General features: G+C 38.0%; 1 protein-coding gene across 3 annotated transcripts; it reads left to right on the forward strand.

Annotated features, from left to right (window-relative positions):
• The first annotated feature begins 33778 nt into the window (after positions 1-33778).
• Positions 33779-54753, forward strand: LOC110894049. Of its 3 annotated transcripts, none has more exons than XM_022141214.2 (8): positions 33779-33924; positions 34819-34904; positions 35004-35262; positions 35670-35731; positions 37905-37986; positions 38685-39072; positions 39648-40030; positions 54099-54753. In XM_022141214.2, the coding sequence occupies exons 1-7, from the start codon at positions 33882-33884 to the stop codon at positions 39967-39969; spliced, it is 1242 nt and encodes a 413-aa protein (XP_021996906.1). In that variant the 5' UTR covers positions 33779-33881; the 3' UTR covers positions 39970-40030; positions 54099-54753. The 3 variants fall into 3 exon arrangements, with proteins under 3 accessions (XP_021996906.1, XP_021996904.1, XP_021996907.1); XM_022141212.2 differs by lacking the exon at positions 54099-54753 and adding an exon at positions 45791-46126; XM_022141215.2 differs by lacking the exons at positions 39648-40030; positions 54099-54753 and adding an exon at positions 45791-46126.
• Positions 54754-72089: the final 17336 nt, after the last annotated feature.

Raw genomic sequence — 72089 nt, forward strand, 5'->3', positions numbered from 1 at the left:
AGAAGGTTCATTCTGCTGATGCATTGAATACCACAACCCAAATTAAGAAACAATTAAGAATTTCCATCAGCTGCCCAGGATCGTCGATTGTTCGACTAACTGTGAGAATTAACTATCCCTTAAGATTAGTTTTAAGTAATGGTTGGAAGAACCATCTCACATTAAGATAAGCATTTCTATAATAGTGATGTATAAGTATCAAGGCTACTCCTTTGGGGACCTTGCTTAGATGGAATGTTAATTATCTATTGCTAAATAGAAGATTGGTAAGTCCAATCATCCGGTCTGATAGTTGCCTTGGAAACAACGAATAAGATCAGGCAAATCCATGATCATCTGTAAGCTTGCCGGTTTTGGCAGAAAAATCAAAGAGTTGTAAAAATAGCAACCCTCCTAAGTCCTTGTTAAGAAATAAGGTTCATCAAAGACATCACTCTGGAAGGGTGTGCCAAATTAATAAGTATCAGGCTAGTTAAACTCTGATTATATATAAAAATTATTCGAAGGAATCGAATGTATCATAGCTCATATAACTTATGAGCTAAAAGCCTATTTAAGGAGCTTGGTGGAACTCGCAATGTATTACACCCTAAGGATTAAGGGATATGTTTCGCCAATAAGTCAAGAAGCACTATCACATAGCGGTTGGAAGACTTGTGATATAATGATAAACCCGTATCGAATGCGGATTTGAGGCACAAAGATTTTCACATCGAAGTAGGTGAAAAAGTGTTACTTAAGGTATCACCTTGGAAAGGTGTGATGAGATTTGGTAAGAAAGGCAAGTTAAGCCCGAGGTACATAGGACCTTTTGAGATTTATCGAACGTGTCGGGGCAGTTGCTTACAAGTTAAACTTGCCTGAAGAACTTAGCGCTATTCATAATGTGTTCCACATCTGTAATTTGAAGAAGTGTTTCGCTGACGAATCACTGGTTATACCGCATATAGATATACACATAGATGAGAGTCTGAAGTTTGTAGAAAAACCTTTGTCGATTGAGGATCGACAGGTGAAGAAGCTTCGAAGGAAGCACGTGCCTATTGTTAAGGTCAAATGGGATGCCCGTAGAGGTCCCGAATATACGTGGGAAGTGGAATCCACGATGAAAGAGAAATACCCTCATTTGTTCAGTAAATCTCGGGGACGAGATTTCTTTTAAGGGGGTGAGGATGTAACACCTCGAAAAATTTCGTCCAATAATGTCTTGACACGTGTCATAAGGTTCCGGTATGTGAAAACATACTTTATAGGGACTAAAAGTGACAAACAGTGAAAACTATGGAACGTCAGGGTCCAAAGTGTCAATAATGGATAAATAGACTCTAAGATAACCCAACATAATGTTTATAACCTTAAACGGATGGTTCATGGGTCATACGACGCGGAAATTGCACAAAAGTGAAGTATTGTAAACTATAGGGGCCAAAAGTGTCAACATGTTCAATTTATACCTCTGAATGAACTTTTGGCAGACCCGAAGCTTTGTAATGCTAAAATATACTCACTAGAATATGTGGTAAAAATTTCGTGAAGTTTCGTCAACGTATGAGAAAGTTATGGCCAAAACCGTACTTGAGGGACTAAAAGCGTCAACGTCGAATTTCATAGCTTTTCGGTTGAGCGCAAAGTTATCCGAGGACATTTCCATGTTGGTAAATGTCCCAAGGTTCTTAAAAACCAAGTTTGGGGGTTTACGAGTCAAAATAAGAAGCCGAAACATCGCGTGCAAGGACAGGGACCAAATCTGCCAATATTTGAAAGTGTTTGGGCCTGCAGACCCCAGGCGACCCGCCTAGGAATCCTTAGGCGGGCCGCGTGAGACCCCCAGTAACATAAATTCGCGAATTTTGCAATTCTGGTCCGAAATTGAAGTTGGTAACAGCTCATGGCACCTCCAAAAGCTCCAATAAACACCCTTGCATGCCTATGGCAATAGTAACCTATCCTCAAACCTCTGAATCCATCTTTAAATCAGATCAAAACCCCATTTCTTGGCATTTCCTTTTGTGATCAAGAACACTCTCAACTTGCAAAACTCTCTCAAGCATTTCTGGAGCATTTCTGATCATCAAGGCAACATCCTAGTGTTCTCTAAGCACCTATAGGACCTTTGTAAGCTTCCAATTCGTTCTCTAATGCGTTCTTGCTTTGATTATTGCTAAAAGTCAAACTGGTTGTTCATAAGCTTTGACTTTCTGATTAAACGGATTTCTTTCAGTCATTTCTCGAATTGAAACCTGATCTATGTTGGTATTTATGTGGGAAACAAACCCTCTAAAGGGTACTATCTGGATCCCACTATATGCATGCTAATTGTCGAGTCAAACATGTTTCTAAAAAGTCAACAGAAGTGATTTTTGCAAAAATAAGCTTGAATGTTAATATATTAGACATGCAATCTGATTGATCATCATAAATAACTTGTAATACATATAAGAATGTGTTTTACCATCATCAACTCGACAATCTATAGTATAGACACGAATCGGAACCGAAAGTCTTGTAAAACGATTATTTCGTAGACTATCGATTCGGATTCACACATGCATGTTCGAGATCTGTATTGGAAAGTATTTTTGACCATTTTTATTTTGGTTAAACTTTCTGGAAATTTCGTTGATTGAGTCTATGCTTAGCCGATTCAAATGCATGTTTCCGATTTATACATAAAGTTGACTATTTTGCCCTTTTTGATATAAAACGTGATTTTTGGAAAAGTGAAAGAGTAGAAATCTTTATTTCTAATATATAAACTTGCACCGAAAATTTCGGATCAGTTGGTGGTCCAGATTTTGAGTTATGGCCATTAGCGTAAAACTATATCTTAAAATTACATAAACGGCCCTTTTCGCATATAACCCATTTCTGGCCACGTTTTGATATAAAACTTTTTACCCACTGATGTTATATAATATTTTGGGATTTTTGATGATTTTTATTAAATTTTTGGCTGATCGAATCTTGAATCGCTTAGTCGGTTCGGGTTATGTCGGTTTTGACCGTTTAAGCCATAAAATGAGTTTTATACATTCTTTTGACCCGAAACCTTTTCCTACTGTTTTTATTTGTTGAATAAAGTATTTTAAGTATTATGGAAATATAAAAATCTCAGCTTTTCTTTGAAAACCCGAAAACGCCCTTAAATCGCATTTTTAGCGTTTTAAGCGCATAGTAAGCGTTATACTCGTTTTAAACATATAAGACTTATACCTACTGATGTAATTAGTATATTTTCATATAATAACAGTAAGTATAAGTATATGAACTCAGATTTCCAGTTTTGGCATTTTTAGCCCTTGTGAAATTACTAAAATACCCCTACGGTGCATAGTTTGATTTTAAATGACAAGTTTGGTATATGGGTCATACCCTACTGTTATAATATGTTAAATGAAGTATATTTACTGTATAAGCCAGACCCGTAACTCAGATTTACAATTTTACTCTTTTATAATCTTTTAAATAACCAAAATGCCCTTCTAAGGCATAAATTGAGTTTAAAACTATCCGGGGCATAATAGAACATAACTTACTGATATTATGTCATATTTAAGGCATATTATCTCAGGGAACTTGCATTTGACTTATTTGGCTACCCGTAACGTCCTTTTTGCGTTCGGTTCGGGTTACGTAACTAGTTTGCGTAAATTGACCGAAACGGGTCAAACGTTATCATTTTTATCTCAAAATCCAGGATGTATTTAGTATACCCATATTATACAAGTATTCAAGCTTGTCGGGTCTAAATCACATTCCATCCGGTCTTTCGCTTAATCGTGCGTTGAACCGCATATTTCCTTAAAACTAACCGGTCTAAGCTTAGGCTTAATTAAAGACCCGTTAGTATTCTAATTGGTTATTTATACCATCGTTCCAGACTAGAGCTTCCCGGTAAAATTGTACCTACACTTACTTAGGAATACGGCTGAGTTATTATTCTTGCTATTTAAGACAGGAGCTAGCTCAGGTAAATACATTTTAACTTATTTTCCCTTATACGGGCTTGGGATACGGTATTATAAAAATACCGCTTGGTCGGGTGTAGAAACTGTTTAATCGGAGATGATTAAATTGCATAATCTCGTTTTAATCCGTATTGATTGATAACAAATAACATTGGGGGTTAATGACCGTGTCCTGGATATCCTTGGCTCATTTTAAAAAGTGAATGGCCACGACGTAAGCACAAGGTGTAGGCAGAACACCTCCTGTTGCATATGTATAACGTATACTCACTCGTGAGATTATCTTCTTGTGAGATTATATTTGTGGTGTGTCGATTAATCTTGTCCGGCTTGTATTGTATAATCACCGGCCCTAAATGTTGGATAACCATGTAAATCGGGTACAAGATTTTTATTAATAAAATTGTCCCAAGTATAAAGATTAATTTTGCCTCTGTGCATTTTAATCAATGTGTCAAAATAATTTGTGCCGTTTGCACTCAAATCACTTTTCAAACTCTTTTTCCAAAATGAGTCAGTTAATTGTATTTACCAGTGTAAACTGACGTATTTTTCCAAAAGGTTAAGTGACAGGTACTATGCGTAAATTGGCTGGGAGCTCAGGGCGTCACTAAGGAGTCTTGCAAGTCCTAGATGCCTAAAGTCTATTGGACAGCTTTCTTTTATTGATCCGCCTGTGGATCCTTTACCTTCCGTTGTAATACTTTGACATTACTTATATTCGGAATGTAATATATTTATCTTTTGCTTCCGCTGTGCATTTATATATATTGTGTTGTTTGTCTATGATGACGCCAACTACGTCACTATGCTCCCCACCGGGCCCACCGGTGACACGTGGAAAATTGGGGTGTGACAAAGAAGAAGGACCATCAAGCCCAGTACAAGAGGGGAATTCTGCGCCGGTTGCACCAGCTGCACCGTCTTCGCCACCATTTGGGTATGATAACCCAATACCTGCGTACACCGGTCCCTCAGCGTACAACCCGTTTGAGCAGCCGTCTCACACGCACTACAATTATAATTATGAAGCCGACCCATACGTGGTAGCGGCAAGGTACAACGCCCTCCATCCCGACAGAGCTTATGGAAACCGTTGGGGAGCAGATTACTCAGCTCATGGGTATCCAGCACCTCCTAGACCTCCGGTTCAGCCGCCGTCGCAGCAGCCACGTTTTTCCCCACCAGAACAGGAAGAAATCCTCCACCGTTTGAATCGTGTGGAGCGTGATTTTGAAGAGGAACACAAGAACAACCGTGGATTCCTCAAGGGTTTGGCAAACCTATTGAAGGGCAAGAAGAAACGAGATCATTAGTCCTTATATGTTCTAATGTAATTTTTATTTTAAATCAAGTCCCTGTGTGGACATTTATTATGTTTAGTCCCTGCGTGGACAATTGTCTTACAGTCCCTGCGTGGACTTATCTTTTCGTCCATGTGCGGACAATCTATCCTGGTATATGGTCCCTGCGCGGACTTGTTTTCTGTAAACCTCTGCGTAGGTAAATGTCTATTAAAAGTCCCGTTTAGGGCAGCATGTAATCATTAGTATGATTAATGGAATGTTAAGTTTATAAATTTCATTTTTGACATTTCAATACAATATTATATGGAATAAATCAAGGCCATTCCTTTTAAATTAATCTGCCTACTAAATAAAGAATCTTAATGGTGAAACCTAGCATGGTGTCATTATAAGACCCGGCCAAGATTGTAAGACCTGATTAAAAGATTCAGATTCCTGTTAACCTCTGTAAACGTGTTAACGCTCTTGGCAGATGTGATTCGTTAAAATCGCACACGTCATTCTTATGTAAAAAAATCCTTCAATGGATTCCAAAACCCAAAATTTATGATTTGTAGATCATGGGTTAAATCGTGAATAAAGATGATCAATTATCAAACATCCATTAGTGATGAAGTGCCTACGGGCCATACTTATTGTCAAATAAGACAAAAGACAGTTGTAGTCTATGACTCCCTGTCAGAAAAGGTAAAAGAACTATGGTTCAAACCTTCATACCTCGATTCTCTGAAATCCTGGCTAATAATATATAAAACGTCCTTGCGACTAGGCTTTTATGCCACTAACAATATTAATTGTAATTAGGATAAGTTATGTTCAAATCCTAAATAAAAGCGAGTAACAAATTAACCGGATATGGTCTATGTTCACCATGGTTAGTGAATTGCCATAAAAGACAATTCCATAATAAACTCCTAAATAAAAGCATTGTCATTATCTTCTGTAGCAGATTCAAGATCTCGATGGCTGACCCAAGTGGAGTTAATAGTCAATCAAAGGAAGATGACAATGATAACGCCCAAATTCATATAACGGGTGCTGAATTGAAAGCTTTGGTAGACAACGCGGTAAAGACGGCCTTAGATCGTCAATATGAAGAATACAGCGAATCCTGAAGCAGAACCTTATCTACACCACACTCAAAGCCAAAAACCCACTCTAAATCTCACAGCAAACCACCCTCGACTCCGTCTAAGCCTAAGAAGGACGATGATAGGCACTCATCCAATGAGAATAGCGTCCACCCTAAGAAGAAAGTGATCGATGACGCACCTCGCGGCAAGGGTTGCACGTATAAGTAGTTCGTTTCCTGCAAACCCCGAGATTTTACTGGGGAAAAGGGCGCGGTGGATTGTATGACCTGGTTGGACGAGATGGACACTGTAGTGGACATCAGTGGTTGTGCTGAGAGAGATGTGGTGAAGTTTGTTTCACAATCGTTCAAGGGTGAAGCCCTGGCATGGTGGAGATCTCTGGTTCAAGCCTCTGGGAAGGGTGTTTTGTATAGCATGACATGGGCGGAATTTATTGCTCTCATCAAGGAAAACTACTGCCCTCAGCACGAGGTTGAGAAGATAGAATCTGATTTCTTATCGTTGGTCATGAAGAACCTGGCCTGCCAGGCATACCGCACAACTTTCAACACTCTGTCAAGGTTGGTTCCGTACCTTGTTACACCAGAACCCAAACGGATCGAACGCTTCATTGGGGGTTTGGCCCCAGAGATAAAAGCTAGCGTGAAGGCCTCTAGGCCTGCTACCTTCAGATCTGTGGCAGATATATCTCTGTCTCTCACACTAGATGCAGTGAGACAGAGATCGTTGAGGAATGCTGATAGTGAGAAGAGGAAGCGTGAAGATGATGATTCACGTAGATCCAGCAAGAAGCACCAGGGCAATCACGACCACAAGAGAGGGTCAGAGAACAAGAAAAATGACCGACAGTCAGGCGATAAGCCTTTGTGCAAAGTTTGTCAGAAGCACCACTTTGGAAGGTGCAGGTTTGAAAAGAAATCCCCACCGAAGGCGTGTGGGATATGCAAGTCCTCGGAGCATAGGACTCTTGAGTGCAAGAAACTCAAGGATGCAACTTGTTACAGTTGCAATGAGAAGGGGCATATCTAGACGAACTGCCCAAAGATAGCGAAGAAGGCTGAAGAAGGTAAAAAGACCAATGCGAGGGTCTTTCAGATGAATGTTCAAGAGGCTATCCAGAACGATAACGTCATAACCGGTACGTTCCTTATCAATGATGTTTTCGCAAGAGTCTTATTTGATTCTGGAGCAGATAAATCCTTTGTGGACAATAAATTCTGTGAATTATTAAAAATGCATGTTAAAGCCTTGAATGTGAAATATGAAGTAGAACTAGCTGATGGGACTATGGGAACAGTCTCGACTGTTTTAGATGGATGTGTTATATCCATTAGGAATCACTATTTTCCTTTATCCCTGTTACCCTTCAAACTCGCTGGTTTCGACGTAGTATTGGGTATGGATTGGTTATCACATAACCAAGCCCAAATAGTATGCAATCAGAAGCAAGTGGTAATCAAGACTCCGTCTGGAGAACCACTTACCATCCAAGGAGATACTCGACATGGTTTGCCTGCACATGTATCCATGCTAAAGGCATCCAGATGCCTGAAGAAGGGATGTGTCATTTATATGACACAGGTGACTATTGGAGAAGAGAGACCCAAGATTGAAGACACTCCAGTCATCTCTGATTATCCTGAGGTTTTCCCAGAAGAACTGCCTGGTTTACCACCAGACAGGCAAGTGGAATTCAGTATCGACATCATTCCAGGAGCCGCACCTATTGCGAGAGCACCTTATAGATTGGCGCCCACGGAAATGAAAGAATTAAGGACGCAGCTAGATGATCTGCTGGCCAAGGGATTTATTAGACCAAGTTCATCTCCTTGGGGAGCACCAATCCTGTTCGTCAAGAAGAAAGATGGTTCGATGCGTCTATGCATCGATTACCGTGAGCTGAATAAAGTCACAATCAAGAATAGGTATCCTTTGCCTAGAATCGACGATCTGTTCGATCAGTTGCAAGGAGCGAGCTATTTTTCCAAAATTGACCTAAGGTCAGGGTACCATCAATTGAAGGTCAAGGATGAAGACGTGCATAAAACTGCGTTCAGGACTCGATATGGTCATTTCGAGTTCCTATTGATGCCTTTCGGGCTCACCAATGCACCTGCCGCATTCATGGATCTCATGAATCGTGTTTGCAAGCCTTACTTGGATAAATTTGTCATTGTCTTCATCGATGACATCCTCATTTACTCCAAAAGTCAAGATGACCACGAGAAACATCTCCGATGTATCCTCAAACTGCTTCATTAAGAAAAACTTTATGCCAAGTTCTCTAAATGTGAATTCTGGCTACGAGAAGTCCAGTTCCTTGGACATGTAGTCAGTGAGCGTGGTATCCAGGTGGATCCCGCTAAAGTTGAAGCCGTCATGAACTGGCAGGAACCGAAGACGCCTACGGAAATTCGCAGTTTCCTAGGTCTGGCAGGATATTACAGACGCTTCATAGAAAATTTCTCAAGAATTGCTGCACCCCTAACTTCCCTGACTAGGAAGAAGATTAAGTTCGACTGGGGACCTAAGCAGCAAGAAGCTTTTGATATCCTCAAACAAAAACTGAGCAATGCTCCAGTATTGACATTGCCGGACGGAATGGAAGAATTTGTCGTGTATTGTGATGCATCACACACCGGTATGGGTTGTGTGCTTATGCAGAGGGGCAAGGTGATTGCCTATGCTTCGCGACAATTGAAAGTGCATGAAAAGAATTACACCACCCATGACCTGGAGTTGGGTGCCGTTGTATTTGCACTAAAGCTTTGGAGGCTTTACTTATATGGCATTAAATTTGTGATCTATTCTGATCACAAAAGCCTTCAGCATCTGTTCAATCAGAAAGTTCTGAATATGAGACAGCGACGTTGGATGGAAACTCTAAACGACTATGACTGTGAAATAAGATACCATCCAGGCAAGGCCAACGTAGTCGCAGATGCCTTGAGCCGGAAAGAAAGAGTGAAACCAATAAGGATCAATGCCAAGAGCATCGAAATCAAGAACAGTCTGAATGAGAGATTGTTAGCCGCACAGAAAGAAGCTGTGTTGGAAGCTAACTATCCTAACGAAAAGCTAGGAGTAACTGAAGAACAGTTATCCTATGGTAAAGATGGAATTCTGAGATTGAATGGAAGAATATGGGTTCCTGTTTATGGAGGTCTTCGTGACGTTATTCTTCAGGAAGCCCACAGTTCCTGATATTCCGTTCATCCTGGTGCTGATAAAATGTACCAGGACCTAAAGGCAAATTTCTGGTGGATAGGCTTGAAGAAGTCTATAGCCACCTATGTAGCTAAGTGCTTGACTTGTGCGCAAGTAAAAGCTGAACATCAAAAGCCGTTAGGCTTGCTACAACAACCTGAACTTCCCGAGTGGAAATGGGAAATGGTGACGATGGATTTCATCACCAAGTTGCCAAAAACAAAGAAGGAAAACGATACAATATGGGTAATAGTTGATAGACTGACCAAGTCAGCACATTTCTTACCCATAAAGGAGACTCATAGCTCCGATGTACTAGCCCAGTTGTTTGTAGACAAGATTGTAGCCCTTCATGGCGTGCCTGTGTCTATCATCTCTGATAGAGATATCAGATACACGTCACACTTTTGGAAAAGTTTCCAACAATCTTTAGGCACTCAGCTAAACTTCAGTACGGCTTACCACCCTCAGATAGATGGACAGAGTGAGCGTACAATTCAGACATTGGAGGACATGCTTCGTGCATGTGCGATCGACTTAGGTGGCAGTTGGGATAGCCACCTACCATTGGTCGAATTCTCCTATAACAACAACTACCATACGAGCATTAAGGCTGCACCTTTTGAAGCTCTCTATGGTAGAAAATGTAGAACGCCCGTTTGTTGGGCAGAAGTTGGAGATGTCCAGATGACAGGACCCGATATAATATTTGAAACAACGGACAAAATTGTCCAAATTCGCGATCGATTGAAAGCTGCCCGAGACAGGCAGAAGAGCTACGCAGATTTGAAGCGTAAGCCTTTCAATTTCGAAGTAGGCGACAAGGTTTTGCTTAAGGTTTCACCCTGGAAGGGGGTGATGCGATTCGGTAAGAAAGGCAACTTAAGCCCGAGATATATCGGACCATTCGAAGTGATCGAACGTATCGGATCGGTTGCTTACAAACTAAACTTACCAAAAGAGCTCAGTGGTATCCACAATGTGTTCCACATCTGTAACCTGAAGAAGTGTTTTGCTGACGAATCACTGGTTATACCGCATACAGATGTACACATCGACGAGAGCTTAAAATTCGTTGAGAAACCCGTGTCGATCGAGGATCGACAGGTTAAGAAACTTCGCAGGAAATATATACCGATTGTGAAGGTAAAATGGGATGCCCGTAGAGGTCCAGAGTACACGTGGGAGGTAGAGTCCACGATGAAAGAAAAGTACCCTCATTTATTTCAATAAATCTCGAGGTCGAGATTTCTTTTAAGGGGGTGAGGATGTAACACCTCGAAAATTCGTGTCCAATAAATAAACGACACGTGTCACATACGACAAAAGTATTATAAACCCGGATCAAATTAAAAGAAGTGTGGTAGGATTTTTTTTGACACGTCGACATGTTAATTTATACCTCTGAACGACTTCTTCAATCTAAATCCCAAGACCCTAAACATGATTTATAAACATCTAAATATACCCCAATCCGGTGAATTCTAATAATAATGGATTCCCCAAAAATTCAAAAATGAATCCTATAAAAATAATGCACGTTACATCTTCATTCATGAATCCTATCGTTCTTCAAATTCAATTATGTTACATGATGGGGTACACAACTGTGCAAGCATGGTCTAAAGGCATTTTTCTGATAAATCATGACCAGAAAATTATTCATATCAAGTTGTCTGTTCAAATGCATGAAAGATTATTTTTTTTTTGTCTCTGACAAGAGCTTACGGACCGTAAGGATCCTGCCTTACGGACCGTAAGGGGCGAAAGGTTAAAACAGTTTCCCCGCCAAAGGCTTACGGACCGCAAGGGCCCTGCCTTACGGTCCGTAAGGGATGCCCAGCGACAGTAAGTTGGTTGTAGGGATGGCAATGGGTCGGGTTTGGGACGGGTTTAGGTAATCTCAAACCCAAACCCGATTAGATAAGCTTGTCCCAAACCCGTCCCAAAACCCGTCGGGTTTCTAGCGGGTAAATACCCATCGGGTTTCGGGTAAACCCGTTAATTTAAAAAGATTACTCGTTGGGTATACTTATCTCAAAACTCATTGGGTATCTATCGGGTAACTACTAACCGGTTACATTTTGTATTGTTATTATAAAAAATATATCAAATAACTACAATGTATACGGAATAGAATACCTATATGTGTAAAAAATGGATGTATCATATATATACATATTAAAAATATAAAAGAAATTATATCGGGTAAACGGGTACACTTTATCGGGTAATTGGGTCGGGTAAACGGGTATATCACTAAATCCCAAACCCGTCCCAAACCCGCGAAAAAAATAAAACTATTCCCAAACCCGATTAACCGACCCCAAACCCGTCCCAAATGTGTCGGGTTTCGGGTTTACCCATCGGGTTTGGGTTTGACTGCCATCCCTAGTTGGCTGTTGGCTGTTATAACAGTTAAACCGACTTACCATGATATTTTTGGGAACATGGGCGACTCCTAACACTTCCTAGGCACTAGGAAACACTTGTAAATGATCTGGATCACCCCATAGACCTAGTTGTCACCATCTTGGAGGTTGTTAAACACTATAAAAGGCCATTCATGTTGTAACAATTGTTCACACCTTCATTCAATACATCTGCTCATTCCTGGAACTCTAGCATTCTCTCTAAGCTTCACAAGTCGTGCATAGGACTCTTGTAAGTGTGATTAACCCTTTGTGGTTTAGTTTTTGCTTAGTAATAGCTTAAAAGTCAATCCGTCATAATTAACGATTGACTTAACAATTAATCACAAATGGTCCAGTGATTAACTGAAGGGGTAAGGTCCCAAAAACCTCACAAAGAGATAAGGACCATACCACCAACCAATCTTTCAACCCTTCTAACCTTGCGCGGCCGCGCATAAGTCTTACAGAAGGAAGAAAGAAACTAACGAGCAATAGTCGCGCGCCTAAAGGGAAAACCGAACCCTCGCGCCACCTTCCAGTTAACAAGGGTCAAAACCCTGAAATCGAAATGTCCACCCAAATATCCAGACTTGGATATTATTTTACTTAGGACTTATCCAGCCGTGTGCACACTGTAAAGTGCCACACCAGATTACAGCAGTAATCTTCTAGAAGAAATATCATTGTGCATCACCCAGGCGGTTGTAACCGTCTGGACACGTGTCACCATCACAAACCTTCCTGAAATCACAACGATAGCATGTGATTGAAGGATGATCTCCACTTGAATCACTTTCCACGTGGCAATCCCCTAGCCATAGGATCAAATCACGATCCGTGTGCACCCACATCAGATCGAAGCAACTTAACGAAGAGTTAAGAGAATTAACGGAAGGAAAAATAACCGCTACAGTGTTAGCATCTTCCGTTATCTTTTCAATAACAGATTTTCCCTCCCAAACTCTCGGTTATAAATAGGAGAATGCTTCAGGTAAAAGTTCAGATCCAATTTCACTACTCAAATACCTTTATCTTCTCCATACAAATACTTATTCTCACACCGGAGTCGGGTCAAGGAGAGAACCCTTTCCTCTCCTTGACGAGGCTAACGGTGCTCTGTTTTGCAGTATAGCCGGAGAAGAAGCTCGATCACCACTGAACCAAGTGAGAGAGAACTAACCTTTTATGCGGATTCAAACCCCCTGGTCCAACTGATTCCGATCTGTTGAACCAGTGTTTCTTCATTGGCGCCCACCGATTTCTCAGTTTTTCTAGTTCCTATCTCGTTTCGGTTCAGTTCATTCCATTTTTCTGTTTTTGCATATGGCAGAAAATTCACCTTCTCACCGACAGCATGGTCCTCGACCAAACGTCGGAAACAATTTCAAGGAAATGAGATTCCCAAAGTATGGGATTAGTAAAAACCAAACTGCGTTGAACGCAATCACCAGATCTGATTCCTCAGACAGCAGATCTGGAGAGGGAGTTAATATTACAGAATTGAATCTGGTAAACCCACTTGAGGGAAGAATCCAATTCAACCAGTACAATGATGGTGGTCATCACATACACATGGTTCAAGGGGGACCATCACGAAGAGCAAGCAAACGAAATTATGATCAACACTGGAGAGAACAACAAGTCGTGTTCCCTGTTGTTCCTGGGGGCCCTCAGGAAGAACGACCAGTAATTATCACTGGTATTTTTGGTCATTACCGGACGGACTATATGTTCATAGATCCAGGAAGTTCAATGGACATCATCTATGAACAGTGCTTTAAACAACTGGATCCAGAAGATAAAGCACGATTGGAACCGGTCGATTTTCCTCTCACCGGATTCTGCAATGAAGCTGTTTTCCCGTTGGGACAAATTGCTTTCCCGGTAACTTTATCAGATGGCAAACACTCGCGTACAGTTACAGTGAATTTCATGGTCATGCCAACAACATCACGGCATGACATTTTGCTCGGAAGAAGGTCGCAAAGAGAATTCAGCATGATCACTTCCATTCCACATGCGGCTTGTGGATTTCCAACAGAAACCGGGGTGGCAATTCTCTATTCAAGCAAGGAGGTCATGTCTGTAGATGATGAACCTCCAGCAAAAGCAGACAAAACTTCAGCGCCAAACGACCCAGAGAAATGGGTTCTGAACGGCGAATACCCAGAGCAAACCATTTTACTAGGACACGCCATGTCACCAATAATACGTATGCAGCTGAAAAGCTTGTTGTCTAATAACAAAGATATATTTGCTTGGTGCCCAGCGGACATGACTGGGGTACCACGCGATATAGCGCAACATTGTCTAAACATCAAACCATCAGTAGATCCAGTCGTTCAGGGAAGGCGCAGCTTCAGCGAAGAAAAAGCAAAAGCAATGGACGAGCAAGTAACAGAATTACTCAACGCGGGAATCTTGCGCAAAGTGAAATACCATACATGGGTTGCAAACCCAGTCATGGTACAGAAACATAATGGCGGGTGGAGAATGTGTGTCGACTTCAAAGACCTCAACAAAGCTTGCCCTAGAGACTGCTACGCGCTCCCAGAAATAGACAAGAAGGTCGATTCTTTAGCATCATTCAGGTGGAAATGCTTTCTCGACTGTTATAAGGGTTATCATCAGGTTCAGATGAAAGAAGAAGACGAAGAAAAAACCGCATTTCGTACAGACAAAGGCATTTACTGTTACACAAAAATGTCATTTGGGTTGCGCAACGCAGGCGCAACATATCAACGCTTAATGGATACAATCTTTAGCGAGGATATTGGCAAAACTGTCGAGGTATACATGGATGACCTCGTCATCATGAGTCATGAAGAGGAGACAATGCTCCACAATATCCAGCGCACATTCGATTCCTTACGAAGCGTAAATTTAAAATTGAACCCAACAAAATGCTCCTTCGTAATGGAAGAAGGAAAGTTTTTGGGTTTCATAGTTACCAGAGATGGTTTTAAAGTCAACCCAGAGAAAGTACAGACCATTCAACAAATGCCATCACCAACAACAGTCAAAGAAATGCAAAGACTTGCCGGACGATTAGCAGCTCTAAATAGATTTTTGGCCAATCATGCGGCAAAATCTTACCCATTTATCAGTACGCTGCGAAACTGCGGAAAGAAAACTCCTTTCCAATGGACACCTGAAGCGGAAGCAGCATTCAAGCAAATGAAAGAGTATTTAATCCAATTACCAACGCTGACTGCGCCAAAAGAAAAGGAACCATTAATCCTGTATCTGTCAGCCGCGGAAGTGGCAGTAGGCGCAGTATTAATGGTAGAAAGGGAAAATATTCAAACTCCAATCTACTACACCAGCAAAATGCTCACCGGCCCTGAAACTCGTTATTCGATGATAGAAAATTTGGTTTTAGCGCTAGTACACACATCCAGACGTTTGCGCAGGTATTTTTCAGGCCATGTCATCACAGTACTGACAAATTATCATCTGGGTCAAATCTTGTCAAAACCCGACATCGCGGGGAGATTAGCCAAATGGGCCATCGAGCTAGGAGGCTACACATTTTTTACAGACCAAGACCAGCAATCAAAGGGCAAGTCTTGGCAGACTTCGCCACCGAAGTTCCCGTTGATAAAGTGCAAGAATGTGAAGCAATCCAAAACCCAACGCCTGTTTTTGACGACAGAGTCTGGACCTTACATACCGATGGCGCATCGAATGATGACGGAGCAGGAGCAGGTCTCCGATTAGTCAGCCCAGATAATCATGAACTCACATATGCTATCCGCTTGGATTTCCAAAGTACTAACAATGAAGCGGAATACGAAGCATTTCTAGCAGGCCTTCGCCTGGCACGCAAAATGGGAGCAAAAAATTTGGAAGCTAACGTTGACTCAAAGCTAGTGGCTGAACAAGTTAACGGTCGTTATGACGCAAAGGGCGAGGCTATGGCGTTATACCTTGAGCAGGCACGGATGCTAATCAATCAATTTCAGACATTCAAAGTCAATCACATAAACAGAAGCGAGAACAAACATGCTGACGCACTAAGCAAGTTAGCCGCTACCAGTTTTAAACATTTAGCAAAAGAGGTGCGCATAGAGGTACTGTCCAATCCTTCCATTCACCTAAAACAAGTAAATGTCATAGAAATGGGAAGCCCGTCTTGGATGTCTCCAATCATTTTATACCTCCAACACGGAAAACTTCCGGAAGGAAAGGCAGAAGCTCGAAAAATACAACACAAAGCAATAAATTACGAAATGGCGGATGGCGTCCTTTATCGGAAATCATTCATGGGTCCATTACTTCGTTGTGTTGATAAAACAGATGCTCAGTATCTGGTCAGAGAAATCCACGAAGGATTATGCGGGATACATGCAGGACCGCGCATGGTCGTGGCAAAAATAATGAACGCTGGGTATTATTGGCCAGGCATGCACATGGATGCAGTTGACCTATTGCGAAGATGTAAGGCGTGTCAACGCCATGCACCAAAGACACTCAGACCCAAAAACCCGCTAATTCCTGTTACTTCTGCCTGGCCATTCCAACAGTGGGGCATAGATCTTGTCGGCCCATTTCCTGACGCGCCGGGCGCAGTAAGATTCATCATTGTTGCAGTAGATTATTTCACAAAATGGGTAGAAGCCAAAGCTTTGGCCTCAACAACAGCGATGGTAATCCGCAAATTTATATGGGAACATATAATTTGCAGATTTGGGTTACCATTGCGCATTATTTCCGATAATGGTACAAACTTTGCTGCGGAAGACCTTCAAAAATGGTTCAAAGAAATGAACATTGAGCATAGCTTCGCCTCCGTCGCGCATCCTCAAGCGAATGGTCAGGTCGAAAGTATAAACAAACAGATCGTTGACGGTATAAAAGCGCGACTTGGCAAAGCACGCAGGGGGTGGGTTGACGAGCTTCCCAGCATCCTCTGGGCGCATCGAACAATGCCAAAGACTAGCACCGGAGAAACTCCGTTCAGTTTAGTCTATGGATCAGAAGCCGTCATTCCTGCTGAAATAGGCCTACCCTCGCTGCGCATGTTAGCAATCGAAAAGCAGGACAATGAACAAGAACGGAGGATGGATTTGGATCTTCTGGAAGAAAGGCGCGAGAACGCGGCCATAGCAGAAGCAAGGTACAAGTCCAAGTTAGAAAAATATTACAATGCACGTGTGCGCATCTGCACTTTTGTCCCCGGAGATTTTGTCTTACGCGACAACGAGGCTTCAAATGCTGAAAAACTCGGCAAATTAGCGCAGAGGTGGGAAGGACCCTATGTCATCAACGAAGTCTTAGGCAAAGGAGCATAAACCCTAAAAAGGGTCGATGGGACTCTAGTTCCCCGCACCTGGAACGCGCAACAGTTGCGCAGGTGTTACATGTAAGTCACTCCTATAAAGCAAAAAGAACATACAGGCACTGTATTTCCTCATCTTATCTTGTATTACAGGCCTTGCGCTTTTATCAATACACATATTACTCTTAGTAACATTACTGTTCATTACAAATTGCATGAAATTTCTTTGGTTTGCGCGAAAACGACATGGGCAAACATTGTACACCTCATGAACGGTCTCAAAACAGGCAAACTGTTGACAAACGTTCACACATGAGCACAATACCATTCTTAATTCGCCTCACCTATTCAAAAGTAATTACACACATGCAAAATATTGTAATACGCACACACACGAACCATAGCAAGCAATCTTCAAAAGAGTATATCATCATATACATTATCAAAAAGTGTAACATAAACACTTAATAAGATCATTACAATGATCTTCAAAAAAAATATATAATCCTGTCTAGCAACCCAAAAGCTTACAAAAAAGCGTTAACAAAAACAGGGGAAAACCCTAAGCCTGAATATCTAGTCAGCACCTGTAGGTCCCTTTGATGTGTATGGATCTTCACAGAATTGTATATCTAATCTAGAGTGCGGAATCCTCTAGATCAGATTTGCACAGAAACGAGTAGAAAATAGAAATTCCAATCAAACGGGTCTTCTATTGATTATCCAACTTGCAGTTTACAATCAATTCAAGACCTTCACAACCTCACAGCCTATCTCTGTGATATTGCCTCACACAAAAAACGTTTTTCTCTCTCTCTCTCTATGTTTTCTCTCTCTAAAACTCTCTAACCACTAAAACCCTAATCACAAAAACATGTTTATATACCACATGTTTGTGAACTGGGCTTCCTACATGGACTAGGCCATTTTACAAGCCCATTACAATAATAAACTCACTAACCAATAAGCTAAGCCCATTACAAAATATCCAAAGACTAAATAATCAAACTATTAAGCTGTTGTCACCGAATATGCACCAACAGACTCCCCCTTGACAATAGCTTCATAGTGTAACTTTGTCTTCAAACATCTTGTTTTCTTTTGGTCTTTGGATAGCGTCAGCTACACAGCTTCTGACATCAACAGACTCCCCCTTAGCTGATGCTTCCAATCTCCAAAACTTTCATTCGTTGTAGATCAGTTAGCTAGCAATCCTTGGTTAAGCGAGTAAGCTCCAACTCTTCCATATCTCTTTCTCTTTCTGCAATGTAGTAGAAGGATCCTACCATGCATCTTCACACGTTCTTCACTTCACTCACAATCTGCACTTTACTTGTATTCTGCACTTCATTTTGATAACTGCATCAATCTGTTTAGAAACACAAGCTAGTATCTCGAAAAACCATTAGTCTTTTTCACATTTAAAGATAAACCAATATTTTATCTTAGTTTGCAAAAACAACTACCTGTCAATTCAAAATGGAAGTCTTTTTAAAAAAATATTTTTGGTATTTTTGATATTTTAAGAAAGCAGTAAACTATTTACAAAAGCAAGTAAATACAAAAGCAATAAACACTCTATTTTTGTGAGAATCACAGGTAAGAAGATCATATCAGCACAATCAAACTGTTTCACACTATTAGATAATTCTTTATTTAATTTTTCGTGAAAAGCAGTTCAAGACGATTACCAGTATGTTTGTCCTCTTAAACAAAATGCATGAACATTTCAAGTACCATTACCATATGATACGTTAAGGTAATTTTATTTTCTGAAATACGAGCGTGTCCCACTTCAGGATATACCCCCACGATCAAGGTATGCACAAAGATTCATCGTAGTAGGTGAGTATACTGATATCATCCTTCAAGATATCATGACTGTGTCTAGATCTGCATAAAATCTGTTTTATCAAGTTTTAATTGCTTAACTATGAACACCCAAATAAATATTAATCAAATCCTGGAAATAAAAACAGCACACTCTACCATGCAAGTATCTTCCCTACCACATATTTCACATGTCCAATCCTGAGTTCTGAAATCTTAACTGGGAATAGGTTGAGAAGAGAAAAGAATAGATCTAAGTAGAGATGGTATAATATACAAATCAAATGAGATTTTCTCAGTTTGATATAGGTTTATTGGGTTTCTTTTGGGCACTAGAGGGCCTCTTTCGGGTGTATTAGATCTATAGTGCGACAACGTACAGCTAGGTCAGCATGTATCTGGATGCAGCAGAAGCTGTCGTTGCCTAGCACCTCCAGGTCAGCATATATCTGGATGCAGCAGAGGAGGTACACGACTTTTTTCAGAGAAGATTTCAGAATCAGATCAAAATTGTGTGCATCGGGAAATATACAGACATTCAAATAGAAATGAGCTAATTCCAAGTGACTATCTTTCCTAGGGTCATGTACAATTTTAGTTCTAACAGACAGACAGCCAAGATATCCCTAGTTGAAATAACAGTATAAAGACCCAAAACTTCAGATTTTGGCAATCTATCAACGCAAGAATTAAGGTCATTAAACCATACACCACTAATGTGTTCCCCACTCATATTCAATTCATTTAAGTTTATATCACATTGGTAAGTTGATTATTTCATGCTTTTTGCCTACTGGTACATCATATGATGAAGCTGCTATCACACTTAAGCAATTTAGGTTCAATTTTAGTGTGACAGTCTAACTTGCTGATGTACTATCATTTCTTCTTTTTCATACAGTGATATCTCATTTTTGATTTTCTATTTTTATTTTTTTTATGTTTTTGATTTTTTCAATTTTTTTTTTTTGTGTTTTTTGATTTTTTAAGAAAAGCAGTAAACTATTTACAAAAAAAATTCTTATGAAAAACCAGTTATTCAGGATTCCTCATCCCGTTGAGTTCGACTAAGTGTTCAAAGCGAGCCCTGTCAAATGCTTTAGTATAAAGATCTGCCAGGTTATCCTCTGTGTCGACTCGATGTAATTCAATTAGTCTCTTTTCAGCACAATCCCGTATAAAATGATGACGTATGTCAATATGTTTTGTGCGACTGTGATTCACGGGATTATTAGTTATTGAAATAGTGGCATTATTGTCTATCATAATAGGAGTACGAGTGAAATCCAAACCGTAATCGCGCATCTGCTGTTGAATCCAGAGAACCTGAGAGCAGCAGCTTCCAGCAGCAATATATTCAGCTTCACACGTAGAGGTAGACACACAGGATTGCTTCTTGCACTGCCAAGACACGATCCTGCCTCCTAAGAACTGACAACCACCTGTTGTAGACTTTCTGTTCGACTTGCATCCTCCAAAGTCTGAGTCAGTGTAAGCAACAAATGTCAAATCACTATCAGCTGGATACCATAACCCAAGTTTAGGTTTCCCCTTCAAGTAACGAATAATGCGCTTCACTGCTTTCATGTGTGACTCTTTAGGATTCGCCTGATATCTGGCACACAAGCATACGGCAAACATGATGTCGGGTCTTGAAGCAGTCAAGTACATTAGAGAACCAATCATTGCCCTGTATTGAGTAGGATCAACATCTTCAGTGCTTTCATGATCTGGGCCAAGATTGTGATTTTCACATATGGGTGTGTTGGCAGTAGTGCAATCATTCATTTTGAACCGACTCAAAATGTCATACACATACTTTGTTTGATGAATAAACAACCCATCCGCCTTCTGTTCAACTTGTAATCCCAGAAAGTAAGACAGCTCACCCATAGCACTCATTTCGAACTTGCTCTTCATCACCTGCTCGAACTCTTTACACATGCTTTCATCAGATGACCCAAAGATGATGTCATCCACGTACACCTGTACCAGCAGAAAATCTTCATTCTTCCTCTTGATGAACAGTGTACTGTCAATCTGACCTCTTTCAAAACCATTCTTTATCAGATGTGTAGACAGTGTCTCGTACCACGCCCTGGGAGCTTGATGTAACCCATACAAAGCCTTATCAAGTTTGTACACTCGATCTGGATAATCTGGATCAACGAACCCATCTGGTTGTGAGACATACACCACTTCTTGGACTTTCCCGTAAAGAAACGCACTCTTCACGTCTAGTTGGAAAACTTTGAAGCCCTTGAAAGAAGCAAAAGCTAGAAACAAACGAATTGCCTCCAACCTCGCCACTGGTGCAAACACCTCATTGTAATCTATCCCTTCTTGCTGATTGAAACCTTTGACCACCAATCGAGCCTTGTTTCGCGTGACTATACCTCTTTCATCCTTCTTGCACCTAAATACCCATTTGGTGCCAATCTCTCTTTCACCTTTAGGAAGATCAACCAACTCCCAAACCTTCAACTTAGCAAAATAGTGTCTAAATACCCATTTGTTATTTACTTGCTTTCAGAAAAATATAAAAATCCAAAAATAGTGTCTTTTTCTATTTAAAATTCTTAACGTACGGAAAACTGTTATTCTTGGAGGAATTGTTACTGATAGGGGGAGACGGTGTTAGTAAGTGAGCTCAAAATTTTCAATCAGGCAGGTTCTTGTGTGTTGAGCAAAATGTTTTGCGTGTTGATGATTTTGAAAAAGCTTAATCTGTTACACAGTTTAACTAATCTCTTGAAAAATAATAATTTATTTAACTTTGTTGAAAAATTCTTATGGTTTCTCGTGATGTTTGTTTTATAGTATACAGATTGAAGCGGGTTGTTGCTGAGAAGTTGCTGTGAAGTGAGAAGATGAAAGTTTGATTGGATGCATGGTAGAACCTCCTTTCTATATTGCAGACAAGATTGAAGAGTTTGAAGATTGCTGTGCAAATGCTGAACTGGAGTTTACTCAAATGCTAACGTGTTGAAGATTTGGTGATTGGATGCATCAGCTTAGGGGGAGTCTGTTGCTGACAGTCTGTTGCTGACAGAAGCCGTTGAAGCTGAAGCTATCCAAAGACCAAAGACAGTGCAAGACTACTTGAAGATTGCAAGAAGACCGAAGACAAAGTTTTGACTCAAGACAAAGTTTTTATGAAGCTATTGTCAAGGGGGAGTTTGTTGGTGCATGTTTGTGACAACAGCTTAGATTTGGTCTTTGGATATCTTGTAATTAGTTAAACGATAAACAGTTAGCGGGTTTAGCTTTGTAATAGTTAGTTGTTATGTTTGGGCTAACTAAACCCAAGGAATTGGGTGATGGGGGCGAATTGGGCCTGTCCAATTCGCAGCCCAAGAGTCTTGACCTAGCCCAGTTGTAAACCTTGTGTTATATAAACAAGGTTAGACATTAGGGTTAAGGTTAATCAGCCAAAACAGAGTTTGAGAGAGACATAATTTCGTGAGAGCTTGCTTGGACGAAATTAGGGTTTGTGTTTAGGGTTTGATTGATTGTAATCAATCTTGATAGATAATCAATAAAACCCGGTTTGATTGAATTGTTGTTTCTGTTTCCTACACGTTTTCTGCTAATTCTGATCAAGAGGATTCCGCACTCTTGATTGGAAAGACGATTCTGTTACGATCCATAGACTCAAGGGGACCTACAGCACCAGAACTATCATCAACAGTAGAAACTTGCCTATTCCGGCGAACTTTCCGACGTCGGTACACCAAACGATACCCCCCTCTCTGAAGTACCGGAAACTGAATCATTAGTCTGTCAACATCTAAAACAGTAGCAGCACAAGCAGGAACACTAGCATGGCAAGGGATTTTGCACTCAGAATCAGCAATTACAGGAGAAACAGGCTTGATCAGTTTCTTCACCGGTGCAATAATGGGAGGCGGTGAACGAGACAGAAGGACAAGACCTTCAGCAGCATCGTATATCCTAAGAGCATCTAACAGAAGACGAGTGTGGTAAGAACGCTTCATCTTCTCTAACAAAACTTAAATAAAGTCAAGTGTTTCAAATATACACATATAAAAAGAACTCAGCACCTCGAAAAAAGAGAAATCCATCATTAACTGTCAGAACTGTCACATCCAAACGACGCTACAGGAACCTGGGTCACTTCTTCATTAATGAAGCCTGACAAAGCGCCATTACAAATCTCGAGACCAATAAGGAAAAATACTCATTCTTACTGACAGGTGACGTCATTACCTAGCAGAGCATGATTACAAATCACATTTTTCTTTTCAAAAAAAAAAAAACAAACAAACACAACACAGGAAATCATCATTCAAATCTTCTCACAGAAGTTCTTTCATTTTTTAGCGCCCAAGAAAGACATCTCTCTCCTAAGTCCAGTGCTCCACTTATTTGCATAAGTACAACACTAGACTGGGGGGACTTGAAGAGGTAAGGTCCCAAAAACCTCACAAAGAGATAAGGACCATACCACCAACCAATCTTTCAACCCTTCTAACCTTGCGCGGCCGCGCATAAGTCTTACAGAAGGAAGAAAGAAACTAACAAGCAATAGTCGCGCGCCTAAAGGGAAAACCGAACCCTCGCGCCACCTTCCAGTTAACAAGGGTCAAAACCCTGAAATCGAAATGTCCACCCAAATATCCAGACTTGGATATTATTTTACTTAGGACTTATCCAGCCGTGTGCACACTGTAAAGTGCCACACCAGATTACAGCAGTAATCTTCTAGAAGAAATATCATTGTGCATCACCCAGGCGGTTGTAACCGTCTGGACACGTGTCACCATCACAAACCTTCCTGAAATCACAACGATAGCATGTGATTGAAGGATGATCTCCACTTGAATCACTTTCCACGTGGCAATCTCTAGCCATAGGATCAAATCACGATCCGTGTGCACCCACATCAGATCGAAGCAACTTAACGAAGAGTTAAGAGAATTAACGGAAGGAAAAATAACCGCTACGGTGTTAGCATCTTCCGTTATCTTTTCAATAATAGATTTTCCCTCCCAAACTCTCGGTTATAAATAGGAGAATGCTTCAGGTAAAAGTTCAGATCCAATTTCACTACTCAAATACCTTTATCTTCTCCATACAAATACTTATTCTCACACCAGAGTCGGGTCAAGGAGAGAACCCTTTCCTCTCCTTGACGAGGCTAACGGTGCTCTGTTTTGCAGTATAGCCGGAGAAGAAGCTCGATCACCACTGAACCAATTGAGAGAGAACTAACCTTTTATGCGGATTCAAACCCCCTGGTCCAACTGATTCCGATCTGTTGAACCAGTGTTTCTTCCTTAACCGAATCAAAAGTAGTTATATGTTGGTAATCATGTGGGCATTAAACCCCTAAAAGGGCATCCTCTGATTCCCACTCTAACTAGTCCAAATGTCGAGTCAAACTTGCTTAGAAAAAGTCAACAGAATGCTATTTTGCGATTTTATGCATAATCAGTCATGTAGATGGTGTGTAACCTGTTTAAACACGTATATAACATGATAATAAGTATATTAACTAGTCTAAGCTTGTTTGATCCGACCATTTAGTGTTTTGACCCGGTTCGGAACCGAAAGTTGCAAAACTTTGGCTTTTGTTTTGACTTCAGTTCTGACCCGTTATGGTATGTTTTAGATATGCCTTAGGACTCTCTTAGGACCAGGTTACATGATGGTATAACCCTCTGTGACCGGTTCGTTGTTTGTCCAAGTCTTTAACACTTTTCCGTTATATGCTTAAAAGTTGATCGTAACGCCCTTATGACTTTAAAAACGAGAATTTGGGAAATGTGAGAGAGCAAAAATCTTTCTTACTGATTTCTAAACATGTCTCTAAAATTTCGTGTCAATCCGAGGTCTAGAATAGGAGTTATGCTAAATAGCGCAGTTAAGGAAAACTTTTGTAATTAACGACGCATTTAGCATAAAGCATATCTAAACCCAAATTTCGACACCAAACCTTTTACACACTGATGTAAAATAATATTTTGGGATTTTTAAAGATTTTTAATTATTTTTAACCTGCTCATAACCTGCGGTTATGGCATCGGTTCGGTAATTACCGAATATACCCTTTTTGGACATAACTTGAGTTCTACAAGGTATTTTGACCCGATTCCAGTTGCAACTGATTTTAAATAATAAATAAAGTATTTTGGACTTTATAAACTGTTCGGAAAACTCAGATTTCCTGTAGAACTCAGAAACCTCTTTTATAATCTTTAAAATGGCCAAAATACCCCTACGGGGCGTATGTTGGACTTAAACTCATTTCGGGCATTATGGAAGGCATCCTACTGATACCACAACCTCTTTAAAGCATATTGACTAAGAAAACCTGTGTAGGACTCTTACGGTTACCCGTTACGCCTTTTGCGCGCACGGTTCGGTTTATGTAACTAGTTTACATAAACTAGCTGAAACGGGTCAAACCTTATCGTTTATACTTCAAAATCCAGAGTGTGGTTTAAATACCCATATAAAACAGGTCTTCAAACCTGCACATTCCATTCCCGGTTTTCGCCCTCACGCGATCAAACCGTAATTATCTTTTGAAACTGACCGGTCTAAGCTAAGGCTAAATTAAAGACCCGTTAGAATTCTAATAGGTTATTTTAAAACCTTCGTTCCAGAATAGGAGACCAGTAAAAGATACTTGCATTCGTTTATTAAGGATTAATACTTGCTCAGGTAAATACTTTTAACTTATTTTCCGTTATACGAGCTTGGGTTACGGTATTTAAAAATACCGCTTGGTCGGGCAATTGACCCCACCTCTTTAGTAGTTGGGTATTATCAATGTGATCCGTTTAAAAACTTGCTTTTGTTGGCTTTACGCCTTTGGGAGCTTAATGACCATGTCCCGGATATCCTTGGCATCATTTTACAAAATGGCCACGACCCCGACACACGGGTGTAGGCGTACACCCGTAATGTGTCTATTTCATTAAAAGTATAACCGTTGGTTTTCCCGCCACGGCTTTTATGCTTTGTGGCGTGTCTATTAACCTTTAACCCGGCACGACCCGGGCAACCGAACGCATAGTGAACATGTAATTCTTTTACAAGATTTAATTGATAAATTATCCCAAGTTATAAAAGAATTTGTGCCTTGTGCATTCAAATCAATTTTATTAAACATTTTACAAAAGTGTCGGTTGAATGTATTTACTAGTGTAAACTGACGTATTTTCCCCAAAAAGATTAATGCAGGTTCTACACGTAATGGGCTGGCCACTCCTTAGCATCGTTAGAGTCTCGCAAGCTTGGGATGCCAATATCTGTTGAACAATTATTATTTCTATCTTATTTTGATCCCCTGTGGATTATATTTCGACAATTGGTGATACCTGGATATTACACTCGAATGTTGAAATATATTTATCTTTATGCTTCCGCTGTGCATTTAAATATTGTGGTTTGACTATATTGTTGCCAACTACGTCACGGTAATCCCCCACCGGGCCCACCGGTGAAACACGTGGAAATCAGGGTGTGACATATTAGTTTTATATTCAGTTGCCTGTAGATTATTTACAAGGCCTTATTATTTGTACTCTGTCACCCGGGCATGTCTGGCTTGTCGTTTGGGCGTCAACGGCATGACACTTATCGTGACAGTGCGTAATAAAAGTTCACGGCGTCTCTAGCTTGTGCTTGTGTAGCACCTTGGCCACTAGAGGCGTATAGATCGATCTTAGCTCTGAGTTTGAGTTTGATTTTGAGTTTGTTTGTCTAGAGATGGAATAATGGGTGCACGCCACACTCACTATCTCATAGGTGCATGGACTAGCTAGTTGTGTACCAGTCTGTTTGTTTGTAGCTCTGGGTGCTTCTGTGTTACACGATTTGTTCTGTTGATATACATATTTCGTGTAAGTTAGTATATGTCTCTGTATGTGAATATGTTTAGTATTTGTTCAGATATGTCTGATATGTCTTGTACGCGTCTGATTATACTTCCGATTATGTATCGGGTTATGCTTCCGATTATGTTCCGTATCTGTATTGATATGTCTGATATGTTTTGTATGCATCTGGTCATGTTTCTGATCATGTATCGAGTTAATCATGCTTCTGATTATGTTCAGTATCCGATTATGTTCTGTATTAGTTATGTATGTTTTGACTCAGTGTCTCTATATCAGTTTCGTCTCAATATCAGTCTCAGTTTGGATTTCTATTCCGTGTTATACGTATAGTTTGTATCTGTCAGTGCCTTTATTCAGTATTTGATTCAATCTTTGTTCTATACTTGTCGTTGAATCTGTCTTTGTTTCGTGTCGATTCTCTTGATCGGTTTAATAAGTTTCGAAAGGATTAAATTATTCTAGTTTTAAAATTTAGTTATCCATATTATTTTGGTTGTTAAATGTAAATATCCACAGCTATAAAATAATTATTTTTATTAAATAATAACTTATGGAGTATGATCAATTATATCTCGATCTTCATCCAATTATTTATTTGAAGATAATAACTTCAACAATTCTTTTCCTTTAAATGGTTAGGGGATTTTTAAATGGTATTTACTATGTTTCGGTTTACGTATTTGCTTTGCTTCTGTATCAGCTTCCCATGTCGGTTTACGAAATTGTCATAAGTATATCGTTATGAAATCCAAGTTAAATTATTCTATTTCCTATATATAACTTTTCATCTTTAGAAAATTAGTTATTTTGGTTTGCTATTAAATATGATAAATTATTTTATTTTGATAAGATTCAAACATTCATTATAAGAAACTAGTTTTGCCAAGTATCTTGTTTTAAAAACAATAGCATTATTAGACGTTGTTCAAAATATCCGATAGTTGTTAGTTTTTGATTTGTTCGTCCGTTCCATTGACAAAGGATTGGTCAATTTTTTTTCTTGATATACGAATACTAGATTACTTAAAATGATGTTTTAAAATAAGTCCGTTTATACAAGATAAAATGCTTTAGTCATCATGGTCAACGATGTATCAGTCTCTACATCGGTTTTGTGTTGGGGTCAGTATCAGTTATGTATATGACTGGCTTTGGTTTCCGTATCAGTTTCCGTTATAGTTTCAGATCAATTCGTGTATCAGCTTTTGTGTCAGTCTTGTGTCTACATCTATTTTTAGTACTCGTGTCAGTGTCCGTTTCAGTTCAGTCTCAGTTCTGTTATGTTCTGTTGTGTTTCGCTTCCGCTGATATGACTTTACTTGTACTGCTGATTTCTCCGTTACTGAGCAACTCTTGGCTCAGCCGTATTTTTTTTGTGTTTGTCTTATTTGTATTACAGGTAATCTGGGATAATATGGGATTTCAGTGAGAAGCGTTAGGAAGTTACTGACCAAGATTCTTTATTTCAGTAACGTAATAAAATGTAATTAAGATCTTCTATTTAATGTTATGGATTGGTTTTTAGTTTTGATATCTATAAGAGTAACACGTCAGCCCTATTCGGGTTGGGGTGTTACAATTTCTGTCCACACTCTAACTGATTGTCGTTAGCTACTGTTACTTTCATAGGCTGCACATTTTGTAAAGGGCATTGTAGCTTATTTACCAACTTGAGATCAATGAAATTATGAGTTGATCCAGAATCAACTAAGATATGTAACTTTCTTGTGCCCATAGAACCAGTGATTTTCATTGTGGAATAAGAAGGTAGACCATATAAAGCATTGATTGATATTTGTGGCTCGGTAACTATTACTTCCTCTTCCTCCGCCACTAACTCCTCATCCGACAGCTCAATATTGAATAACTGCCTATTCTTACAGTTATGACTAGGGGTAAACTTCTCCTTACACCAGAAGCATTCTTCTTTTTCTCTTTTCTCAGCCATTTCTTTAGTAGTGAGTCTTCTAGTGGTCTTTATTGGCTAGGAATTAAGTGGAGTTGGTAACAATGGTAAAGCATTAGCATTCATAGTAGGTGGGGATTTAAGGCTATTGTTGGTACTTTTGGTGTTAGCATTAGAACTGTAATAAGGTTGGTATTTCCTATTGTCGAATAAGGTATTGTGTACCATTTCTTGTTGTTTCGCTACTGCATACGCCTCCCTTAATGTCTTGGGTTTAAACGCTTTAACCAAACACCTAAGTTCTATCTTTAACCCTCCCACAAATAAACTCACAGCATATTCCTGACATATAGTCACTTTGTTTAATAAAGCATCAAATGCATCACAATATTCCTGTAATGAACTAGTTTGGTGCAAAATTTTCAAATCTTCCATAGCATCTTCCATCAAACTTAAAGAAAATCTAGCAACAGCAGATCTCACATATTCATCCCAAAAAACTGTATCAATTGTTAGGTTATTACTTTTTAAGTAACCTTGATGCCATTGTAAAGCCTTACCTTCTAAGTTAACCACAACATACCTCACTTTTTGATTTTTTGGTGTACGATCTACTTCAAAGAAGTGATTGCTTTTGTAAATCCATCCTTCGACATCTTCACCATTGAATTTAGGAAAATCCAGACGCCCTAAACGAGATAATCTCTGATCTTGATGTCCATTGTTCATCACAATACCCTAATTGTTATTTCCCATGCTTGACAGTTTGTCTAACACAACTTGAATCTGAAGCTGCATCTGTACAACAGCTGCCTTATTCTCCTCAACACCAATAGCCATCGATTGAACATGCTTTGAAATTGACTGCGTCTGCGCCTGCAATCCCTGCACATTAATTTCCATTTTTCCGATCGATAGTGAATTATCTTTGATGGATTTCTCCATTTCCTGTTGTCTAGTGCTTGTTGTCATCTTGATTGATTGTAAACGAGATGAATTAATCGAACAATGACTAATTCGTGAATTGAAATGAAATTGACAGGATTTGATCGAAAGAGTGATCAAATGATTGAATTGGACACCGATTTGATGAATTAGGGTTTTGAATCAAGAGCGTTCCAAGAATTGAACGACTCTGATACCATTGATGAACTTAATTTTTAGAGAGAGAAACTAGAGAGAGAAGAAATTCCCAAAATCAAGCTAAACCTCTTCTAGTTAGCCCTAACGACTTTATTAACGACTTCCAACTTCCTTACACTCTTGTTACCAACAACCCTTAACTATCTAACTATTACAATAACCCCCCTGAACCTGTAACTAACTAATTCTAACACATATCAGGGTTCGAGAGGTTATTGAGGCTTTGTATTTATAAAAAGATTCAACTGACGCCCGTAATTTGGAAAATTTCAGAGTTGGTGCAAGATCCGATTAGGAAGATCCGATTAGGGGAGGAATGTGGGTGTATGAATGGCTGGTGTATGTTTCGTGTTGTTAGTGAGATGAGATTATTGTGGGATGGATAAGGTGTCGCATGGCGGAGTGTGAATTTGCAGGTGCTTGTGTGGAAGGTGGAGAGGGCGGAAGGTGGAGGCGGTGGTTATGGAGAAGAAGGTTCAGGGATGTTTATGTTTTAAATATAAAAGATGGTCCCACCTAAATTATATATTAACTCTCTTATTGATTTAATTTTTATTTTTTAATGATAAGGGCATTTTGGTCGTTTCACACCCACTTAACACTAAAAACTAACCTCCACTCGTTTCAGGGACTATCCGCGAACGAATGTGAAAAGGTTGGGGACTATAGCTGTAAATTTAGAAGTGTAGGGACTATAGGTGAAAACGGAGCAAACCAAAGTGACTATCCAGACATTTTTCTCTTTTCTATTTATCTCTCATATTAAATAACAATAATAGTTTTAAACAAAACTGTTAGATAATAATAAATATTTAGATAAGGATAAATGTCTGCTCTTATTATGATCATATTAAACACTAATAATAATAATCAAGGTATAAAACGCCATTTTTAAGGAAAAAAAAACGAGATGAAGACTCACAAATTGTCTTGATGTTTCCACTGGCTTTGATTCTTATTTTTGGATGATGCTTGAACAATTATTTTAGATCCAATTTGTTTATAAATAAGTTTCTCTCTTTAAAACCCTTTAGAAATTTAAGCTTTACAGAGTGAGAAAAAATGACATTCTTCGTATAAGTTTCATGTTGAATACTATTTATGTCGTTTACCTACTAACGTTTTTATTAAACATTACAAAAAAGTTTGATTCAAGTCAATTCAAGTCTTCCTATAATTCATATTTATAATAATTTTAAACAAAAAATAAGATAAAGAACAAATATTTGTTTTTCTATAAATAATCTCTCATATTAAATAACAATAATAGTTTTAAACAAAATGTTAGATGATAATAAATATCTAGATAAGAATAAACGTATGTTTTTATTATGATTGTCATCATCATAAGATAATCAAGGTATAAAACGTCATTTTTAAGGAAAAGAACGAGATGAAGACTTACAAAGTGTTTTGATGTTTTCACTAGCTTTGATTCTTATTTAGATGAGGCTTGAACAATGAATTTAGATCCAATTCGTTTATAAATAAGTTTCTCTTTAGACAACTTAGACGTATACTCAATTTAGAAAATCTCTATGATCTTACCTTTGACAATTTAAGCATCTAGTAATTATTCCGTTCATAGCAACAACTGATTAGTTCTTGTCAGTTGTACAGGCTAGAAATAAACTCTCTTGTATACGTCGGTGAAATGCCTAAATTGTTCTCATGTGCACAACTGTACCCGATGCTAATTAAAGAAACAATTCTAACAATATCCACTAGAAATAACAAAAGACGTAAAGAAACACTGAAGACACAAACATTCAACGTAACAACTGAAGTGACACGACAATTCTCGATACTTTTTGAAAACCAAATAAATAGAAAAATGCCATTATCTATATAAAGCATAAAATAAAAAGAATAATAAAATAAAACCACATCTGTTCTAATTAGAGATGATCTCGATACCAAACGATATCGAAAATACAAAAAATAAATACCGGTACAAACCAGTATTTAAAGGTAAAAACTGATATAAAAAATGTTGAATATCGGTACCAAACCGATACCAAAAAAATTCAGCACCGGTACCGGTCCCGAACAACACCCGATACTTCTAAATTCTAATCATCTCATGTCAATGTGGATGTTTCAATTTTAGAACCATATATAAGCCACACTAACCCTAAATCTTTACTATATAATAAAAGAAACCACTTTAGGGACACTTGTCATTATATTAGACCATCTCTTATAGATAATTATTATTTTAGTTTAATCTCTTCTAATTAATTATAGATAACCCTCCTACTAAATATTATTTAGTTTAATATCTTATATTATAGATAACTCATCTCTTAAATATTATTAGTTTAATATCTTATGGATAATTATTATTTAGTTTAAGAGTTAATTACATAGTTAGTCCCTGTGGTTTGCATAAAGTAACATACTTAGGTACTAATAGTTTAAAATCACATTTTAGAGTATTAACTTTTCATTTTGTAATGTTTGGAGGTATTAACGTTATTTGTAGGTTTAGAATCACATTTTATTAGTACCTAAGTATGTAATTTTGTGCAAACCACATGGACTAACTATGTTAATACCCTAAAAGTTAATACCCCCAAACGTTACAAACTTAAAAGTTAATACCCTAGAACGTGATTTTAAACAATTAGTACCTAAGTATGTTATTTTGTGCAAACCACAGGGATTAACTATGTAATATTATTTATTTGAATTAATTATATTTGAACGTTTTGTTTAGTTTGGTATTAAATCGACTTTACGAAACTTAAAATAAAACTAACTAATATTATTTATCATTTATACATTTACGTAGTTTTAAATAAGGGTTATTGGATTTTATCACCCTTAACTATTGGCCATTGGCCGCTGCCACCCCCAACTATCACTTTGACGTCCGCCACCCCCAACTTAACACTTCGTGTGTTCTATCACTAGATCACTAACCTTTGACCCTGTTACTATACTTTTGGGGGTGTCCTAAGATCCCTAAAACATTCCCAAGATCCCTATGACACTCAAAAAGTGTAGTAACATGATCAAAAGTTAGTGACCAGTTAACGACGTGGTGACCGAACACACTAAGTGTTTAGTTGGGGGTGCCGGACGTCAAAATGATAGTTGAGGGTGACAGCGGCCAATAGCTAATAGTTGTGGGGTGATAAAATCTAATAACCCTTTAAATAAAGGGTTAAATTTATTGAGAATTCGTTAACAAATTTTGCAACAACATGATAATCTGTTTTTATCATTAAAACCAAACTTTGTATTAATATATTAAATATTTTTTTATTTTCACTATAGAAAATTACATTTACTCGACCCATGTAATACATGAGGTTTTTTAAGATATAACTTTTTATTATTTGATATACAAAATTAGATTTATTCAATTCGTAAAATAAAAGGGGGTTTTTAACGATGTATATTTTTTTATTATTTAGGATAGAAAATTACATATATTCAAACCGTGTAATGCGCATATTTTTAAAGATGTAATTTTTTTATTATTTGGTATATAAAATTACATTTATGTAACCCGTGTAATACACATAGTTTTAAAGATATAACTTTTTTTATTTGGTATATAAAATTACCTTTATTCAACCCATACAATATGGTTCTTATAGATATAACTTTTTATTATTTAATATATAAAATTATATTTATTCAACTCGTGCAATAAATGAGGTTTTTAAAAATATATTGTTTTATTATTTAGTATATAAAATTTATTTATTCAACCCGTGTAATACACGGGTTATAACCTAGTTTATTATAATCAAAGAAAAAAGGGTTCAATTCAATCAAATTCAGAAAATCAAGAACAAAAAACCGACATTTGAGGCATAAACAAGAAGTTTATCAATCGAACAACAACAATGGCGGATCCTTATTGGCGATACACCGCTTCCGCTGACAGAGGTATCCGCACACCTTCTTCCTCTCGAATAAACCCTAATTCCTCAAATTATTCATTAAGTTATCATATTCGCTGTTTCGATTTTGATAATCGGCTTTGTGATTAACCTAATTCCACTTCTATTCAATCTATCGTATCGTGTAACCGTAATTACATACAATTAAGAGTTTCCAGCAGGATGAATTGCATGTTATTAAGAGTTTTTTGAGTCAATCTAGGGTTCATATATGTTTCAGTAGTATGAATTACATATGATTAAGAGTTGGTTATTGATGTTTAGGGAAAAGAATCAAATAGTTTGAAGTTTAAACAATCTAGGGTTTATATATGTTTCAGTAGTATGAATTACATATAGTTAATAGTTTTTGAGTCAATTTTGGAGAACAGTTATTGATGCTTAGTGAATAGAAGAAGTTTAAACGATTTACGGTTGATAAATGTTTCAGTAGTATGAATTACATATAGTTGAGAGTTTTTGAGTCAATTCAGGGGAACAGTTATTGATGCTTAGTGGAAAGAATTAATTAATTATGAAGTTTAAACAATCTAGGGTTCATATATGTTTCAGTAGTATGAATTACGTATAGTTAAGAGTTTTCGAGTCAGTTTTGAGGAACACTTATTGAAAGGGTTCAAATAGTTTTGAAGTTTGAACAATCTAGGGTTTATATATGTTTCAGTAGTATGATTTTTTACATATAATTAAGAGTTTTCGAGTCAATTTTGCAGAATAGGTATTGATGTTTAGGGAAAAGAATCAAATACTTTTGAAGTTTAAGGTTAAACAATCTCGGGTTTATATGTGTTACATTAGTATGGAATTTTGAAGTTTTAAAATTGTGTCTGTGAAAAACCCTAATTTGTTTCACTAATCAGATCCAGTTTATCTGTTACAGGTGCCTATTCTGGCTACTTACAATCTGATGCATCGACATTATCGTCCCAACCTTGGCGGCCGTCATCTGATTATTTACAGAAGGATGTAAGAATTGCACATGTTGTTATGTTTATGTCATGTTATATGAAATTTTCATTGATGTGTTAGGCAATAATGGGTCCGTTTTCTGTTTATTCTTTAAAGATCCTGGGAGAGAGAACTGGATTGGGCATTGGCGCGCGCCCTGAACCTAGCTCTAACGGTTACCCGTCTACTTGGGAAGATCCGTATTCGATTGGAAGAAGAGATGTTTTACATGGAACTGTGCCCGGGATTCCCGACATATTAAATGACAGGCCTGATTCCTTGAGGAAGGCTGATAGTATCCCAGTTAGAGGTCCGGAATCCAATGTTTTGTTTGTGGATGGGCTCCCGTCTGACTGTTCCCGGAGAGAAGTATCTCGTATCCTTTCATATAGAGGTGTTAGTTGACTCAGTTTCAATCAATGTGTTGTTTAGGAAAGGTGTTACAGTTAATCAAATGAGAGTCTACATTTATTAACCAGAATCAATAATGCCAAAAAGATTTAGTGATAAAAAAGGCAAAAAAAGTAGTTAATGTTGACATGCGTTGCCATTTACGTGGGAAAACCCCAAATGGAAACTGTTGCAGTATTTACGGGATTGGGGGGAGGGTGAACGTGCACCGGAGAATATATGCGTACGCGTTGTCTAGCGAGAGAAAATGAAGTTGCAATTAGTTTAAACTTTAAAGCTTTCAGCTAGTATTGGTTGACTGATGCTTACAAGTATATTTTGTCTAATAATACTATATATATATGGATATTGTTCCTTAACACACGGCAAAAGATCTGTTCCGTCCTTTCTCTGGCTTTCAAGAAATTAGACTTGTACACAAGGAGCCAAGACATGTAAGTTTATTATTACTTTTCTTTTATTCTCTTTGTTTGTAATAACGTTTGTTTATAATATTAGTTTAGGTTTTTGTTCTTTAGAATGCATAAAGATAACCTTAAAAGTATTATTTTCAAAAAGCACGGTATGCTGCTTGTGTTAAAAAGGTTAGGTAGGAGCATAGTTGTTAAAAGCTATTGCCTCTTGCGCCTAGGCCCATTTTTCAGGCGAGGCGAGGCGAGGCAATTGCCCTTTAAGTCGAGGAAATTGCGCTTTAATTCTCCAGGTGATGGTTCAGGGGCACATTTCAGCGAGATTCCTAGATTCCGGAGAGGTTCCGGCCAAATTCTCTAAATCCCGACAAGATTCTAGCCAGATTTCTACTTTTATTCAAGGAAAACTACTTTTCTACACTAATACACTAATATTTTGGTGGCAAATTGGATTTAAATAATCCCAACGCACTGTTATTGGCCAATAATAATCCCAACTCATTTAATCACCAATAATAATCCGAACTATTCATTTTGTTTGTAAAATACTCTCAGTTAAAAAAACACTAACTAGGTTAAAAATTTGCTGATGTGGCTTGCCACGTCACATGCCACATCAGTTGCCACGTCATCAAAAATGCCACATTAACTGCCACATCAGCTGCCACGTCATAAAAAATGCCACGTAGACTGCCACATCAACTGCCACGTCATAAAAAATGCCACATCATATGACACATCAGCTAAAAGTGCCACATCAGATGCCACATCAGCAAATTTTTAACCTAGTTAGTGTTTTTTTAACTGGGAGTATTTTACAAACAAAAGTGAATAGTTCGGATTATTATTGGTGATTAAATGAGTTGGGATTATTATTGGCCAATAACAGTGAGTTGGGATTATTTAAATCCAATTTGCCTATTTTGGTACTAATTAGATGATATAAAGTGTTACATAATAGACTTTGTTTAATTTATTTGAAGAATAGTATTCTTTTTCTAATACATAATATATTTTTAAATTTTGATCATTATGTGCTTTATTTTTCTCAGGCCCTCGCTTTTTTTCCCTTTGCGCCTAGGCCCAGGCGAGCCCTATGCGCCTAGCGCCTTTAATAACCATGGGTAGGAGTCTGTTGGCCAATTGGCTTGTTAACATGAAAATTTCCTGTTAAGAACAAAAACGAAAGCAGATAAATGTTACCAGATAAAATAATTTGAATAAATGCATATTGCCTGTTAAGAACAAAAACGAAAGCGAAAAGAAATATAGAAAAAAAAACGTGTTAAGAGGCGTATAAGTTTGTGCATGGGCTTTTAGGTGATTACGTGTAAAGCAACTTTGAAGTTTGGAGGCTTTTGGTCTTTTAATGATGTTTCTTGGATATTCGAAGTGTTCTCATTACATGGTCACTAAGAAGTACTTGTACACAGTCCAATAATATTGTTTAACAATTAAATGACTAAAAACAAATATCTATATATAAGGTGCATTCTTGTCATCATGATGGATCTGCATAACATATAGTCATATACAAACATAAACGGTTCCTTAGATTTAGATATGATATCTATATATAAGTTGCAGTTTAATGTCTTGTTACCACACGTTTCGGATTACCTTGCACACGACTGGACAATAAATCGATAAATGTTATTGGAATAATTAAGGGTTATTTTTGTTAGCCCATATTCTGGCCCACACGATTATAGTGTACCATGCGTGTACGATTTCAGCAGTGTATGTTATTTGAAAACTTGAATATTACTCATGTAAGAAATATTGGTTAAAATTCGTACAACCAAATGAGAAATTTATTTCTGATTGGCTGTTGGCACACACGGGTTTTCATTCTTACTCTGTTTAAGAGCATTTATTTGGTTTTCCTGTGCTGATCTGTAATTTTGTAACCTAGTTTCCTTCCATCTTTGTTCATGCTTTTTTTAGCTGTATAACAGTATAAGTGATTTTTGAAAAATACAGTTGTTTTTGCTGTCAGTTTCACAAATTATTCCGTAATATTATGATTTACGATTTTGCGATAATTTTTAGAGTTCGCCATAAGTTCCAGTGTTTCTTTTTCGACAGTTTTGCAAACCCAGAAACTAGGAATTATGTGAAAACGCAATCTGCTTTTTAATCTTTAATCATGATCTGCTACTATTGGATATTTACATCATACGATCATTGATTGCAGAATACAGATAAACCCATGGTTTTGTGCTTTGTTGAGTTCTCAGATTCCAATCGTGCTTTAACGGCTTTGGAAGCTCTTCAAGGTTTGGCCAATCTACTAAATTTAAAATTTGAATTTTGTTCTCTAAGGGGCTGTTTGGCAACCTATGAACCAGTAAGTGCCAGTGATGAACCAGTAAAAGGTTTTGAATGGTTAAGAGATTCTCAACTACTAAAGTGCTGTTTGGCCAAAGCTTTGAATAACTGTGCAAAATGACTATTTTACCCCTTTGAACTATTTTGTGCTGAATGAAATGTATCTGGTGGTTGGCGGGTGGTGATGGTGGTTGTTGGCGGGTGGGTGGGGGGTGGTAGTTGGCGGGTGGTGATGGTGGTTGTTGGCGGTGTTGTTGGCGGGTGGGTGGGGTGTGGTAGTTGGCGGTGACGGGTGGTGGTAGTGGTTGACGATGGTGGTGGGTGTTTAACGGTGGTGGCGGGTGGTTGGCGGTGATGGTTGGCGGCAGTGGTGGTGGTCGTGGTCGTAGTGAGTGGTGGTGGTGGTGGTGGCGGCGGGTGGTTTTAGGGTTAAGTTTATTATGGCAACGGTAAATCTGTCTCTTAACCATTCAACATCATCTTATCACTTAATCATTACCTCTAACTGATTTAGAGGTGGCCTCTTAATGGAATTATTAAGAGGCTACCAAACAGCCCCTAAGTTCTAATTGTATTGAAGATGTTTTGTTTTGATTGTTCTCTAATTTTGAGAAGTTAACAATGGAGTGTATGGAATGCTAAACAGGTTACAAGTTTGACAACAAGAAACCCAATTCACCAGACTTGCGAATACACTTTGCTCATTTTCCATTTCAACTGCCGTCTGATAAAGCTGCTATTTCATCTCAACCGTCACCTGATAATGCTCGTTTTCCGTCTCAACCAGCGCCGAGTGGTTCCGGTTTTCTATCTCAACCACCGCGTGATAGTCCTGTTTATCCTTCCAAACTACCTCATGGCAGTGCTCATTTTCCATCTCAACAACCACCTAAACTACCGCCTGATGGTTCTCATTATTCATCTCAACTACCTCCTAATAGTGCTTATATTCCATCTCAACTACCGCCTAGTAGTGCTCATTCTCCGTTACAACTACCGCCACATAGGGAGGAGCAAGATCTTGCTATTCTAAGGTAACTACAACATTAAATGCATTAGTCAACCGTTTGAAATGTCTTGTGTTAGCGTCTTATTGTTTTGAGAAAGTTTGGAGTTAAAAGAATATTTCTGTGGTTTATTAATGCAATACTGATTTTTGAACAATGAAGATATAGGTAATTGTTATCTATAACTTGAGAGTTCTAGATATAGAGAGGGACTAAATTCATTCGTGTCAGCTTAATTTTGTTTTCTTTTATTGTTTTTGAAATATAGGGTTATTATTGTAAAAGGTTATTATTTTAATTTATTTTTTCTACCTTTTTTTATTAGAAGTTTATTATTGTAAAAGTAAAAAAACCAAAAAAATATATGTAGATTGGCGATATGCATACATGTAACATGAAAATGTACACATATGTAGATGTATATATGCAGTTTACGATGTACGTTTATGTAACCTGTCGATTTACACATATTTTTTCATATTTTTTCAATTAGTAGCATAGAATAAAAGTATTTTTTTTTTTAAATTTGATTGGTTGATAGTGATTCTCTCGGTTCACAAATCTCCATGTGGTTCTCATTTGATATGTTTGTATTATAAAAGGGAGAAAGAGCTAGCCGTTCAAGATGAGGAACCAGCGACGAAGAAGTTCAAAAGTGCATCCCAGAAAAAGAAGGAACGTGAAGAGGCTAATAAGAATAAACAGAAAAAGTGGTGTATCAAGTGCAAACAAAATCACTATGGTGAGTGCTATAATTTCAAAGGCTGCTATATATGTGGGCAGACGGGTCACATAGGCAAGGAGTGCACAAGCAAACCCCGACTCTGCTATGGTTGTGGGGAGCCAGGGCACAAACACTCGGTTTGTCCCAATGGCCCGAGGCCCGAGAAAAAAGGCAAGAAGGAGGCCCCCTTAAAGACATAAGTTTCGTGCTTTTGAGATGATTGCCAACGAAGGAGGGCTAGAGGCATAGATTAGCTGACAGGTACGTTCTATCTAAGTCAAATCTCTACATACTAGTGTATCGTTCTATTTGGGTGTGAATTGTTCATTCGTGAGAGATCAAGTTTTGTAGACAATTTAATTTACGAGCAAATGAACTACTAGATGAAGTCTTAGTAGTAAAGACAACCTAATAGTGTCTCTGAGTTAGTAAAATTGGGATTTGGTGGTTGCACAATTAGAAAAGTGAATGCTGAGATTATGGCGATAGGCGGGTTTGATGTGACCCATTTGGATCAATTGATTAAGTTGACTCTAGAAGTGTGTTGATTAACAAGGTACGTTGAAAGGGCATGTTGACGAATAAACTAATAACATTCATGGATTTTAATGAAGTGGGTGTGTCAACCTTATCGACAATTTAGTAACAATGCTCATGGATAAAATTCTTATCAACTTGAAGAGTAAGAACATGAACAATACTTGCAGCAAGGGATAACTTTTAAGTGAGTTGTTCGTTAAATTCTTGAAGTGTGACTTTTGGCGGTTTGAAGTCTAGTTTTTGAGACACATTTGCCACACTGGTGAGCATAGATGATGTACACGTGAACCTGTTCGCTTACAAGTAGGCTCGTTTAAATTTAAGGCGTGTTGAATTAGAACCCGTAAGAACCCCATTTAAGAATCGAAGCTTCTTGGGGTTAGTTGGATATTATAGGATATTTATTTAGTATTTTTGAAAATAGCTTATTGATGGCTTTGATGAGGAGTGAAGTTCTTGTGGACTTGAACACTAGACAAAACAAGGTGATTTAAACTTTGAAACAAAAGTTGAGAGTATTCGGTGTTATTCCAAAGGAACCAAGACCTTAATAGTTTATAGTGATGCATTGAAATTGGGTTTTTGGATGTGTGTTGATGCATCATGTTAAGGTGATTGCCTATGTTTGAGCTTGAGAAGCAATACTTGATCGGTGATCCTAAGAGTGCGTTTGGTTTGTGAAATTCAAGGTAATTGGAAATTAAATACCATTTCTTAGTGTGTTTGGTTTGTAGAATTTGTTGGAATTGGAATCTCAATTTCATTCTTAAATGTGTTTGGTTGTGAAAGGAATCGGAGTCGAAGTCAATTCCTTCAAATTTCTTCATGTAAAGGAGTTTAAAATCATTCCAAAGTGTGAAGGAATCTTTGACCACTCATCGTTGTCGATCCGCCACTGGCCACTTTGCATCCATGCACCGGCAACGACATCGCCCTTGTGGCGTCAGAGGTTACCAAGGTAGCTGGGATAGATGATCAGGGCGGCGGTTGTTGTAATAATGAGCGTTTTGGTGCTTAAGGCGACGGGTGCGGGAGTGGGAGTGGGAGTGGGAGTGGGGGTGTGAGGCTGTGTCATCGGCGGTGGTGTGTGTTAAGGGTATCGGATCAGAGTAGGCTCGAGCGGAAGCGGAATAAACACACACACACACTAGCGGAAAATAAAGAACACGAGAATTTACGTTGTTCGGTCAAGGTGACCTACTTCCACAGGTTGCAACTAGGGTTTCACTTTTATTAGATGCTCACAATTGTTTACAGAATGACATCGACTATAATTACATCATAGGTATTTATAGAACAAGATTAGGGTTTCCTACTTGGTCAACAAGTTAACTAAGTGGGCCTCACAACTAGGGCCGGCTAATCCTAATTAGGGCGGTCTACCCTAAAGCATACGAACCCAACAATCTCTCACTCGGAGGCTTTGCATAGTCCACAAAGGGCATTCAAGAAACCCATCACCAGTAACTTCAGTAATCTTTACGTTCAAGTCCTCCCAGCCTCCAGTTCCAAGAAAAAGCTAAGACTTTAGTCACATCCAAGCCACATAGTTGCAACCATACCTTTCATCAAGTACCTGAGAGACCAGTTGAAGCTCCCATAAGCTTTAACCCAATATCACCAAATCCACGAGCTAGCACGATCCACGAGCTCCAGAGATACACCGAGAATTAATACCACTATCCACATTTTGTAAACTATTTCCAGGAGAGTTTTTTTCTTCAGTCGGAACTTTCGTCTTCAAAACCCAACGGTTCTTTGTGATTGTACTCGGAACACGACCCGTGCTCCCACTATCACCAAATCCCCTGACTGGCTTAAACTTAGACCCCCTAACCACATTCAACTGACATCCCCAAAGCACCAGGATTCAAATTTGCAAATTGAACCCTCTTCCGCTTACTAGATTCAGTGAACCAGACTTTATGCTTAACAGGGACGGCTACTCTCTTGGCAGGTATCTCAACTAGATACAACGATCAACTAGATACAACGATCCTCGTCTCCTCCCACTGGCAACAACAAGATTTCCATCAATCACCTTCCACTTCCCACCACCAAACTTCACATCTAGTCTTTATTTATCCAGTTGACTAACAAAAATAAGTTTCTTCGTTAAACCTGGACTTATCCTGACATTCTGCAAGTTCCAATGTAGTTCTTAGTGGAGTCTTCGGATTGACATCTCCCATACCTGTAACGTTAAGAACATGACCGTTAGCTAATTGTACCTTTCCAAAGTCTCCTTTTTTCAAATTCAGCATCGTCTCCCCGCTGTGCATGGCGTGAAACGAAAAACCAAAATCTATAGCCCAAGAATCTATAGACTCTTCACAGCAAACCAGTACGTCACCATCAGATTCATTTGACACAACACTGTTTACATGTTGTTTACCATCCTTTTTCTTAGGATCAGGACACTCGTTTTTAACATGTCCCTTTTCACCACAATTTCAACACCTCACATTTTTCCCAGCTTTAGACAAGCTTTTCCCACGACTCCCACTGCTTCGGTTATTACCTCTTCCCCTACTAACACTGAATGTACTAGAAGTAGATCCTCCACTAAAGTTTCTCCGATGAATGTCTTCACCTAAAATTCACTATCCCGGATCCGATCAAACTTCAAATTTCCAGTTCCAGCAGTTTCAGTGACTGTTGTCATAAACCCTAACGGACTATCAAGTAAGGAAGATAACAAAATCACAGCATGAGTGTCGTCATCGAACTACATGCCCACAGTTGCTAACCTGGACAAAATCGAATTGACTTTGTTAATGTGATCAACAACTAGACTGCCCTCGTTCATTCTCATATTAAACAGTTCCCTCATCAAGAACACTCTATTACCGACAGACGGCTTCTCATACATATTTGACAGAGCTGTTAACATACCACAAGCAATTGTTTCTTTCATGATATTAAAAGCAACGCTTCTCGTCAAAGCAAATGTAATTTTACCTCGTGCCTTTTTGTTCTTTGAGTTCCAAATTGCTTGAGCAGCTTTCTCCATTCTAGCAGGTTTTTCTAACAATACCACATCCAAATCGCATTCACCAAGCAACGCCTCTATTTGCATTCTCCATCATACAAAATCAGTACCGTTGAACTTCTCGATTCGAAACTTCCCGTCTTCAGCCATAGCAACCTTCAATAAACCAGAAAACCGAAGTACCTGAACCAGCGATTTCTCTTGCAAACCCGAGCGTAAAATCAGCGAATAACCAAGGTTTAAGAACCGAAACCCTAATCGCCAAACACCCTAAAGCCACCAGATCTACAACAGCAAACCCTACGGCGCAAACTCTAGACCTTATGAGAGCCGTAAACAGAGAATAGGTATGGGCCGTAAACAAATCAGCGGCAACGACAGCAACAACAGATCAAAATCTCTTGTCCAGCTCTCTCCCTCTCCTGCCATAACCGTGTGAAACCGTGTGTTGAACTAAACCTATGGCTCTGATACCACTTGTTAGGGGTATCGGATCAGAGTAGGCTCGAGAGGAAGCGGAACAAACACACACACACACACACACTAGCAGAAAATAAAGAAAACGAGAATTTACGTGGTTCGGTCAAGGTGACCTATGTCCACGGATTGCTACTAGGGTTTCACTTTTATTAGATGTTCACAACTGTTTACAGAATGACACAGACTACAATTACATCATAGGTATTTATAGAACAAGATTAGGGTTTCCTACTTAGTCAACAAGTTAACTAAGTGGGCCTAACAACTAGGGCCGGCTAACCCTAATTAGGGCCTGTTACCCAATTACCCTAAAGCCTACGAACCCAACAGTGTGACCGAGAGGTGGTGGCCACAGTGATATATTTTAATGCCTTTATTATTGCAAATTCATTACAAATTCCAATTTTTTTGATAACTTCCAATTCCTTTTAGCAAATTTCAATTTCAAATCTAGTTCTTGAGTTGGGTTTCCTTTGAAGCAACCTCTTTATCCGCCAAGATAGAGGTATGGTGTGTCTACGTCCCACCCTCTCTGGACCCTATCAATAGATTTGCTATTGGTGTGATTTTACTGGGCATGTGGGCTTGGGTGAGAAAAAACTATTGCCATGTAGGCAATCGCACTTTTTTCTCACTTAGAAATGCACAAAAGGGGTGTAATGAGAGTGGTTGGTTGGTGATTAGGTAATCATTATATAATTATCATTATTTTATTATTTATTTATGTTAATTTATATATTAACAAATGTAATTAAATATTATTAAATACACTTGAATCTAAAAAAGTTAAAATTTATTAAATTTTTAATAAAAATACAACGAAAATAGAAAAAAAAAAAACCTATATTTAACAAAAATTTATCACAAATGCAACAAAATTAAATATAAGTATAAGTTATATTAATTTTAAAATATAAGTTATATTAATTTTAAAAATAATTAGTGTAAACACTATAAAACAAATAAACAATCTAGATGGCTCACTGACTTGTTTATATTATTTTATGTTAGCGTTTTGTTAGTTGTGGTTCGGGTTCACGTTGTGGTGGGTGCGTTTAGGGTAAATGGAAATAACGGGGGTTGTGTTTCGGGTACCCATTGTGGTTGTGAATCGGGTACATCTCAACCACCGGCCCCGTATTGTATATTGTTTGTATGAGTTGAACTTGAAGTCTTGAACGCGGGTCAGTAATCACATCTTTGATCCATATTAAAAAAATAACTTGTTAAGAATACGAACATCGTGGGAGAAGAGCAGCATTTTGGAGTGATGGGTTTTGAATTATATGGGGTATTTATAAGTGTTAAAAATTAATTATTACTTTTTTATTTGGTTTTTTTAATCTTTTTTTTTTAGTTTTCAATTACACCATCCACCTACCTTCTCTTTTCTATTGGTTGTTATGGCCAAATTGCTAAGTGTTATGTGCCTTATGTCCAAGGCTTGATGCAAAACTACTATCGAGCCAGGGGTCTCATTGGAAGCAGCCTCTCTATTCCTACGGGGTAGAGGTAAGGCTGTCTACATCTTTACCCTCGTCAGACCCTACCTTAGCTGTGCTATTGGTGGGATTTACTGAGTATGATGATGATGATGTTATGGCCAAATTTAAGGCATTTGGTCAAATATGCAGATAACTTAAATTACCCTGCAACAACCTTCTCCCCCCAAACGCCACGACTCGCCCTCCGGCAAACCCGCCAAGGGCTGCACTGATGTGTTAGGGTCTTCCACCTCCGCGCTCTCTGACGTGTCTGTGTTCTGCGCCGTTTGGCGCTGCGGTAACACATGCTCTTGGAGAAGAAACATACACACATTTTCTATCTTTGAATCTTAATGGAAATTGAAAATGTTTTGGGCCTTCATTACAACATGAGTAACCCAGTTAACTGGTTAGACTTTTGTGGGTCTGCTGGTTCTTTTTGGTGGGTCTGCTGGTTCTTTTGTGCATCTCAACAGCTTTCAATGTTAAATTCTTGTTTTTGTGTTTGTTGATTTAAAAAAACAGGAGGATGGAGTTGATGAAACTAAGGAAGCACCTGGTAAAAAACAAAAACAATGGCTGTGTGAGGATTTGGAGTCTCATGTCAACATCGTTAGGAGAATCTTTCTAACTTCTCTATCTTTATTATCATCATGAGGTTCTTTTATCACATTCTTCATTTCTGCACATCTGGTTTTTTTTTTTTGCCAAAGGTTTTTACCATGTATTTTAGGACCTATACCTCCTAACTTAGATATATGTTTTGAGTTTCTTTTTAAAACTGGTATATGCGTACAACTCCTGGTGTATGTATACATCACCTTCCTTCTTTAAAAGTAAGGAGGATTTGTCATTTGTCAATTTCATGTCTAGCTTTGTATGTTTTATCTTTATCCCTAAGGTTGAACTAGGGATAAGCATTTGCTACAGGGCACCGATGGGCACGGATACTGAATTTTCCGTACTGGATCATTTCCGGTTAGGGATGAGCATTTGTTGTCGGGCATCGGTACCAAATTTCTCGTAATGATTCATTTTCAGTACCGATTTGGTACCCACAATTTTGCGTTTTCGGTATCGGTACGACGGTACCTTCGGTTCGGTATGGTACAAATTTTATTATCGATTTTTACCTTCAAATACCAGTACTGTACCATACCGAGCATTTTCGGTATCAGTACTCAATTTTGGCAATTTTTGGTATTGGTACTTTCGAAACTGGTATCGGTACCGAGCTCATCTTTATGTTGGAACAACATTATAAGGGGGGACGGGGCACTTGCGAGACAGGTTCATGGTTCAATAGAACACTGCCGCAACCCCATTGACCATGACGTGGTGGCTTTTTCACGGTTTCACAAACTTGGGCGAGATGGAGCTTGAGATGACCGTTGCCGATGGTCATTTGACCGTTTAAAAATAATAATATAAATCCCTTTTACACATTAAATTTTTTCATGCATCTCTTCGCGTACTCTACTCTACTACAACTATAATTCTTTACAAAGGAAAAAAAAAGAAAATGAAGAGTTCAAGCACTTTGTTTTCATCCGACTTACCACCTACATTCGATTCTAGTAGAACTTGAAGATGTGTGGCGATCAAAGAAAAAAAGTGTGCAACGTGATCGAGAAGGGGCTTATAAAAATATAATGAGAGTGAAAAGTAAAGTGAAAGGTACAAGCATCATTGGTATGATGCTGAGAAGTTAAGAGCGAGATATTATGTATCTTAAGAGTTATTTTTAAAAGAGTTGATTATGTTTTTCATCTATGTGGTTTGTCATAAATCACTACTTCAGTCCATTAGTTTAAAAATTGCCAAAACCAGTCCTTGTGGTTTTACTTTCGTAACTATTACAGTCCACCCTCACCAACGTCATCCAGTTATAGTTATTCTGTTAGCTTATTTGAAATGACCATAATGCCATTGTTATTAAAATTAAAATAAGTAAAGAGTTAGTTACGTTTTTCATCCATGTGGTTTGTTAAAAATAACCATTAGAGTCCATTAGTTCTAAAAATTGCTAAAACAATATCAATACTTTCACAACTTCCACCTTCAACTCACCAACAATGGCGGTCAACAACTTCATCTAAATACTTTCCTTTGCTCTACCCTTCACTTTCTTCGTTTCCTCAAATCCAGCTTGAAGATCACCTGCTCCGGCTCCACACCCTTTCCACTTCATCCATCTTCAACATCTCCTACCACCATTAACACATACCTAAATGATGACCACCTCCACCCTCATTATGCACACCATAGTTATCAAACTACCACCCACCCCATGGCTATTCTCTTCAAACAAATCATCGGCCAACTTCTTTTCTACCAACTTCTTTTCTATCGATGAATTCTACCAATTCCAACCCCTACACAGGGTGCCATTCATACTTCACCTCCACCCCTCAAGGTTTTCAAGTAGGCCTCAAGTTTTCCTATTAACGTCGATTGTGACAGGGAAAATTAGGTGGCCGGATCTGAAGAAACTATGAGAGTGAAAAGTAAAGTGAAGGGTACAAGCACTGTTTTGGCAATTTTTATAAACTGATAGACTATAATGGTTATTTTTAACAAAACACAGGGATGAAAAACATAACTGACTCTTTATTTTAATTTTAATAACATGGGCATGATGGTCATTTCAAATAAACTAACAGAATAACTGGATGACATTAGTGTGGGTGGATTGTAATAATCACGAAAGTGAAACCACATGGACTGTTTTGACAATTTTTAAACTAATGGACTGAAATGATGATTTTTGACAAACCATAGAGGGAAGCGTAATTAAACTCTTTTAAAAGTTGTGGGAGACATGGTGCTAACATCTGGTGTTTCTCCATCAATCCTAATGATGACACGTGTCTTGTCTTGGAAGTTTGGAACCTTCCCTGTAATAGCTAAGTTAAGGGGTTAAAATTGTTAGGGTATGGATTAGCGTAGGTTCGAGCGGAAGCGAAGCGAAACACCCACCCACACACACCAACAGAAAATAAAGAACACGAGAATTTACGTGGTTCGGTCAAGGTGACCTACGTCCACAGGTTGCAACTAGGGTTTCACTTTTATTAGATGCTCACAACTGTTACAGAATGACACATACTACAATTACATCATTGGTATTTATAGAACAAGATTAAGGTTTCCTACTTAGTTAACAAGTTAACTAAGTGGGCCTAACTACTAGGGCCTGCTAACCCTAATTAGGTTTGGATGCCCTAAAGCCTAAGAGCTCAACAATCTCCTACTCAGAGGCTTTGCATAGTTCACAAAAAGCATCCAAGAAACCCATCACTAGTAACTTCAGTAATCTTTACGTTCAAGTCTTCCAAGCCTCCAGTTCCAAGAATTAGCTTAGACTCCAGTCACATCCAAGCCACCTAGTTGCAACCACGCCTCTCATCAAGTACTTGAGAGACCAGTTGAAGCTCCCACAAGCTCCAGTGTAGCTGTGATTGAAACCGTCACTGACCCATTCTTTGTCTCACCGGCTTACACGATCCACCAGCTCCAGAGATGCATCGAGAATTAATACCACTCTCCATACTTTGCAAACTATTTCCAGGATGGCATTGTTCTTGAGTCGAAACCTTCAACTTCAAAACCCAACGGTTCTTTGTGATTGTACTCGGAACACGGCCTGTGTTCCCACTATCACTAAATCTCCTAAATGGCTTAAACTTAGACCCCTGTCCACATTCAACTGACATCCCCATAACACCAGGTTTCAAGTTTGCAATTTGAATCCTCTCTGCTTACTAGATTCAGTGAACCAAACTTTATGTTATATAGGGACGGGTACTCCCTCAGTAGGTACCTTAACTAGATACAACGATCACCTTCTACTTCCTACCACCCAACTTAACATCTAGTCCCTGTTTATCCAGTTGATTAACAAAAATAAGGTTCTTCGTTAAACCTGGAATTACCCTGACATTCCACAAGTTCCATGTAGTGCCTAGTGGAGTCTTCATATTGACATCTTCCGTACTCGTAACATTAAGAACATGACCGTTAGCTAATCGTACCTTTCCAAAGTCTCCTTTTTCAAATTCATCATCGTCTCCCCGTTGTGCAAGGCATGAAACGAAGAACCAGAATCCAAAGCCTAAGGGTCTGTAGACTCTTCACAGCAAACCGGTACGTCACTGCCAGATTCAGCTGACACAACGTTGTTTACATGCGGTTTACCATCCTCTTTCTTATAATCAGGACACTTGTTTTTAACATGCCCTTTTTCACCACAATTCCAGCAGCTCACATTTTTCCCAGCTTTAGACAAGCTTTTCCCACGACTTCCACTGCTTCTGTTATTACCTCTTCCCCTACTAACACTGAACGCACCAGAAGTAGATCCTCCACCAGAGTTCCTCCGGCGAATGTCTTCACCCAAAACACTATCCCGGATCCGATCAAACTTCAAATTTTCCGGTTCCAGCAGTTTCAGTGACCGTTGTCACAAACCCTGACGAACTATCAGGTAAGGAATATAACAAAATCATAGCCCGAGTGTCATCATCGAACTTCATGCCCATAATTACTAACCTAAACAATTGGACTGCCCTCGTTCATTCTCAGATTACTGTGTTCGCTTATCAATAATACCCTATTACCGGCAGACGGCTTCTCATACACATTTGACAGAGTTGTTAACATACCACGAGCAGTTGTTTCTTTCATGATATTAAAAGCAACGCTCGTCAAAGCCAACGTTCCAAATTGCTTCAACAACTTTCTCCATTCCAATAGGTTTTTCTTCTAGTACCACATCCAAATCACATTCACCAAGCAACACCTCTATTTGCATTCTCCACCATGCAAAATTAGTACCGTTTTGCATTCTCCACCATGCAAAATTAATACTGTTGAACTTCTCGATTCGGAACTTCTCGTCTTCACCCATTGCAAACGATAAAACCAGAAAAAGACCACAAGGAACCAACCCGAAACCCGAGCAACCTTTAATTAACCAGAAACCCGAAGTCCCGAACCAACGACTTCTCCTGCAAACCTGAGCGTAAAATCACCGAATAACCAGGGTTCAGGAAGCGATATTCTAATCTCCAAACACCCTAAAAACCACCAGATCTGCAACAGCAAACCCTACGACGCAAACCTTAGACCTTACGTGCCCTAACCCAGAGAATAGGTACGAGCTGTAAACACGTCAGTGGAAACAACATCAACAATAGATCTAGATCTTTCGTCTAACTCTTTCCCTCTCTTGCGATAACCGTGTGAACCGTGTGTTTAACTGAACCTTTGGCTCTAATACCACTTGTTAGGGTATCATATAATAGTAGGTTTGAGCGAAAGCGAAACAAACACACACACGCATAAAATAAAGAACACGGGAATTTACGTGGTTCGGTCAAGGTGACCTACATTCACGGGTTGCAACTAGGGTTTCTTTTTTATCAGATGTTCACAACTGTTTATAAAATGACACATACTACATTTACATCATGAGTATTTATAGAATAAGATTAGGGTTTCCTACTTAGTCAACAAGTTAACTAAGTGGGCCTAACAACTAGGGTCGGCTAACCCTAGTTAGGGCCGGCTACCCTAAAGCCTACCAACCCAACAAAAATCACCACTGGATCAAAGATGGATAGTTGAGGGTCCTGCAATGACAAAAAAAGGATGCAATAGGCATAGATTTTGAAAGAAAAAAAATCGTTGGCAGCTGTATTACACCACCTTGTGCCACCTAGTTTCGAATTTTGCCACTTCTGTTCTTATTTGGACGACACTAACCTTCATGTACTGGACACTTGTTCAAAGCTCGAGAATCCTCCATTGCTATAAATAACAACCCTTTGTCTCATCTCTTCATACAAAACTAAACAATCATATCTCACACTCCCAAATTGTTCTCGAACCATTTATTTGGCGCACGCTTCTAGCTATTCTAGTCAACCATTCTTAAATTAATACAAACCTTGATAATTCTCATGATGTAAGGAATAAACCCCTCATCTGCATCTAATTATCAAGTCTAAGGTGTTAGATTTAATAAGTCAAACCTAATTTATACAAGTCAAACTTAGATTTGCTTTAAAATGTATTTTAATCAATAGATGATCCAAGATTTGATATGATATTTTAATAGGGGAATTGGCCTATAACAATCCCAACTAGAGGTCTTTGGCCATTGACAATCCCACCTTTAAATATTTCCCCAACCAGTCACACCTTTCATCTATTTTTCCTACACTGGTCCCTCATTAAAAAAACTTAACGGAGTTGTGTTGTTTTCCAAATTACAAACAATTTTTTACGGCTTTTGATCAGAGCTATACGAATTCATTGATGTAAAACTTACCTCGAAACGGTGCTCTAAACGATGAAAATGACGCTTCAAGTCGAGTGTTAAGTTTTCCAATTAACAAAAATCAAGTCATTTGGAGCACCATTTCGAGTTAAGTTTCCCATCAATGGATTCGCATCGTTGTTCTGATAAAAACCCAACTGTTTGTAATTTGGAAAAAAGCGTAACTCTGTTAAGTTTTTATAACGGGGGGCCGGTGTAGGAAAAATAGGTGAACGGTGGGACTGGTGGGGGAGTATTCAAAGGTGAGACTGTCAATGACCAATGACCTATAGTTGGGATTATTAGAGGTCAATTCCTCTATTTTATAAACATAATTAGTTTGTAAACTATAACAAAAATATATTTTACCATGTTCGACTTGTTACGAACCTGTTTTGTATCTAAACCCACCTAAATAGATACGAATCGCTAATAATGGATTAAACCGCTAAAACAATCCGTACCGGGATTTGATCTTTCCGGTCAGAATATAAGGTTAACAAAACCGAGGTTTGCTTACTTGTATGGTTATAATCGACATTCTGTTTGGTTCACCGTTTATTCAACAAAAACCTTATCCACATTAACTGATCGAGTCTTAAGAGCTTATATTGATTAGTAAACGATCCTCATAGTTATTATTTCCATCTACTATATGACTATAGGCCCCCTCCCCCGCGTAGATATTATTATTTTAAACTGATCGTCAACAACGGTCACCTCAAGCTCCATCTTGTCCGGGTTCGTGAACCTATCACCTCAAGCTCCATCTCGCCCGAGTTTGTGAACCCGTGAAAACCACCACGCCATGGTCAATGGGGTTACGATAGTGTTCTAGTGAGAACCCGTCTCGCGAGTGCCCTGTTCCCCTTTATATGCAGTTCAACCTAGGGATGAGCTCGGTAACGGTATCAAAAATACCGATACTGAAAATCGCTAAAATTGGGTACCGGTATTTAAGGTAAAAATTGGTAAAATATTGGTCCTTCACCTCCACACTTACGCATCACTAACCTTTGTACCTCACTGTAACAACCTAGAGCCACCGTCCACCAACGTACAACCCACCACTCACGAGCTTCACCACCGTAACAACACCCACCGCAACTCCAACCTACAATTACCAACCACCATTATTATATCCGACGTACACCTCCGTCACCACCATTATTACATCCGACCTACACCTACACCTACATCATCACCATTAACCACCACCATCTACTCTTTTCCACACCACCACAAACCAAACCACGTGCAATTAACTTCCACATGCAACACCTTCATCTTATCAGCAAACACCACCTCTACCAACCTAACTCACCACACAACCACAAAACTGTAAGAACCATAAAAGACTGAATGATCATTATTAAATGAGTATGTTACAATATATAGGGATTACGAGTAACCCTGGAAACCTAGCTAAGCCCGTGGGCTCATAGTCTAATACTCCCCCGCAGTCGTAGCGGAGGAACTAGAAGCTTAGACTGAAAAAATATGAAAACAATAATAAACCCTAAAAAAACTGTCTTCGATTTCGATCAAAATTCCATAATCTTGCAATCTTCAATCCATAATCTTCGATCCACAGTTTTTGAATGATCTCGTAATCCTACAAGAGGCATCCAATACGGTAGTGCGGCGGCGGCGACGGTTAGCGGCGGATCGTAATCCTGCAGGCGGCGCGGCGAGAGACCGTAGTCTAATGATCGGCGGCGGCGCGGCAGGAGACCGTAGTCTAATGAGCGGCGGCGGCACTACGGCAAGGGGCGGCTTGTTGCAGACGCGAAAATAAGATGAACCGTAGCATCATATATGTGGTAAGAGACTGTAAGAACACTGGTGAATCTAGAACCGAAAACGAAGCTTTATTTGAACATGAAACTGGAAAAAAAAGAACCGAAAACGGAAAACGAACATCGGCTGGACAGGGCAGTGACGGCACACCGCCCTGTCTAGGGTTTTTCTCAAGTGGTGACGGCTAGGGTTTGGTTATTTGTGTGTGGCACGACAGAAACGGAATAGAGCCTAGGCTGGATCATTATTGAATGAGTAGGTTACAATATATAGGGATTATGAGTAACCCTAAAAACCTAACTAAACCCGTGAGCTCATAGTCTAATAAAAACATCCATCGGATCACCACCATCAACCTGACGAACTCATCTATTACCCAAAACCTTCGGACCAACCACCTCCACCAGTACACCAACTTATCAACACCGTAACCTCTGACCACCATTCACAATCACCACCCTCAGAAACGCTTAACACCACCCTAATGACAACCACCACCATGCACACTTGACCGTTTCCATTTACGACCCTTGTTGTTTGGGGGGGGGGGGGGAATGAGAAATGTGTGGGTTTTGTTGTTGTCATCGATAAGTAGAGAGAGGCGTGAAGTGATACGTGGTTGAAAACCCATTCTTTAATCGTTTTAATGTTTATGTTTTACATGAGTTTGAGTTTTGAATAGTCTACTTTAATTGAATTTGTGTTTTGCAGGTCTAACGGAGTTTAAGGAGCTATTTGGGAGCTTGACGGAACATCGGGACCAATCGGACACACAAAATGAAATGAAAAAAAGAAAACCACAGTTGGGAGCCGCGTCGGTGACGACCCTGTCGCTCAAAAGTGGTCGTAGATAGTAGCACAGTGCGTCGCTGGAAAACTGGTTCAAGCAGTCGCGTCGCCGACATGTTCCTTATTTCTTTGACGCTGATTTTGATTTCTGAGTTTGTTTGACCAAGATTTTGAAAGGAATATAGAAAGTTACGAGTTTTTAAAAGTATTATCGGTTCTTGGAGCCTTTTTACATCACAACCATCATCTCTAACATATCTCGAATCACCAATCATCACCACCTTCAATCATTCGATTCTAAACACGAATCATCATCAATCCAACATCATCCATCCAATCCACAATCATCATCTAATCCTAATCCTAACCCTAATCTTCATCATTCATCCAATAATCAAGATCGTGGCTCGTGTTCATCATCCGGTGTTCGTGCTTCATCAACCATGAACAGCCAGTCTCTTCGAGTTTCACCCCGATGTAGATTTTTGTAAGAATTTTCTAGGGTTTAAACATTGTGCTTATTTTGATTTGTGACTAATTGATTGTGATATTTCAAATCTTTGATAATTGTCTTGCAGTTGTATCGAATTTGTGAATTGTCCAGTGAAGTTTAAATTTGGCTTTGCGAAATGTTTATGTACAATTATGCCTTGTCTTAGGTTAGAATTTACATCTTCTTTATAACGAAATGCATTGCGGTCTGTTCTAGAAACGTTGATAGCTCTTGGCATCTAAGTCACGTGACACTAAATTTGTTAATCATCAAATGCAACTAAATCAAGTTAAAATGTGTAGGTACTCTAGGTCTTGCATTTATCAAACCGAGTGTGGAACTTGTTCTTTCATTATTATTTTAAAATCAAGAAACCAATTCATGCAATTTGAATAATTGGTTTTCTAGTTAATAGCAAACTTGTCAGTTTACTCGCACCTTTTTCAAACAAACAAACAAAAATTCAATTTAGCAAGCTTCACAATTGTTTCAACTTAGTAATTGACCAAGTCCCGACACAGATCACAGACTGTTCGCGATTCGACCCTTGCTACCATTAACTATTAGTTTGAGGTAAATGGAGATCATAAATATTATCTTTGACCGGAGCGCGACACTCCAATCATAAATAACCTTCAATCTATCAAAAAAACCTATCTAATTTTAACATCTCAATGATGTTTAGAGAAACATCAAATCAAGAGCAATATAAAAGTTCTCTTGTCATTTTAGGCCCTCAACTTTACATCTTTGATCCAATTGTGATTTTAACCCGTCAACTTTCACTTAGAGGCTGTTTGGCAACATCTGAATGGTTAAGTGCTGAACCAGTAAGAGGTCTTAACCATTAAGTGCTGAACCAGTAAGAGGTCTGAACCATTAAGAGCCTGTATAATGATTAACCATTCAGAGGCAAATGCCTGACCAATTCAGATTAGAGGTCTTAACCATTCAGACTCTGTATAAATCTTAACCATTCAGAGGCAAATGTCTTAACCATTAAGACATCTGCTCGTGAAACAAACAGTCTGAACTAGTAAGAGGTCTGAACCATTAAGAGTCTCATTAAGAGGTAAACAAACAGCCCCTTAGTTATTATAGGGAAGGTTCTAGGATACGTGTCATCATTAGGATTGGTCAAGAAACACTGGGTGTTACATACAGACGCCAAGTTTGAATGGTTTCAACTAGGTTACGATGAGAGGTACAAAAAAATTTCACGTCGGTACAATAATGCACATTTCGATTTGTCAGTTCGCGACGATAATGTTCATGATGAATATGATGAATGTTTAGCTGTCTAAGAGGACTTCACTTGAATGTCTAATATTTTTGTGCTGTGATTATTAAGTTATTGGGTAGAGAGTTTCTACGTGGATTGACTAGCAACGATATTGCACGTTTGTATGTCGTCCATGAAGCTAAATGGAGTCTTTCAGGGATGCTTGGTAGCATCAATTGCATACAAAAAACACACGATCATGCTCGAAGTAGTGCCATCAAATGATTTATGGATTTGGCACGGGTATTTTGATGTTCTTGGTTCAAACCACGACAACAATGCTCTACACCGATCCCCATTATCATATAACGAAATGCATGGAACTAGAGGTTTCCATTTGTGGTCAACAGGAGACAATACAGACGCGACTATTATGGTGCTGATGGCATGTACTCGGCTTGGTTTGTTTTTATGAGAGCCTTTTCATATGCAATAGACGACGGAAAAGAAAAAAAAGTTTGAGAAGTTGCAGGAATTGGCGAGAAAAGATGACAAGTGAGCGTTCAATGTTTTGAAAGGTAGATGGGTGTACTTAATCGACCGGCATGTCCACTTAGGCAGCAAAAAATAAGGAGCGTAGTGTAGGGGTTTCTTTTGTTGCACAATATGATAATAAAGGATGAGAGAATCACAATATCATCGAAGTACGTGATGGACTCTTCGACTGAGATAGTCATTCTCAATTATATTATTTTGGCGTTGCGGGATGAAAAAAGACAATTTCAAACTCGATATGATCTTGTGGAACACATTGGTAGACAGTAAAATATGAACATTGTTGATTCTGATGAGTAGTTTAAAATTTAATTTGTAGTTTTTTCATTGTTCCTTTTATATTTAATGAAATTGCGTTCTATTTAATTTTTTTAGATATTTATTTTATGCATTTAAAAATGTTGTTTTTAATTGATTTGCTTTATGTTTTAATTTAATACAAAATGTTAAGGGTTGAAGCAATTCAAATGACTAGTGCCTCATTTAAAAAAGGGTTGGAAACGGTTGTGAGGGTTGAAATAATGTGACAACATGTGATTGGTGGGTTTCATGGATTCAAGTGGTTTAAGTGGACACCACTACCCCTTAGACGAAGGGGTGTGGTTCATGATATGAGTATAAATATACATGTTTTATTATCAAATTAAATTCACTTTTTATTTGTTTTGTTGGAAATATATTTGAAATAAGCTTAATTTAGTTTGTTTCTGTATTTCAGGACAAAACAGACCCAAAGCAAACAAACGAAGTAATTGTGGGCGAATATAAGAAAATATGTCGAAACAAAGTCGAGAGACGCCCGTGTCTCGACCAAGAAGGACAAATTATCTTTTGAAGAATCTTCAAGAAATCTGAAATCTACTAAAACAGTCAAGACATGCCCCGTGCATTGACCACAAGACGACAAAAATATTTTTAGAGGATTTTCTAAGATCCGGTTGGACCTACTAGATCTAACCATGGGCCGTGTCTCGGGGACACACTTAAGATTTGGCCAGGCACGGGCCATGCCTTGCCGCCAGCATCTATATAAGAGAGCCTTCACCTCCCACTTCCATTGCTGCATTTTTTCCTCCTCTTCCACAACTCACTCTAACTTTACCCACTTTCTTCAAGTATTTGTAATCTTTAAGAATTGTAAGAACATCATTAAGTAATTATCAATCTTGTGATGATTAATAAATCTTTCCAAGTTTGTTAAAAGCTATCTTTAAGCCATAAGTGGCTAAGGTTCTTGTGGGTGTTTCGGGGAAACTAACCATTTGAGGGAGAGTTAACTAAAATAAGCTATGGATTAACAGGGGGTGTTAGTATCTTTAAATACTAAGTACCATATTGAAAATTAGTTTTCTAAATCCTTAAAAACAAACTAACAACTTTGAGAGTCAATTCAAAACATTTTTGTTTTCTATGTCTATGTAGAACCAAACAGGTTGATTGCATTAATAGAGAGTTTTGGTTTTGGTTTTGGTTTGGGACTTCGATTTTTGAAAAGTTTTACCAAAGCGTGGAGATAAGATCAATACACCTAGGACTTGGTTTATATTATCTTCACTACTTTTGGAGAGATAGAATCAAACCAAGAGGTCGATAGTGATGGGTACTATAAACCCCTTATGACTACTTTTTAATGTGAGCTCTTTTCTTCTATGGTAAAGTTTAGTTAATGAAACATCAAAATGGTAACAAAAACCCAAACTCCCCTTTTTCTTAAAATTGATTTCAAAACTATATTTATTTTTAATGTTCTTTTATAAAACCACAAAAACTATTTCTTTTTTGGCTTGACTAGATGTCGATAACATCTTAGTACTAAAAGTTGTTGTATCATTTGACGACCTCAGTATCTTACCATCACCATATTACGCCTACGATTGGTGCACTTGCCCCAACGTGAAGCATAGAGTAATAAGATCTTATCGTGTTTTCTAAATTTAAAACTTGAACCAGTGTAATAAATGGCTAAAATATACCATTATTTATATATATTCTTAGGCACGTCAGTTCCCTTTCCCCTCGTATTCTTTATTTTTTATTTTCTCCAATGCTTTTACTTATTTTTTTAAACAAAGAGTAAAATTAAAAATTTTATTTTTATTTATATCAAAAAATAATTAAAAAAGAAGAACATAATAAAAAAATATAAATTTAAAACTACTTAAATGAAATTCAAATTACAAATTAAAAAAAGAAAAGAAAAACAACTAAAACTACTTATCATTGGGATTGACATGAGCAAAATTCCAAATATGTTTAATCAAATTGACACGAAGGTTGAGGTGCGTATGTTGTTTGTGTAATGCCCACATATTTGAATCTTGTTGCGCTTCATCAATTGGTTCAACATTCTCATGAATGTCGTTCAGCTCATATTGGCATATTGTGTGAGCTTGCTTCATCATCGATAATCATGTTATGCAATAAGATACAAGCCTACATAATATATCTCATTTTTGGGCATGAATTCATGTGTTGTGTTTTGCACAATGTGTCATCGTTGCTTTAGAAAACCAAATAATTGTTCAACGCCTTTTCTTGACAATTACTACATAGCCAGGGTCTATACCGTTAGCAAGATAATACACATGTGCACAGGGGCGGACCTGCAGTGTAAACGGGCGTAGCCCGGGCTACGGCTCAAGTTTTTACGAGTAGTGTAAAAAAATTTTTTTTTTCGATTTTTATACGCAGGACACCCCTGAACAAGTACGAGGACACCCCTAAAAAATTTTGGGATACCCCTGAGTTGAAGGTCTAGTTCCGCCACTGCATGTGCATATTCCACCCACGAAACTATAAACGAAGAATAAGGTTCGGTACCTTGTATGATGTCGTTGAAAACCTTTGGACTAACGAAGAACGTTTATGTCGTTGTTTGAACCAATAACACCAAAGAAAGCATGACAACCCCATAGATCCTGTGAAGCCACAACTTCTAGCATCATTAAGGGACGTCCTTGATCACCGAACGTAAATTGACCTTGACATGGATTAAAGAAATTTTGCCACGACCAATGCGTACAATTGATACAATAGCATTTCAGGGAATCCATGTCTTTCTTCTTGGTATGCAAATAGGTTTTCGATGTCCCTTAGTGTTGGTTTATGCAAATACTTTTTGTTATATATATAGCTTGACCACACATTTGGAAAACTTATACAAACTATCCCATGATGTCATTGGCATCTTCTAATTCTCTTTCCATGCATCAATAAAACCCCTTTTACCTCCAGCATCCCATCATAATGTAAAAAATGATCCATATATGCCACATCATCTATACGTAGGAATAGATGACGACTCATTCGATATCAACACCTAAACTGTTCTTCGTGAACGCCTGTGAATTAAAATAAAATAAAGCATTATTTGGTTACAATAAAAAAAATAAAATAAAATATACAAATAATGAAAATACAATATGAATTAGAGATTAAAAACAACAAGAACAAAGTTAGTACACCCTCCCGATCTATATTTAAAGTCGCACTCCGTGTTCTCAGTTGCGACGTATGTTTGGGGGGGGGGGTATTATGCTCACCGATCCCACACCCATTGGTCTAAGATTTTTGTAAAAAAGCTTTTCAGAAAACAATAGTAACTTTCTAAATTTGTTGTTAAACATTTTCATATCTGTATAAGAGGTCCTAACTTCATATTTAACGATATGTTTTCACCAACTTAACATGCATATATATTATAAAAAAATGGGTTATTGAATTTTAATAATCCAACTTTCACCCATTGACAGACATTAATTCCAACTTAAAACAAGTCTCTTTGACAATCTCAACTTGTAAGAATTTGGCCCCATGGATCCTTTTCTAATTGGGTTATAACTTAGTTAGTTTTTTGTTGACGTAGCACAAACCTAGTTATTGATTGATGTGGTTGCTTATGTGGCACAAACCTAGTTATTGGATTTTAATAATCCTAACTTTCACCACCACCATCAACCACCACTACCATTAGCCGCCACCATGAGCATACACATAAGCAACTGATTGTGGTGGTGTTGGTGGCGGTGGGTGATGGTGGTGGCGGCTGATGGTAGTGGTTGTTGTTGTTGTTGTTGATAGTGGTGGTGGTGAAAGTTAGGATTATTAAAATCCAATAACTAGGTTTGTGTCATATATAAGCAGTCACATTAGCCAATAACTAGGTTTATGTCATGTAAGCGAAAAACTAACTGGATTATAACTCAGTTAGAAAATGATCGATATGGGCCAAATTCTTATAAGTTGGGATTGTTAGAGGGAATTTTTCAAGTTGGAATTAATGTCGTCCAATGGGTGAAATTAGGATTAATAAAATCCAATAACCCTAAAAAATGGGTCAAACATGAATCCTAATTCAAATAGACATATAATAGCATCTCTTAATATTAAGAGTTTCAAAAATATTATTTGTAAGATTAAAAAACTAAAAAAGTTGACTTTAAGGCCGGGTAGTGTAGTCTCGCGTCCCTGTCACCTCACCATGTATAGCGCCCCATAGCGCCCCTTCCCCATAGCCACCTCGCGTCCCTGCCCCTTCGCCAAAGAGATAGCGTGCGTGAAGGAGCTGCATCTGGTGGGATTCATGTCTCTTGACCAATCGGATTTTGTTTATTTTTTTCTTTCTTAATATTTAATTAATTCGGGTGTGCTATGAACTTGGTAGGTGCTTTATCCCACACCATCATTGTTAAAGGAGACACCATTTTTATCCAAAAAAATCTATGTGTCGCTTACGTGGCGTAATAAAGCCCCTAGCACACCACCCAAAACTTATTTTAGGCAGATTTATCGTTATTGCCACCTCAATGCAAAGATATCGAAGCAAAGTCTCTTGGAAATATTTTCAAAATGACTGAATATTTATATTATCTTGCATTGAGTCTCATAGGAAAACAGAAAAGAGAAACACAAATGGGTTAAAGGGTCTCATAGGAAAATAGAAAAAGAGAAACACAAATGGTTTAAAAAAAGTTTCGGTTGGTTCCATGAAAAAAAGTTATTATTGTCAAATAATGAATTGATGATGGTTGCCTTTCAATTGGTGAATTGCTGGTTACCAATGAACCATCATGACTTTACAAAATGTCTATTCTAAATGGTACGTTGGTGTCGTTCAAAAAAAGATGTGGTACGTTGGTTCATATCGGATATATTATGGCCGACTAGCTCGAAAAAACGTGCCCTTAGGCCTTAATAAAATTAGGTATTAGGCTCACTAAAGGTCTAAACCTAATGACAATTGACTAATAACTAATCTAAACCATAAAAATAGTTTTGTAAGTGGGACTATGTTGGTATTTGTATGAGTATACCCTATTAATTAATTTATTTTTACATTACATATCGGAGTTTTTTAAAAAAATAACGTGTCCTTTGAAATATCAGGCCCTGACCGATGGTCCTCCCCACCTACCTTCAGGGCCGGCCATGGATATGATGGTCCAAATGAAAAGTTTTCATGAACCATTGTGATGGTTTGGTATATAGTTGTAACTAGGGGTGCAAACGAGCCGAGCCAAGCTCTACCAAGCGCGAGCTCGATTCGAGCTTTGTTTTCAAAGCTCGAGCTCGGCTCGGTATTTTCTCAAGCTCGAGCTCCGCTCAGGCTCGGCTCGTTTATTATCTGTTAATTAATATATTAAATGAAAAAATATAAATAATAGACTTTTCAGGCTCGTGAGCTCGATAAGTGAAGCTCGGGATCGAGCTCGTTTACTAAATAAGCTTATTTTTAGATTCGGGATCGGCTCGTAAACTAGGTTAAATAAGATCGGCTTCGCTCGGCTCGGTTACACTAAAGCTCGATAAGGCTCGAGCTCATACTCAATAAACAAACGGGCTTTTATTTTAGACTCAAACTTGGCTCGGGCACCATAAGGCTCGGCTTGTTTCGAGCTTTTTCTCGAGCCGATCTCGAGTAGCTCGCCAGTCGATCGGCTCGTTTGCACCCTTAGTTGTAACTTGTAACTATTCACAAACACCCTGTATATTGGAGGCATACAAGAACCACTTCAAACTAGGGGTGTTAAGAATTCTTTTCGAATTCAAAAAATTATAAGTTTGATTTAATTCGATTTGATTATCAAAAATCCGTTTCGATTATCAAGAATCGAATTCGATTGAATACGTGTCGAACGCGAATTTATAATCTTAAATTCGATTTGATTTGAAATTTCAATTAAAATTATACATATTTATTTATGATTATTTTTATATATAGTACATTCCAACTTTTATTGGTCTATAGTATAAATTGATCTCTAGATTTATTTTAAGTATTAAAATAGCCCATTACCATATCCATTACAAAACCCATAATTTAGATAGCGTTTGGTATGAAGGAATAAAATATGGAATGGAATGGATCATTCTGGTGGAATAAAAAAAACATATTTACTTATCATGTGGTAATGGAATGGAGCATTCCAAAGGAATGTAACTCCTTCCAAATATAATAATTTTCATTTCTTGATAAGGGGGTGTTTTTTTTCATTCCTTCAATGATTGGAAAACAAATATATTATTATTATTATTATTATTATTATTATTATTATTATTATTATTAATAATGTTAACATATATCAAGAATTTTATTATTAATTCTTTTACCATTAATATATTATGATTATTGAGGCAATTATATTTTTGTCGTTTTTAATAAAATTGGGTTCCGTTAGTTCGTCTTTTTTGGTTTATCAAATTGTACAAAGTAATTATTCATTCTATTTATATATGAGTAACCAAATATCATAATGGAATGAAATGATTCATTTCATGTCGTTGTCCATACCATTACCCCGTCCATTCAATTCCCTCATCTATTCCATTACGAATTTGAATCAAAACGAATTTATTCTAATTTATCCGAATTCAATTCGAATTTGAATTTCTAATCGAATTAGAATTGAGATTTTATTTGAATTCAAATACGAATTTGAATCGAATTGGATGGTTCTTAATCGAGTACGAATTCATGCAAAAAATTATAAATTATTCGAGCAATTTGAAAATTCAATGATATTCGATTCGATAAACACCCATACTTTAAACACATGAAAAATTCTAGAAAACAGATATACTCTCTCCTTTTCGTGACAAAATCAAACTAGCCACTTATTAATCTCTCCTTTTCGTGACAAAATCAAACTAGCCACTTATTAATCACTTGAATCAATCAGAATCTATGATTAATATACAAAGTGTGATAGCTCAATTTTGAGAATAGAACACAGAAGAAGAGAATTCACCAAATCAAGCATAGGATATGTTATGATTCTACTCAACTATATAACAGAATGTAACGGTATTACAAACGGTATTACAACTATTACAATTATGCCCCCTACATTACAGATCTATTACAAACAACCCCTATATAACTATGGCAATATTACAAAACTAGTCCCTGTACTACTTATTAACTCTTGAACATATCAATACTCCCCTGTTGACATTCATCCTTGACCTCAAGGATCAAGTAATTGAAAATCCGGAAATCTCAGCATGAAATCATCTTTAAACTCCCACGTAGCTTCAGACAAGGGTTTATTTTTCCATTGAATTAAAAATTGAACAGCAGCCTTATTACTCCTCTTAACTACCCTTTTTTCCAGAACTGCAGGATACAATGAAAAACGAGGGGCAGTTGGAAGAGAAATGAGTTTATCTGGTGGACCTGAAGCTAACTTTAACAATGATACATGAAAAGTAGGATGAATATTAGCTTCCGATGGCAGATCCAACTTGTATGCTACAGAGCCAACTTTCTCCAAAATTAGATAAGGCCCAAAGTATTTAGGGGATAATTTGTTGTAAGCATTACCCCTTAAAGAACTCTGTACATAATTCTGCAATTTGAGATAGACCCAGCTTCCAACTTCAAAAGACCTTTCACTTCTATGTTTGTTTGCCATTTGAACCATTCTATTTTGAGCTTTAAGTAAAGTGTCCCTGAGTAACTTGATTGTTTCTTCTCTACTCATCATTAAATCATCCACTGCTTCGACCATTGATTCTCTATGCACATAGGGGACATGAATGGGCGGAGGGTAGCCATACAAGGCTTGGAATGGTGTAGTTCTAATTGCAGTATGATAATTGGTATTATACCAAAATTCAGCAAGTGACAACCACTTAGCCCAAGAAGTAGGCCTATGCATTGTCATACACCTCAAATAAATCTCCAAGCATCTATTGACCACTTCAGTTTGACCATCACTTTGAGGATGGTATGCAGTGGATAAGGCTGAATCAATTCCCTGCAATTTTAAAAATTCCTTCCAAAAGTTGCTTAAGAAGATAGTGTCCCTATCTGACACAATAGTGGAAGGCGATCCATGAAGTTTGTAAATATTATCTAAAAAAGCTTGAGCCACATTTGCAGCAGAAAAGGGATGACTTAAGGCCATAAAATGAGAGTACTTTGTAAGCCTATCAACCACCACAAAAATAACTTCTTTACCTTGTGATTTAGGCAGCCCTGTAATGAAATCCATGCTGATATCAGACCAGACTGCAGAAGGAATTGGTAATGGTTGTAATAAGCCTGGGCTTGCCACTGTTTCACACTTGGCCTGCTGACAAATTGAACATGCTCTAATAAACTGCTTAATTTGTTTGACCTGACCTTTCCAATAAAATAGCCCTTTCAATCTTTGATGAGTAGCATGGACACCAAAATGACCCCCTAAAGCTGAAGTATGGCAGAAGTGAATAATTTCTTTCCTTAATTCCACATCCAACCCCACAACCAATTTACTTTTCCTCTTAAGTAACTCATGCTCCCAAACAAAATGATGCACCAATTGCCCTTGTTTTAACTGTTGAATAACTTTCTGAATTACAGGATCTTTCTCCCAACTTTGCTTGATCTTGTTTAACAACAAAGGATCAAAAGATGATACTGCCAATTGAAAAAATGTAGAACTTTCCACTCTTGATAAAGCATCAGCAGTGACATTATCCACCGCTTTTTATACTGAATTTCATAAGTATACCCCATTAGCTTGGATAACCATGAATGTTGTAAGGGTGTGGTGATTTTTTGTGTCAACAAGTGCTTCAAACTCTTTTGGTTAGTTTTTATGATAAAAGGTTTTGAAATCAGGTAATAGTGCCATTGTTTGATAGCCAATAAGATAGCTAACAATTCTTTCTTATAGACTGACAAGGTCAATTGTCTAGGAGAGAGAGCCTTACTTAAGAAAGCCAAAGGATGACCCTCTTGTAATAAGACTGCCCCAATGCCCTTTGATGATGCATCTGTCTCTACAATGAAGGGTTTATTCAAATCAGGCAAAGCCAATACTGGGGCTTCACATAAAGCCAACTTAAGCTGTTCAAAGGCCTGTTGAGCCAACTCATTCCATTTAAAGGATTCCTTTTTTAGCAACTCAGTTAAAGGCTTTGCAATCACACCAAAAGACCTGATAAATTTCCTATAATACCCTGCTAGCCCAAGAAATCCTCTCAACTGTTTAACTGTGGTAGGAACAGGCCAGCTAACCACAGCTTCAATTTTTGAAGGATCAGTACCTACTCCATCTCTAGTGAGATATGACCCAAATACTCAACCTGTTGACCAGCAAAACAACACTTTGACTTCTTAGCAAACAATTGCTTTTGCCTGAAAACTTCTAATACTGCCTGAAGATGACTGATGTGCTGATCCAAATCTGAACTGTAGATCAGAATATCATCAAAAAATACTAACACAAACTTCCTCAAAAACTTCTTAAAAGTCTGATTCATCAGTGATTGAAAGGTAGCAGGTGCATTGGTTAGCCCAAAGGGCATGACCAAAAACTCAAATAGGCCCTGATGGGTCCTAAAAGCAGTTTTATGAATGTCATTTGGATGCATCCTGACCTGGTGATAACCAGACCTCAAGTCCAACTTAGAAAATACAGTTGCCCCTTGTAATTCTTCAAGCAACTCATCAATTAAAGGGATTAGAAAACTGTTCTTGATTGTAGCTTCATTCAGTTGTCTGTAGTCTACACACATCCTCCAACTGCCATCCTTTTTCTTGACCAACACTACTGGTGCAGCAAAAGAACTATGACTATTCCTTATCACACCAGTTTCCAACATTTCATTTGTCATTTTTTCAATGACATCTTTTTGAAGAGTCTGATATCTGTAAGATTTCAAATTAATGATCTTATTCTCATCTTTCAAAAGAATTGTATGGTCACAATCCCTAGTTGGAGGTAATGATTTAGGCTCTTGAAAAACATCCTCAAATTGCTTTAGCAACTTAGCAATCCTAGGGTCAACAATTACATTAGACACCTGAGAACTATGCACAGATTGACCTTCAACAGTTAACAACTGGAGGCTGAACATTTAAGATTCAATCAATTGATCAGGATGGCCCAACATTTGATCCATTTTCTCTACAGAACATAGACTCACTCCACTATTGGTTACCCCTTTCAAGACCTGTTTAATACCATTAAATAGATGGGGTGACCATTAGCTACTGTTACCCTCATAGAAGGTACTGCACAGGTGCTGCACTGCAACTTTATGGCTAATCTCTCCTTAATGAAGTTATGTGTTGACCCAGAATCTATCAAGATGTGCAGTTTCCTAGTGCCAATGTAACCTATGACCCTCATAGTGGAATAAGAAGGGATTCCACTCATAGCATGAATTGAAATATGAGGTTGAATAACACTTTCTAACTGCTGTTGTTCAACATCTACTATTTCCACTTGTTCCTCATCCCCTTCACAGTTATCATCATCTAAAATTTCAATAACAAATAACTGCCTATTCTTACACTTGTGAGTAGCAGAGTATTTTTCAGGGCAAAAGAAACACTCTCCCCTAGCCCTTTTTTCATCTGTTTCTTTAGTGGATAACCTTCTAATAGTTTTTAATGACTTATTTGGAGGAGTAGGCAGTAAGGGTAAATTGGTAGCACTTACAGTGGAATTTCTTGGTGTAAAACTGCTTGTATTAGCAGAATGACTACTTAAAGAAGACCCAACCTTCTTGATTCCAAACAAGGTTGTATGAACATTATCCTGCTGTTTTGCCATAGCATATGCCTCCCTTAAGGTTCTTGGCCTAAAAACCTTAACCAAACACCTTATCTCTGGTTTTAAACCACCCACAAACAAGCTAGCTGCATATTCTTCAGATAATACCACTTTTGTCATCAAATTGTCAAAAGCATTACAGTAATCACTTAATGAACCCGTTTGCTGCAAATTTTTGATCTCTTCCATTGCATCTTCCCACAAATTATCAGAGAATCTTGCTGTAATAGATCTAACATAATCAGCCCAAGGAATCGCTTCTATTGGCCTATCTTGACTTGCAACGAACCCTTGATGCCATCTTAAAGCCAATCCTTCCAAATTCACTATTGCAAATTGTACCTTCGATTGTTCCGGGGTCTTATCTACCAGAAAAAAGTGATTACATTTGTATATCCATCCATCGACATCTTCACCATTAAACTTTGGAAAATCCAAACGGCCCAATCTTGCTAATCGAGGTTCTTGAACTGAATTTTGAATGGTTCTACCTTGGAATTCATCCAATTGGTTCTTCAAGTTTTCAAACATTGATTGCAATTGTAGATTCAATTGAGCTATTGCAGCTTGATTATCTTCATGAATTGCCTGTGAATTTTGAATCCACTGCCCATGCTCTTTTAGGTTTTCTCAAATCTCTCCATTTCTTGTTGACGAGTGTTTGTCATTGCTACTAATCAAAATATTGAAATCGGAACAATCGATTTCAATGAATCAGAAATGAACGGATGAAATTGAAGGCGAATTAATCGAATCAATGATTAATCCACAGGAATTGAACGAAGCGGAAAATCGATGATGGAGTCAATGGAAATTGCAGGTCACCGGAGCTCAGATCGGACAGAGCTCTGATCCCAATGATAGCTCAGTTTTGAGAATAGAACACAGAAGAAGAGAATTCACCAAATCAAGCATAGGATCTGTTATGATCCTACTCAACTATATAACAGAATGTAACGGTACTACAAACGGTATTACAACTATTACAATTATGCCCCCTACATTACAGATCTATTACAAACAACCCCTATACAACTATGGCAATATTACAAAACTAGTCCCTGTACTACTTATTAACTCTTGAACATATCAAAGTGTCGCTAAACAAATATGCTGGTACAGCTGGTCTTGATTGACAGAACATAATTAGTTACTGAATGATCTAATGACTAAATCAAAGTTAGCGACACTTCAAATTGGTCACTACCTATGTCGTTAGTATGAACATAAACAATCTTGTAATATTTGGTGTGAGATTAAATAAATTGTTATTATTATAATATTTAATCTTGTAGCCATTATAATCATTTATATTATATAGATCGAAATATATTAGTAACCTATTAATAATTAGTTGGTAATTGTTGATGGACCATATTACCCTTATTAACTAATTAGGTTTCCTCTTGGGTGCATATATAAGGAGATTATTAGAGAGTTTAAGGGTTACACAAGTTAGACAATTTCTCAACCCTCATAACATCACAATCGGCTCTCTCTCCATAACCAAAACCATCCCTTGTTTCGGTTCATCACCATCATAACTTTACACCCTAAGGAGGAACCATATCATCCTGACAAGTATGTCGAACTCAATGGCTGCATCTCTGACTGGATTCTCTGCTGGCCTGTTTGCTGTAACAGGTATGCTATTCATGTTTTCCATTATGTTTAAACAGAACTGATCAACATGTGGTATCAGAGCATATGTTGATAAATCAGTTCTGTTTTTCGTATCTATTATTCTGGGATTAAAAATCTGGAAAACGGAAATTTTAAAGCCTTAAAATGTCACGGCTGTTTCCAGTCCCTTGTTACCGAAATCACTGTTTTCGGAAAAGTATGTTTAATAAATCGACTCGAAATCATAATGGGTAAATTAATGTCCGAAATCTGTTAACGAAAGTCTTAAATTTAAGGTTTCGGATCCCAGAATTATGTTTTAATTTTCTAGGGTTCATCATATTATTCTAAGGAAAACTCGAAAATTCCTTAAGTTTTGGAATATAATTTGGATTAGTGGGTGTTTTTTCTGTTTTTGATCTGAATTTTATCTTTTAAAACTTCGAAAACTGTTAATAGATTTTCAGTTATTATTTTCGAAATCTTTTGATAATTTAGATTAGCAATAAAGCAGAAACACTATCCCACAATCCCTAAAATTTCAAGTTTTCAGTTATTATCACAAAACAGTTGTTAACAGTGGGCTCGAGACCATCAGATCTCGACTCGAGACCATCAGACCTCGACTCGAGACCATCAGATTACGACTCGAGACCATCAGATCCCGACTCGAGACAACAAGGTCTCGACTCGAAATCATAAGGTCCTAAAACCTTTACAACTCGAGACAAAGGTCATGACTCGAGACCATAAAATTTCAACTCGAGACCACTGAGTTTTCGACTAAGGGCTTCAATCTTCACAACTCGAGACAACAGTCTCGACTCGAGACCGTGGTTGCGACTCGAGACCTCATTATGACTCGAGATCTCATAAAATACAGTTCGATCCGCGCTAACAGGTGGTTTGCTATTAAATACTTGGTTTTGTAAACACTTAATTACCTAATCAGAATCAGATAACTTTTTACAAAACCTAAATAGCTTAACTTGAATAAGCTTCTGATGTATCATTTCTGGCCAAAGCTGATTTAATACATCTATTTATTGTTCAAGTATTATAAAAGCTATGTTGAGTATGCATTACAAACGTGAAATGTCTTAATTTCTGGCCAAAGCTGATTTTAATTCATTTATGTCTAGCATACTTGACAAGTGCATAACTAAAGTGATTGTCTCATTTCTGGCCAAAGCTGATTTGTCACGATTACTTTGCACACATACTTGAATGATTACACTTCTGGCCAAAGCTGATTTGTCTTCGTTTAAGTAGAATTTTAACTAAGTCTATTATTTTGATGTTAGTAATAGACAATATCACAGCTTCATAATTAAAATGGTCATTATTTATGCATGCCTTAGTATAACATGCCCTTAGATCACATTAGGACTTCTTTCTTAGTATCATAACTTGCTCATCTTATTTCCACTATCAGCACCCAATTGCGGGATTCCTGTCACACCCCGATTTTTCCACGTGTCTCACGGGTGGGCCCGGTGGGGGATTATCGTGACGTAGTTGGCAACAATATAGTCAAACCACACAATATATGAATGCACAGCGGAAGCATAAAGATAAATATATTTCAACGTTAAATGTAATATCAAAGTATCACCATTGTTGAAATAAAATCCACAGGGGATCAATAATAATAATAAAGTATTGTTCAACAGACTTCAGGCATCTTAAGCTTGCGAGACTTCTAATGATGCTAAGGAGAAATCCCAGCCAATTACGCATAGTACCTGCATTTAGTCTTTTTGGGAAAATACATCAGTTTACACTGGTAAATACATTCAACTGACACTTTTGTAAAAAAATGTTTAGTAAAATTGGTTTAAATGCACAAGGTACAAACTCTTTATAACTTGGGATAATTTTATAATTAAATCTTGTAAAGAATTACATGTTTGCTATGCGTTCGGTCGCCCGGGTCGTGCCGGGTTAAAGGTTAATAGACACGCCACAAAGCATAAAGCCGTGGCGGGAAAACCAACGGTTATACCTTTAATTAATATAGACACAATGCCGGGTGTACGCCTACACCCGGATGTCGAGGTAGTGGCCATTTCGTAAAATGATGCCAAGGATATCCAGGACATGGTCATTAAGCTCCCAAAGGCGTAAAGCCAACAAAACCAGTTTTTAAATGGGTCACATTGATAATACCCAACTACTAATGAGTTGGGGTCAATTGCCCGACCAAGCGGTACTTTAAATACCGTAACCCAAGCCCGTATAACGGAAAATAAGTTAAAAGTATTTACCTTTGCAAGTATAAATCCTTAATCGAAATAAATTGCAGATAGCTTTTACTGGTCACCTATTCTGGAACGAAGGTTTTAAAATAACCTATTAGAATCCTAACGGGTCTTTAATCGAGCCGTAGCTTAGACTGGTCAGTTTCAAAGGATAGATACGGTTTAATCGCGTGAAAGGCGAAAACCGGGAATGGAATGTGATTTTAACCCAACAAGTTTGAAGACTTGTTTTATAGGGGTATAATAATCAAACTCTGAATTTTGAGGTCAAAACAATATGGTTTGACCCGTTTCGGCTAGTTTATGTAAACTAGTTACATAAGCCGAACCGTGCGCGCAAAAGGCGTAACGGGTAACCGTAAAAGTCCTACACTGTTTTCCTAAGTTAATATACTTTAAAGAGGTTGTGGTATCAGTAGGATACCTTCCATAATGCCCGTAACGAGTTTAAGTTCATATTATGCCCCGTAGGGGTATTTCGGTCTTTTTAAAGATTTTAAAAGAGGTTTTTGAGTTCTACCGGAAATCTGAGTTTCCCGGACAGTTTATAAAGTCTAAAATACTTTATTTATTATTTAAAATCAGTAGCAACTGGAATCGGGTCAAAAGACCTTGTAGAACTCAAGTTATGGCCGAAAAGGGTATATTCGGTAATTACCGAACCGATGCCATAACCGCAGGTTATGACCAGGTTAAAAATAATTAAAAATC

Source organism: Helianthus annuus, chromosome 12 (assembly GCF_002127325.2).
Source record: "Helianthus annuus cultivar XRQ/B chromosome 12, HanXRQr2.0-SUNRISE, whole genome shotgun sequence".
NCBI lineage: Eukaryota > Viridiplantae > Streptophyta > Magnoliopsida > Asterales > Asteraceae > Helianthus > Helianthus annuus.

Bases quoted from the DNA above. Each gene is read 5' to 3' on its own strand.
- LOC110894049 (XM_022141214.2), top strand. From the start codon at position 33,882: ATGGCGGATCCTTATTGGCGATACACCGCTTCCGCTGACAGAG. The intron at 33,925-34,818 runs GTATCCGCACAC...TATCTGTTACAG, and splicing joins CACCGCTTCCGCTGACAGAG to GTGCCTATTCTGGCTACTTA. The intron at 39,073-39,647 runs GTAACTACAACA...GTATTATAAAAG, and splicing joins CAAGATCTTGCTATTCTAAG to GGAGAAAGAGCTAGCCGTTC.